This window comes from Salvia splendens, chromosome 12 (assembly GCF_004379255.2).
Source record: "Salvia splendens isolate huo1 chromosome 12, SspV2, whole genome shotgun sequence".
NCBI lineage: Eukaryota > Viridiplantae > Streptophyta > Magnoliopsida > Lamiales > Lamiaceae > Salvia > Salvia splendens.
In genome coordinates this window covers 10,377,637-10,449,725 of record NC_056043.1, presented here as the reverse complement: position 1 = coordinate 10,449,725, position 72,089 = coordinate 10,377,637, and the positions used below count along the sequence as shown (strand labels likewise).

The following is a 72,089-nucleotide window of genomic DNA, read 5'->3' as shown; positions in this document are numbered from 1 at the left end:
GAATGAGAGAGAATGAACCGACTGAAGATTGAAATGACCAAAATTTTCGGACCTACCAAATTCTGGCGGTTCATTTTTCCGCAGAAAGTCTATAATACCCTTATAATGCATAAAGACAAGCTTTATAATGCAACGCGGATACAAAACTGGTACCAACAATCTGGGCCGTAAATGCGTAAGATCTAACGATCCATGCAAAACTAGATTTAAATACAGAAACGCAGAACAATATCATACGTAGGGCACTTTTAGGTCATAGTTAGTTAATTTTTAGGTCATGCTAACAAAGCATGACCTAAAATGATCTTAGCATGACATTAAACCCAAATATTATAATATGACCTAAAATTGCTTAATTATGACCTTCCGTGTTTTCGGTTAATTATTGACCATTAGATCATTTAATCCTAGGGCCAAGATTTGGGCTGCATTTCTGGATTTAAATGCATTTTTATTTTGATCATCTCCATATATATATATATATATATATAGTATATACATAATATATATATATATATATATATATATATATATATATATATATGTTAGTGATCAAGATATAACTAATCTTAAGTGTATAACTAGAGAACAAATCTCAGTCACACATATTAATGGAACAAATATTATTTATTTTAATAATCTAAAATAGGCCAAAGGTATTTTTGGAAATTACATTATGAAATTTCACTATGTGTTGCCGTTTTTTTCACGTTCATCACTTATTTTCCTCTGTAATAGGAGAGTAATACTATTATCTGGTGACATAAATATAGCATAATTGATCACGCTGCCCCCCTCCTCATACCGTGATTCCGGCCATGGACGGCGACAGAGAGAAGCCTTGCTGGTTCTGTTGCTGAAAATTCTGCTAGTGATCTCTTCCGTTGCCAGATCTGGGAAGCAGGGTCGTGAAGGATTTCGGATAGCGGCGATCGGAACGGAAATTGCTGCTGCTGATTGGTGCTGTTCATGCCACCGGTAAAGCCACCTGGAAATCCAGAAGACATTCTTCTAGCCTTTAAATTGGTTGGATTCACGGTGGGCTCAAGCAGGGAGAGGGTTAAATGTTGGGTTTTTTTATTGTCGTTACAAAGACGGAGAGAGTTGTTGCAGAATTTGAGAGGAATGTGATTCTATGAATATGAATCATATTTTGTAGAAATTGAGCTTTATATCGCCAGATTATTCGCCGGAAAACGTGAGTGAGAGAGAGGATAGATGAGTGAAGAAGAGAGAGTGACAGAGGGAAAGACTGTAGGTTTTGGTCAGTGGAGACTTGAGATTCACTTAACATGTGATGCTTTCAATATATAAATAGCTAAAAACTAACAATCACTCTTATTCTGATTTTACTTCACTCTTGTTTACAAAACAAATCACTCTTATTCTGATTTTACTTCACTCGAGTTCACAAAACATATCACTCTTATTTTGATTTTACTTCACTCTTGTTTACAAAACACATCCCTCTTATTCTGATTTTACTTCACTCTTGTTTACAAAACACATCACTCTTATTCTGATTTTACTTCACTCTTGTTTACAAAACACATCACTCTTATTCTGATTTTACTTCACTCTTGTTTACAAAACACATCACTCTTATTCTGATTTTACTTCACTCTTGTTTACAAAACACATCACTCTTATTCTGATTTTACTTCACTCTTGTTTACAAAACACATCACTCTTATTCTGATTTTACTTCACTCTTGTTTACAACACACATCACTCTTATTGTGATTCTACTTCATTCTTGTTTACAAAACACATCACTCTTATTGTGATTTACTTCACTCTTAATTACAAAACACATCACTCTTATTGTGATTTTACTTCACTCTTGTTTACAAAACACATCACTCTTATTTTTGATTTTACTTCACTCTTGTTTACAAAACACATCACTCTTATTCTGATTTTACTTCACTCTTGTTTACAAAACACATTACTCTTATTCTTCCTTTCTTCCTAACTGCCGCTGATGATTGGATGAATCAATATAAATTATGTAGGTAGCGTCGGCAGCAACTAAAATTAAATTAGCTCATATGATTGGATGAATCAATATAAAAATCTTGTGGCTATAACCGCCAACTCACTCTATTTATATCTTTTCATCTTCTTCAATCATTTCCTCACCAAAACACACAACAAAATCTCACGTCGGAAACGAAGGGTTTAATACGCGGACTCGCTGATGCAGTTCTGAATCCTAATCACGGTCGTCGTGATGATGATGATGATGATAGTCGCGATGAACGATCCAGATCCACTTGGGCTGAGGTTTCTACTCATCTATCAATCTGTTGAGAAATTTTATTGATCTGATCCGGACTAAAATGCGCAGGTGGTTGGCGGGGAGCAGGAGGAAGAAGATCAGATTAATCGTAGACCTGCTTCGCACAACGCACTAGTAATTAATCTCCCATGTTTCCTTAAATTGTGTACGACTCAGATTGTTGTAAATGTAGTACTATGACTGTATACAGCGGAAGGAGATTCATGAGCAAAGGGAACAGCGGCAGTCAGGAAGAAAGGAGACGACTACGGCGACGTCGACGGCGGTGGCGATGGCTTGAATGCGGTTTAATCGGCGATGACGATGGCGGACAGAGAAGAGGAGAAAAGAGAAGAAGACGCGGTTTTCAAATGAATTCAATTTTTCGTACCTAACCTGATTTTGGAGTTAATTCAATTGGCTATGCAATGACCATAATACCCATGCATTGTTATTAAGGAGTAAATTTGTGATTGAGGGAACTAATATCTCATTAAATTCAAAAATTAATACTAGCCATTTATTTTTTTGATCTTGTGGCTATGATTTGTTCTCTAGTTATTTGGTTAAGGGGCATTTGCCCTAGATCACTACTATATATATATATATATATATATATCCAAATTAAATCTAAATATTTTATTTAGCCAACTGCATCAGCATATCTATATATATATATATATATAAATATATATATATATATATATATATAATATTTTTAACTGAGATCTAAACTACGTATATAAATTACTCAAAATTAATCCAAATACTATTTTCTAATCATTTAACATATTAAGTAAAATATGCAAAGTCTATTTTCGTCTTTTATTGCTTTATGTTTCTGCTTTTTGTTTGTTTTAATGTTCTGTGCCAGCATGCTTGCTCTGTACATATGTGTTGCTACTTTCCACACTTAGCCCAATTTTCTGGTCTAAGTGTGAGAAGGGGTTGAGTTGTTTTGCATGTTTGGTTTTGGTTGTTGTGCTTTCTCCCACTTAGCCCGGTGTACGGTCTAAGTGTGAGAAGTTTTTTGTTTTGGCACGTTGTTTGTTTGTTTGGTTTTCTGTTTTACATGTTTGTACTTTCCTATTTACCCCCCTGCACTAGGATGGCTTGGGGACAAGCTTGAGTGAAGTGGGAGGGGGAGGGAATAGGTGTAGTCTGTGACTGTAAGTCTTATAGTTTTTTTTAGGTCTTGTCTGTGTGTTACGTGTTGCATGAGCTAGTGGATACAATAAGGCAGAAATATTCCCTTAGTGAGAGCGATTGAGGATAGGATACACGTCAACTTTGATGCCCTCTTCCTTAATAAACTAAAAGCGGTTTGGATGAAGTGAGGACGATAGAGGATACCTTCGATAACCCAGCTGTGCAGCCTTACTATAAAGTGAGTTATAAGCCTAAACACTTTGAGCTAACTTGTAAAAAATGGGCAGCCACTTGATGCTTAGGGAGTAGAGTATAAAGGAGAAAAAATGGGTTATGAAGGAATAAGCTGGACAAAGTCCAGAGCTGGTGGTATAAGCTGGACGAAGTCCAGGAAAAGGAGGTATAAGCTGGACGAAGTCCAGGAAAAGGAGGTATAAGCTGGACGAAGTCTAGGAGAAAAAAAAAAGGGGGAGGTATAAGCTGGACGAAGTCCAGGGGGAAAATAAAAGAAGAGAAAAAGGAGCTTAATTATCTAAGGGCAGGAAGTAAAAATTACCTGACCTAGGAAATATTTGTCTTACCCAGAAAAGAGGGGAGATAATAAAAAGGGGAAACTCTCATAACCCAACGCATCAGTGGTGTAACTTTAACCTTGGAGCGTTTTTGGTCCTAACATCCCTGGTGAGGAATGAGTGATCGAGCGAACCTAACCGCTAGGAAATCTATAGGTTTCTTGACAAACTGACGAACCGTTTGGGTTGACGAAGGAAGAAGGAGGATTTGGAGACTATAGACGATCGGAGAAGACTTAAGCTTGTGGGGACAGTCGCCTAAAAGTTGAAGCTAGTGCATGATTATGTGTTGTGTTTTGTGTTCTTTGTGTGTTATTTTCTTTTCTGAGTCTGTTAGTTTTCTAGGTCTAGGTTTTTGTTTTTGTTAAATCTTGTTTGTAGGATCGTTCTTGGGAACCGTGCATTGAAATTCGCCTTATTTCATTTTCTTGTCTTTCATACTTGAGGACAAGCATGGTTTAAGTGTGAGCAGTTTGATAAGGCTAATTTCATGCATAGGTCTAGGGCTTTAATTCGTGAAATTTCTGGGTCTAACACGCGTTTTAAGCCAGGTGTGTGAAGATTTTCGCCAGGTCCAGCAAAGAAGGGTGACAGTTGCGTGGACCTAGGAAGAAGGCGAAAGAGTGGACATTATGCGGAAAATTGCTCGACGGAGGAAGCCTCAGAGTTGAAGGGTAGAATAGAGATTTCTACGAATACTCTAGAAGGTTATGTCCGCGTCTATAAAAGAGAGAAGCATGCACGCTGGAGGGATCTTCTCGGTTGGAGACCTCGCCAACAACTTGTAGCTTAGTTCACTTTTCTTCACACACTTGGGTTCTTTCGTGGGAAATTCAGGGCATACTTGGGGTTCACTTCTAGCTTACACACTTTTCGATCTGGTGGTAACATCGTCCTACTTGAGGGCGAAGAAACAATTTATTTTCTGTTTACGTTTCTGCTGAATTTGCCGAGCTTCATTGTACGAGGCTCGGACCTCTTTGTTTTCTGGATATTCTCTGTGTTTATGCAAGTTTCGTTTTAGTTTATGCCGACTGTGTTGATCTTTGTTTGTCGATTATGTTTACTTGAATTCTGAGTTGAATTATTGGAGTTGGTTGTTTTCTAGATTATCGCAGGTTTGTGGTTGGATCTGGGAGAATGGAGTTTGTTTGTGGATGAATCGGGTTCTTAACTTGTTGATGTCGTAGGGTTGTCTGTGATTGTTGGGATCTGGAGTTGATTTGAGTAGATCTGTGAGAATCGGAGCTATGGAGTTAATTGTGCTGGGTGTTGAGTTCGGATGTCTTGGATCCGGAGTGGATTAAGCATTCGACGTGAATCTGAGTCGTGTTGGTTTAATTTTATGCCTAGCTTGCGTGTTTTCGTTTCATTTCGTTCAGTTTATGTAGATCTGATGTACTTCCGATTCGTAGCGAGTTTCCGGCGTCCCGATTTCTATATTCTGTTCTAATCTAGGAGTATGCTCTGTTTTCTTCATTTACGTTTCTGAGTGGGATAGGAAATTGCATGAGTTTGTTAGTTGCAGCTTTTACCGTACTTACCTTATTTGAATGTCCTGGTCCCCACTTTTTAATTCTTCCTGCCTAGTCATATTTAGTTAATCATTTACACGGTCTAGCGAGCTATTGTTTCTTTCGGTGTTGATGTCTGATTTTACAAGTATTCTGTTTCTTAGGTCTAGCATTTAAATTCCGTGCCTAGGTCTAGTGGTAGTTGTTATAAACCTCAACCCTTTGCGTGGCAGCAGCCGCTTGTTTCCAGAGTCTCTAAACACTACTCACGAATCCATCTTCGTGGGATCGACCCCACTTCCCTATACTAATTTAATAGTAATTTGGGTTGAGGGATTAATTTTTGAAGGAGAGTCGAGCGTGTCCAACGACAACAACACTCTGTGTTCCTTGGGTTCCTGGACCTAGTGATCCAGTGGATTTAAGAAGCGCGGTGTCTTGACCGAGCACTTGTATTAGTGTTCCCTGTAAGCACACGAAACACACACGATCCGACTTAGCTCTTCCTCACTTCAAATGGATGGCGTGCTTAGTGTTAGTGTTCAGAGTCTGTGGTGTAAATAGTTTTGATTTGTTTTCTTTCTCTTTTGTTTGTAGTTTATGAGCAGAGGCTCAGGATCTACCTACTGGAGCAACTCGTCTGGGAGGAAGTACGGCCAGTTTACTCGGCAGGTTAAGGATACAGCCTCTACTGTGACCACCAGATCAGGGTTTACCATAGGAGATCCGTTCCCGAGTGAATTAACTAGTGACGAATCTTGGACGTCATCGGGACGCGAAGATCCAGAATCCCCACCCGAATCAGAAACGGAGTCAGAAACAGGGGAAGCAGAGGAAATAGTCATGGCGCAGGTAGTAGATCCAGATCCAGAGATCGGTTCTCTCACTGCCCATTTAGATGGAGAACCAGCTCAAGCTATAGTGATGAATCCACGCCAGAGGACTATTGAGATCAAGACAAACGTGCTCGGCATCTTGCCGACGTTCTCTGGGCGTAGAAATGAGTGTCCGTATGAGTTCTTAAATGAATTCAGCAAGTTGTGTGGTATTCAGAAGAGGCCGAATGATGCAACAGAGGAGGATTATCGCCTACGTGCGATTCCGTTTACCTTGAAAGGGGAAGCTAACACGTGGTTATTAAGGTTACCCCCGGATTCTATTCGCACATGGAGGGATTTCAAATTGGAATTCCTAGATTATTTCTTCCCATCCAACAAGACGAATGCACTGAAGAAAGAAATATTAGAGTGTAAGCAGGATTACGACGAATCCTTGAGTCAGTATTGGTCGAGATTTAAGGGGTTGTTGGATGCATGCCCAAACCACCGAATGATAGAGGCAGAGACCTACTCTCTGTTTTATGAAGGAGCGACTCCTGAGTCAAAGGATTTAATGAATTCCTCGAGGGGGGGAATTTCACAAGAAAGAGGGGAAGTGAAGCAAGGGAAATTCTGGGAAAATTGATCGACGCTAAGAAGGCGTACGATAACCCTAGGAATGCTGTGAGAAGAGGGTCGGTGCATGCCGTAAGAGAGCAAGAAGATGATAAAGTGGAGGCAAGGATTGATAGGCTCGAGAAGGCTCTTTTGAACGCGATTGAGAAAACGAATCCACTGACTTCGCAAGGGAAGGAGAAATCTCCGGGTCCAGGAGATAGTCAAATTCAGCAATATTACGGGACCCAGGAAGGAGATTATCAAGCCCAGGTCAATGCAATGGGTAGTTGGAATCCCGATGGGAGCTGGAATCCAGGAAGACAGAGAGATGCACCTTGGCGGAATCATACGAATTTCAGGTGGACTGACAATGAGCAGAATCAGCCAACACCACAACAAAGTCAGCAGTTTGCACCTCAGCCCGAAAGGCAAGGTAACTGGTCAGGAAGGAATCAAGAGGGGCAGGGCAGCTGGATCAATCGGAACCAAGGAACCACTCAAGTTGGGGGAACAGAAATCAGAATAATCAAGGGAACTCTTATGTGCTACCGCACCAAAGGAATTTTCAGAATAATTACCAGGGCCAAGGAAATCAATACAATAACTCTTCAGGCAGTCAAGGGAACGCTCGTCAGAATCAAGCGAGTGGACCGACGCTGAGTATAGGGCCAGGGCCCAGTCAACCACAAAAGTCACCAAAGAGTATCGATGATATGGTGCACGACCTCGTCAGTTCTCAGCAACATATGCAAAGCAACCTGCAATCGAACAATGACATAGTGCATAAGCTTCAAGATGCTCAACAGGAGCAAAAGGCAGTCATGGATATGCTGGCTAAACAATTGTCTCAGATAGCCACTGCTTTGAGTGATATGAGAGGAAACGAGGGAAAGATTCCTGCCTCAGTAAGGCCACCAGATAGGGCGAATATAAGTCAGGTTACCTTGAGATCCGGGAAGGCATATGATGGGCCAGTGGTGAGAATGAAGGAAGCGATAAGCCCCAAGGAAGGTAAGGAAGAAGATACTATTCCTAGGTCTGGGGACTTGGAAGGAGAAAGTTCTTTGGTCAAGGATGACCTTAAGATAGAAGATTTGGAGAAACCCTTGCCTAAGTCAACTGAGCCATTCTTCCTCGATCCAGAGCCAGTATTTGAGAACAAGGCAGAAAGGGAGGAGACTGGAGAATTCTCAGCTGACAGTTCTACAGGAGCAGGAAAATGATTGAAGCCTTTCTCGAGCCGGGGGGAAGCCAAGAAGAAGAAAGAAGAGCCGGTGGATTTCATGGACATTTTTGGGAAACTAGACATTAATCTACCATTCCTGCAGGCCTTGAAATTGCCGGTGTTTAGCAAGTTCATCAAGGAATTTATAGCTGGAAAGGCTAGACCCAGTGGGAAAATTTTGATAGGCGAGAATGTCTCGGCAGTGATTCAAAAGCGGAGGATGCCTTCAAAATGCAATGATCCAGGTATGTTTACCTTACCCATCTCTATTGGTGACGTGAAAATCGAGCATGCTATGTGTGATTTAGGTGCGTCGATAAATGTGTTACCGCTATCTGTATACAAGAGGTTAGTAGGGGTAGGCATGGTGGATACGAAAGTTGTGATCCAATTGGCAGACATGTCATGCATTTGTCCTGAAGGTGTGCTTGAGAATGTGATAGTAAAGGTACATGATTTCTTGTACCCAGCTGATTTCCATGTGATAAGGATGAGTGATAATGAGTCTGCAGAGTCTGGCAGAGTACTTCTAGGGAGACCTTTTCTACGGACTGCTAAAACTATCATTGATGTTTTTGACGGTACTATTTGCCTTGATTACAATGGGGAGAAATATACATTCAGCATAGATGAGGCAATGAAAAGACCTCTTGACGTTGAAAATTTGTATGCTATAGATGTTATTAACCCCTTGGTCCAGGAATATCTTGAGACAGAGTTAATGCAGGAACAGATCGAGAATTCTGAGATGGGTCATGCCATTGATAGAGAAGTAGCCAGTTGGTGTCAAACAATGAACACAAATGAGTTATCAGATGAGGAACTAGCGGAAGCAATTCTGGAATTCTGTACAAGTCCGGAGCTAGTTAGGTCAAGGAAGACACCTTATGTGGCGAGCATGAACAGTTCTGCTGAGTCTAAGAAAGGAATGACAACAGAAAAAAATCCCTTGCCCCAGGAACAAGATATCCCCAAGAAAGAATTGAAAACACTTCCACCGGGGCTCAAGTATGCTTATCTGGAGGAGAACGAAAACTTCCCGGTGATTATTAACAGCAGCTTGACCGAGGGACAAGAAGAGGAACTGCTGAATGTAATTAGGAGAAACAAGAAAGCCATTGGGTGGACGCTCTCTGACTTGGTTGGAAGATATGTGTATGCATCACATTCGTTTAGAAGAAGGAGCAAAGGCCTGTAAGGACCCGCAACGCAAGTTGAATCCGAACATGAGGGAAGAAGTGCTGAAGGAAGTATTGAAGCTGCTATCCCTAGGAATCATATATTCCATACCAGACAGTGAATGGGTTAGTCCCGTACATATGGTACCAAAGAAGTCAGGAATACAGGTAGTTTAGAACGATAAAAATGAGTTGGTCCCCACTCGACTTGTTACTGGGTGGAGGATGTGTATTGACTACCGGAAGCTGAACGAGGCTACTGAGAAGGATCACTTCCCGCTACCTTTCATTGATTAGATGTTGGAGAGGCTGGCAGGTAAGCAATATTTCTGTTTCCTGGACGGATATAGTGGATATTTTCAAATCTATGTGGATCCCGAGGATCAAGAGAAGACAACTTTCACGTGTCCCTTTGGAACGTACGCTTATAGGAGGATGCCGTTTGGTCTCTGCAATGCGCCAGGGACTTTCCAGCGGTGTATGATGAGCATTTTCTCGGATCTCCTAGAGGATTGCATCGAGATTTTTATGGACGACTTCACTGTGTACGGGAATTCATTTGACTCGTGTTTGGCGAGTTTGGATATAGTGCTGAGGAGGTGCCAGGAAAAGCATTTGGTTTTGAATTTCGAGAAATGCCACTTTATGGTCCCTGAAGGAATTGTCCTAGGGCATGTGGTATCAGAAAGAGGCATATAGGTAGATCAAGCAAAAATCGATGTCATCTCGAAACTGCCTTACCCGACGAATCAGAAAGAGGTAAGAGGATTCCTAGGGCATGCAGGATTTTATAGGAGGTTTATAAAGGATTTCGCAAAGATTGCTCAACCACTCACTCACTTATTGCATAACGATGTGGAGTTTGAGTTCGATGAGGAGTGCAAAAGGGCTTTTCAGTTGTTGAAAGATAGACTAGTATCTGCCCCCATTATTAGAGCGCCCAACTGGAATCTACCCTTTGAAATTATGTGTGACGCAAGCGACTATGTCGTGGGAGCAGTACTAGGTCAAAGAATTGATGGAAAAAGCTATGTGATCTTTTATGCATCCAAAACACTGAATCAAGCTCAGAAGAATTATGACACCACCGAAAAAGAAATGCTGGCGGTGGTATACTCATTTGAGAAGTTTCGCCCGTATTTGCTGGGGTCGAAGGTGATCGTTTTCACGGACCATGCAGCTATTGAGTACTTGCTGGCAAAAAAGGAGTCTAAACCAAGATTACTCCGTTGGGTATTACTTTTACAAGAATTCGATTGGGAAGTTAGAGATAAGAAAGGAACTGAGAACAAGGTGGCTGACCACCTAAGTCGTATCTTTCAAGGAGAGACCGAGGAAGCAATTCCATACGCATTCCCCGAGGAGCATTTGTATTATCCGGAAGAACTCCCTAGACCCATCAATTGGGAAAAGCTCATGGCATTAATAGGTCCAGGGGATGCCGAGAAAGGGAAATGTCAGACAAACTCTGAGCCATGGTTCGCTGACCTGGCAAATTACTTAGTCACTGGAGAGGTACCCAGTTCCCAAGAAATCTCCCGGGCCCAGAAGATGAAATTGAAGAGTGAGGCCAAGTACTATTTCTGGGATGACCCGTATTTGTGGTGAATGGGAGCCGACCAAGTTATCCGGAGGTGTATCCCAGAGTGGGAACAGAGGGATGTGCTGAACCATTGCCATGCCCTAGCGTGTGGAGGTCACTTTGGACCTAGGAAGACCGCAAGGAAGGTGTTGGACAGTGGGTTTTACTGGCCCACGTTGAATAAGGATGCTTTTGATTCTGTCAGAACTGTGTGAGGTGTCAACAGACCAGGGGAATCTCCAGGAGGGACGAAATGCCACAAGTTCCAATAATTATATGTGAGATCTTCGATGTCTGGGGGATGGACTTCATGGGTCCATTTCCGTCTTCATACGGAAACACCTACATACTTGTGGCAGTAGATTATGTTTCGAAGTGGATAGAGGCAAAAGCAACAGCATCGTGTGAAGCTAAAGAGGTAGCGAAGTTCCTTAGAGCTAACATTTTCAACAGGTACGGAGTACCCAGAGCTATAATATCTGACAATGGGACGCATTTCCGCAACCGGACTATTGAAGCTCTAATGAGAAAGTACGGAGTTCACCATCGCCTCTCCATACCATATCATCCTCAGTCCAACGGCCAAGCGGAAATATCAAATAGAGAAATCAAAGTGATCCTGGAAAAAATGGTGAATCCGTCGAGGAAAGACTGGAGCAAGAGAATTGATGATGCATTATGGGCATATAGAACAGCATATAAAACGCCCATTGGAATGTCTCCTTACAGGTTAGTATTTGGCAAGATGTGTCACCTACCGGTGGAAATTGAGCACAGGGCGTACTGGATGGTCAAGGAGATTAATATGAGTCCTCGAGCTTGTGAGGGAGAGAGGAAACTGCAACTCCAAGAGTTGGAAGAATTGCGACTTGAATCTTACGAGTCAGCAATGTGGTACAAGAAAAAGACCAAATTGTGGCATGATAAAAATCTCCGGACCAAGGAACTGCAAGTTGGGCAGAAGGTTCTCCTGTTCCAGTCCCGGCTCAAGTTAATGCCCGACAAGTTAAAGTCCAAATGGATTGGGCCATACACTGTTGTGAGTCTGCGTGCAAATGGAGCAGTAGAAATCCAGGGAAGTTCTTCAAACTCTACTCCTTTCCTTGTCAATGGTCATCGTCTGAAGGTGTTTAGGTATGCCTCGGAGATGTGTGTAGTGGACGAAGTGCCGCTACACGCGCTTCTTGATATCCGCAAACGGGTCTAGGATGGAAGTGTTCTTAAAGATTTCCTGGGTCGAGTCACTGAAAAGTTTTTATACCCTGACCCGGGGAATCTTGAGAACAGTCGTAAGAAATTTTATAAATATTTAATCGCTTTTCGTAAATCTAGAAAAACCCAAACAAAACAAAAAAAAATAATCTTCCAAAAATATTTTCGATATACCTGACTCTTTGGGAATGTTTTTGATACTGTCATACCCTAAAACCGAGGAGTCTGGCGTTTCAAGTTTTTGTTTAATTTTTTTTTTCTAAGTACGGTTTTACAGAAGGAATTTGCTAGGGCGAGGAGTTGAGAAGTAAAGTTTTGGAGGGAGTTGGCACCGGTTCGAATTTCAAAGGACACCTTTATGGGAAGGCGTGCAGTCGCTAGCGTCATGCATGCAACCGCCTGCAAACCGTCCTCTCCCGTACCTATCGGTTAATAACCGTGTTCTCTTTTCATTTTCCCTTATTCACTCTCTCTATGTCCAGAATTCCCCAAACTTCTCTCTAGGGTTTCTTTCTCTAACCCTAATCAAAGAAATTTCTATCCTATTTTTGTCAAGATTTTCTACAGAATTCTTCATGGATAACAAGCCGAGTACCGGAAACACTTCAGGATCCGCCGATTCAAGTGCGGCAGCGTTTATGGCGGATATACTACAAAAATTTGGGGGACCAGAAAAGGCGATGGAGGCATTTGCCATGTTCGCGGCGGTAATGGGAAAATCTGCACCAGCCGTTTCTACATCTGCCGTATCACAACCAAACCGGTGGCTGCCGCAGAACCCACCACCGCTGTACCAGAAGAAGCCGTTACTGTTCAAGAACCAACCACCGCAGAATCTCGCGAAGAAGAAGCAGATCTGACCGCGGGGTTGGAGTTGTTGGTCGTAAGTGAGCCTAGGTTAGGTTCTGTCACTGAGGAGGGGGAAACCCTTGTTGTGAAGGAATTTACAGAGAGGGAAACCCCTGTTTTGGAGGAGTTGGTCGAGGGGGAAACCCCTGTTGTTGGTTGCGATGTTGAAACAGGCGGCGAAGCCCTAACTTCTGAAAGACAATCGGCGGGGGAAACCCCAGAAGTGGTTGAGGGCACCGAAGCCCAATTTGTTACGGGAAGTCCGGGTGGGGTAGAGACCCCTGTTTACATCAAGGGGGCAACCCCATTGATTGGGAAGGAAGACGACCTCGCGTCTGGCGAGGCACAGGAACCCGTCGACGACGGGATGACTCTAATGGTGGATCTGACTGATGTCCCTGATGGGACCGATTCACCGGTAAACGCAAGGGAAGCAAGGAGGCAGGCTCGTCGGAGTCTGCTTGATGAGATAGACGAAACCGTCCAGCAAACGGAGGAGGACATGCTAGGTCGAGGGGCCGCAGCACCTGAGCAGGCAGATTCTCCCAGACCTGACGATAGGGAGAACGATGAGGAGGAGCGCAGACCCACGGTCGAGAGGAAGAGGAAGGGGAAGTAGATCGCTCCTTCCTCGACCAAGAAAGCAAGAGGGAAGTCCGCCGACCATTCTTCCTCTCCACCTGCTAAAATATCGTCCGATGCCGAGTCGGAAAGCCCTAATGAGTCCAGTGACTCCGAGGAAGATCAAGGAGTGGAGCTCAATTTTGATCCGAAAGAAATCTGGATAACTAAGGAACTGCTGAATGCGATGGGGAAGTTTGATGACCCAAAACGTACAGCGATATATGCAGAGAAGAGTACCGTGGGGAAACATGCCAAATCGGGAAAGAAGTACGATTCAGCAGAGCTTAAAGGGATCTCAAGCAATGACGAGTTTCGGGGGTATATAGAGGCAATCGGCTTTGACTGGTTGCTAAAGCATAGCACCCTTGAGGTTCCGATAGACGTGGCACGAGAATTTTTCTCGACTTTCCGGTTTAAATCCACCACCGACTTGGATGCTGATTCCATTAACTTCCGGCTCTTCAATGAAGAGCATGTGATGAGCATCAGGGAGTGGACTCTACGGATGGGTCTGCTAATGCGTACGGAAGATGACGAAGGTTTATGGAATGAGACAATGGTTGGTCCACCAAAACTCACGCCAGGTTTCAAAGCGCAAAGCGCATGGGAGTTCTTGACTCATCCGAGGGTGGGTCAATTTAAAACTAGTTGTTCGAAGGCTCACCACATCGAAGACAGGGTTCTGAGGTTCGCCCAAACCTTCATTAGCTACAACCTGATGGGCACAGCCAACACCGCCTTGACAACCGCCGACTTATACTTTACCTGGTGCATGGCCACGGGTGTACGTGTTCATTTGGGCTACTGGTTAGCTCAAGCCTGCCACCAAGTAACTGCCAATCCCTCCCGGCATCTATACACATGCCACCTTCTGGGAGCTTATCTGCAGCGCAATGTGATTATGAAGATCCACAAGGCTTGCCGGGAGGTGAAGATGTGTCTACCCCCCGAGGTTTTCAATATGGAGTACTTCTTCAACAAGGGGCTGCTAATCATGCACAAGAGGGATGTCTATTTTTACGAAGTTGGTAAATCGGAGGCCCAGATCAAACAGGAACAAGAGGTGGCGGGTGTGAAGGACGTTGCTGATGCAGGTGAAGCCAGGAAGCCAGTTGTGGAGGTGGATGCAATGAGAAAGGAAGTCAGTTGGATGAGATCCGAGATTCAAAAAGTGATGGAAGGGATTGTGGCCCTGCGGAGTAAAGGAAAAGACAGTGGTGAAGCTGAGAGAGTAAGGAAGGAAGTTGCCGGAGTACGAACGGGAATGGTAGAAATGAGATCGGAGGTTCAGACGGTTAGGGAGGAAATGGTGGCCCTCAAGGGGTGCGTTTCTGATCTGGTGGCAATGTCGTCCCGATGCACTGAGAAGATGACGGAGGGTGTCACGTTAATGATGGCAATGATGAAGTGGTTGCGCGAGAAATTCCCGGACGCACCAACATTACTTCCTGGACCTAGTGGCGGACCCAGGGCGCCAAGTCCAGGAGATCTATCTATCCGGAAGCAGCCACAAGTCACCAAGCCTCTAATCACTTCGTCCTCTACTAGACCCATGACCTTGAAGAAGACTGTACCCGGACAGACTGACGAGAGGGAAGAGAAGCTGGAATCACCGGCAAGAAAGAAAGCTAAAGTGACCCAACAGGCTGTGCCGCCCAAGTCTGGCTCCCGAGGGGGCCAGACCCCGAATTAATTTCCCCTAACCCAAGTAACTTTTACTTTTCGTCTTTTATTGCTTTATGTTTCTGCTTTTTGTTTGTTTTATTGTTCTGTGCCAGCATGCTTGCTCTGTACATGTGTTGCTACTTTCCACACTTAGCCCAATTTCTGGTCTAACTGTGAGAAGGGGTTGAGCTGTTTTGCATGTTTGGTTTTGGTTGTTGTGCTTTCTCCCACTTAGCCCGGTGTACGGTCTAAGTGTGAGAAGTTTGTTTGTTTTGGCACGTTGTTTGTTTGTTTGGTTTTCTGTTTTACATGTTTGTACTTCCCTATTTACCCCCCTTCACTAGGATGGCTTGGGGACAAGCTTGAGTGAAGTGGGAGGGGGGGAATAGGTGCAGTCTGTGACTGTAAGTCTTATAGTTTTTTTTAGGTCTTGTCTGTGTGTTACATGTTGCATGAGCTAGTGGATACAATAAGGCAGAAATATTCCCTTAGTGAGCGATTGAAGATAGGATACACGTCAACTTTGATGCCCTCTTCCATAATAAACTAAAAGCGGTTTGGATGAAGTGAGGACGATAGAGGATACCTTAGATAACCTAGTTGTGCAGCCTTACTATAAAGTGAGTTATAAGCCTAAACACTTTGAGCTAACTTGTAAAAAATGGGCAGTCACTTGATACTTAGGGAGTAGAGTATAAAGGAGAAAAAATGGGTTATGAAGGAATAAGCTGGACAAAGTCCAGAGCTGGTGGTATAAGCTGGACGAAGTCCAGGAAAAGGAGGTATAAGTTGGACGAAGTCCAGGAGAAAAAAAAAAGGGGGAGGTATAAGCTAGACGAAGTCCAGGGGGAAAATAAAAGAAGAGAAAAAGGAGCTTAATTATCTAAGGGCAGGAAGTAAAAATTACCTGACCTAGGAAATATTTGCCTTACCCAGAAAAGAGGGGAGATAATAAAAAGGGGAAACTCTCATAACCCAACGCATCAGTGGTGTAACTTTAACCTTGGAGCGTTTTTGGTCCTAACATCCCTGGTGAGGAATGAGTGATCGAGCGAACCTAACCGCTAGGAAATCCATAGGTTTCTTGACAAACTGACGAACCGTTTGGGTTGACGAAGGAAGAAGGAGGATTTGGAGACTGTAGATGATCGGAGAAGACTTAAGCTTGTGGGGACAGTCGCCTAAAAGTTGAAGCTAGTGCATGATTATGTGTTGTGTTTTGTGTTCTTTGTGTGTTATTTTCTTTTCTGAGTCTGTTAGTTTTCTAGGTCTAGGTTTTTGTTTTTGTTAAATCTTGTTTGTAGGATCGGTCTTGGGAACCGTGCATTGAAATTCGCCTTATTTCATTTTCTTGTCTTTCATACTTGAGGACAAGCATGGTTTAAGTGTGAGCAGTTTGATAAGGCTAATTTCATGCATAGGTCTAGGGCTTTAATTCGTGAAATTTCTGGGTCTAACACGCGTTTTAAGCCAGGTGTGTGAAGATTTTCGCCAGGTCCAGCAAAGAAGGGAGACAGTTGCGTGGACCTAGGAAGAAGGCGAAAGAGTGGACATTATGCGGAAAATTGCTCGACGGAGGAAGCCTCAGAGTTGAAGGGTAGAATAGAGATTTCTACGAAGACTCTAGAAGGTTATGTCCGCGTCTATAAAAGAGAGAAGCATGCACGCTGGAGGGATCTTCTCGGTTGGAGACCTCGCCAACAGCTTGTAGCTTAGTTCACTTTTCTTCACACACTTGGGTTCTTTCGTGGGAAATTCAGGGCATACTTGGGGTTCACTTCTAGCTTACACACTTTTCGATCTGGTGGTAACACCGTCCTACTTGAGGGCGAAGAAACAATTTATTTTCAGTTTACGTTTCTGCTGAATTCTCCGAGCTTCGATGTACGAGGCTCGGACCTCTTTGTTTTCTGGATATTCTCTGTGTTTATGCAAGTTTCGTTTTAGTTTATGCCGACTGTGTTGATCTTTGTTTGTCGATTATGTTTACTTGAATTCTGAGTTGGATTGTTGGAGTTGGTTGTTTTCTAGATTATCGCAGGTTTGTGGTTGGATCTGGGAGAATGGAGTTTGTTTGTGGATGAATCAGGTTCTTAACTTGTTGATGTCGTAGGGTTGTCTGTGATTGTTGGGATCTGGAGTTGATTTGAGTAGATCTGTGAGAATCGGAGCTATGGAGTTGATTGTGCTGGGTGTTGAGTTCGGATGTCTTGGATCCGGAGTGGATTAAGCATTCGACGTGAATCTGAGTCGTGTTGGTTTAATTTTATGCCTAGCTTGCGTGTTTTCGTTTCATTTCGTTCAGTTTATGTAGATCTGATGTACTTCCGATTCGTAACGAGTTTCCGGCGTCCCGATTTCTATATTCTGTTCTAATCTAGGAGTATGCTCTGTTTTCTTCATTTACGTTTCTGAGTGGGATAGGAAATTGCATGAGTTTGTTAGTTGCAGCTTTTACCGTACTTACCTTATTTGAATGTCCTGGTCCCCACTTTTTAATTCTTCCGGCCTAGTCATATTTAGTTAAACATTTACACGGTCTAGCGAGCTATTGTTTCTTTCGGTGTTGATGTCTGATTTTACAAGTATTCTGTTTCTTAGGTCTAGCATTTAAATTCCGTGCCTAGGTCTAGTGGTAGTTGTTATAAACCTCAACCCTTTGCGTGGCAGCAGCCGCTTGTTTCCAGAGTCTCTAAACACTACTCACGAATCCATCTTCGTGGGATCGACCCCACTTCCCTATACTAATTTAATAGTAATTTGGGTTGAGGGATTAATTTTTGAAGGAGAGTCGAGCGTGTCCAACGACAACAACACTCTGTTTTCCTTGGGTTCCTGGACCTAGTGATCCAGTGGATTTAAGAAGCGCGGTGTCTTGACCGAGCACTTGTATTAGTGTTCCCTGTAAGCACACGAAACACACACGATCCGACTTAGCTCTTCCTCACTTCAGAATGGTAAAGCGTCGACCATCAACTTCACCGCTAACAACCGCCAGTATAAAATGGGGTACTATCTTGCCGACGACATCTATCCGAAGTGATCAACCTTCGTGAAGACGTTCAATGGGTCGATAAATGAAAAACAGGCTCTTTTTGCACAGAAGCAAAAGGCTGCTTGCAAGGATGTGGAGAGAGCGTTCGGGGTTCTACAAGCTCGATTCCACATTATCAAATCCCCGGCTCGTACGTTGTTTTTAGGAGAATATGGTCGACATCATGTATACGTGGATAATCTTGCACAATATGATTGTCGTCGACGAATGACCTAATGCGGAAAATTGGTTCGACCCTGAAACCCCGGGAGGCTCTACCGCAAGTAGTCCGCCTCGCAGTGGAGTGCATCCTTCTTTGCAAGAGAGAATGTGTGTTCGGGCAAGGACACGTGATTCTATCGCCCACGCCCAACTCCAGGAGGATCTAATGGAGCACATTTGGGAAAAATTTGGCAAACGTTACGATCACCGCATCACTTTCCATGATTATGAGGATTTCAATAAATTGTAATATTAGGATTTCAATTATGTATTTTTCATATTTTCGGATGTTGTAATTTAATTTGTTGGAAATAAAAATAAAAATGAAATTGAATGAATAGTTAAGGGATGAGATGGTTAAGAGATTAAGGGTTGCAGATAGGCATGCACACGGTTTAGGAACCGCCGGTTCCGGTTCATGAACCGGCAGTTCACGGTTCATGATTCCCATGAACCGGAACCGGCCCGCCAAGGGTTCCGGTTCCGGTTCAAAAAACCACCGGTTTACGGGGCGGTTCAAAACCGCCGGTTCCGGGCCGGTTCGGCGGTTTGTCTAAATTTTTTTTTCATTTTTTTATTTGTTTATGTATGAAATGTGCGTAAATAAAATTCAAAAAAACACGATGAAAGTTGCAATTTTATTGAGATTACACGTTACAACAATTACAAATAACAAAAACCTTGAGGTCTTGAAGACTTAAACAAAATTTTAAATACAATGAGACTACTAGTCAACAACGAAGCTAATTACAAATTAAAAAAAGACTTAGAAGTTCTTATAAAAAAAACTTATAAGTATATATACTCTTAGTCGGCGAAGGAGATCTTTCTACATAACTAAATTGAGGCCACCTTTAGCAATTCAACTTTAAATGTTGAGTTTAGTCTAACAATCAACAATTATAGTAGAATTGTCAAAAGTTTCCCGGATTTAGCCTTATAGAGAAATCTACTTCATCGACTAGAGTATATACAAATATAATTATTTAATTGTATTTGCATATTTTAAAAGTAGGAACAAATGGAAAAAAAAATAAAGGAAAAAGGACTTCAGCTCAACTTAAATTTAAAATTTAAGTTGAGGTGCCTACGTATCCCCCAATGTTTATTTGCATTAGGGAATCAAAGCCCACGTAGTTCTCTTACCTTACTTACCTATTTGGCTTGGCCGGCGGCGGTTGATGGTTGGCCTACGATTCATCCCCGGTGAATTCATCTTGTGATCCCTCCTGACGATCATCCCAATCATTTTCTTGTTCTCTGACGTCAGCTTTGGCCCAATCATCAAGTAACATCACAGCTTCCATATTTTTCACGGAGAGCTTACCTCTTGATTCATCCAACACAAGCGAGTCAACACTAAAAGCGGGCTCGACGGTGACAGTGGAAGCCGGAACAGAAAAAATCTCCTTGGCCATTGACGCAAGTATGGGAAAATCTTTCTCGTGGGTTTCCCACCAATCGAGGACGTCGATTTGGGCGGGAGGAGTAGGACCTTCATCACCAAAAGAAAAGAGTGAATCGAAATATAAATCTAATTCACTTACCATGCCTGAGGACCTTCTGTCGGTGCTGTAGCTGTATAGGTTGGCTAATTGGGATTGCGCGTCGGGGTCATCATAATCAGCTTGAAATGCGAAGCCATAGTTATGTTGTGGAGGAGGGGGGTCTTCTGACTTGGTGAGTACTGTTATACTAGGTTTCATATTCGATGTAGAGAGCACGCAAGTTAAACTCGAAGGTTTGTTAGATAATTGACCAGTCGGGGAGGGTTATTTGAAATGTTTCTGAGAGGTCTACTCCAAATTCGTCACTGGTATCCGATTGCACCGCTTGAAGTGGACCAAGATCAATAGAACTCAAATTGTTATAATAAAAATCAAAATTCCTGGTGGTACCGGCTAATTTACATTTTGGATCCAAGACCTTTGCAATCAAAAACACCGTTGGAATCTCACTGAAATACTTAAGCCATTTTTCAATCATATAATATAAAACACACATCAATTCAGGTGAAGAGGAAGCATTTTTCATTGCAGTTTTAAAACCAAGTGATATATACATGCAATGCTCTAAAACACGAACAGCAGTGCAATAATAAATACCCGATAATTCAACAGTAGTATTTTTGAAATATTTGAACAATTTAAATAAAGCCACGCTATGTTCCCAACAACTATGCGAAAGATATAAATCATGAACGGGATAGGTTCTAAAAAAATCACATAAAGAATCTTTATGCGTCAAATTGAATTCAGACAATCATATGTCGAATTCCATGTATGAGACACATCCATAGTAAAATTCGTATATCTTACATTCTTTTGAAGGTAATATTTCTTCCAAGCTTTGCTAATAGCTGGCTTTTGATGGATTAATCTAACTGCAGTTCTAATAGGACTAACATGTTTTTGCCATAATTCAAGCGCATCTTGTACACATAAATTTAAAATATGACATATGCATCTTTGATGAAAATACTTACCTCCAATTACCGGAGCACAAGCCGCAATCAAATCACTAATAGTTGCGGTGTTAGCAGTTGCATTATCAAAACCAATAGAAAATATCTTATTGCATAATTGAAACTCATTCAAAACTTGAATAATTAAAGAAGCAATTTTGGGTGCAGTGTGTGGTGTCTCAAATTCTCTAAAACCAATTAAACACTTGTTCAAAGTCCAACTATTGTCCACAAAGTGAACCGTAATGCCCATATATGAATGCCGGTTAAAATAATCAGTCCATACATCTGAGCAAATGTTCACTTTGTGGCCCAAGTTAACTAAATAACGTGATAATTCAACCTTTTTCTCTAAACATTGTCTAACGGTAGATCGTTGAACGGTCATTCGACCTATTCTTTTGATAGCTATGTTTAAACCACTTTGCATAGTAACCTCAAATTTTTTGTTATCATAAACATTAAAAGGAAAATGCTTCATTGCAGCCCATCTAGTCATAACGTCAGGAAAAAAAATTTTATCATATTTAAAAAGAGGCGTACCTGACGAACCTGAGCCACCGGGTTGGAAGTTTAGTTGGGCTTGGGTAGAGGTAGTGCCACATTCTACCGGATGCTTTGTCACCAAATGACGACGGAGGGTGCCATATCACCCACCACTCGCAAATTTGTAGACTTTATCACAATAGTTACAATATGCATGAAACGCCGATGTCGCTTCTTGAAAGTGCGGATCATGAGGACTTGGAATCACCACCGGGACCTTCTTGTAGTGTTTAACAAAAATATCAGACTTCAAAGCTTATGTAGTGTTAGTGGGTGGAAGGGGAGGAGGCATCTCCTCATTTCCGCCGGTGCTAGACGGAATACGAGAATGAGATCTATCATCATTGTTGTCCGAGTCCGACAATATAGACACGTCGTACTCGTCATTTTGTTGGGAACCACCGCCCCCGCCCCCACCTTGATGCATTTCAGCGAGTAGCATATTCATCCTATGATCTTCTTCTATCTATAAATATAATATAAGTTGAAGTTTAATTAGGAACACAAAAAAAATTAAAAAACTCAATCTTATGAAATTATGAATTGCAAAAATAATTTTATTTTTTAGAACTTACTTGCAGGCGTTCAGCCGCCACTCGGGAAACCTCTTCCATAACTTCTCGACGACTAGGTCGCCTTGATTTTGAGGGACGACTACTTTGATCTTGGGCAATTCCTTTGCCCCGATCACCACGTCCCGGTCCACCACGAGAAGAAGACATAGTAATAAATGAAAGTAGCATGGATGAATATGGAGTATGAAATAAATGGTAAATTACGAACACAACAACAAATATAGTAGTAACTAGTAAACAATTTGAGCAATTAGAGAGAATGATGAGAGAATAGAGAAAGGGAGATTGAGAATGAAATCCTTGTTAACACAAGAATGAGGTGAGTAAAAACGAGGGGGGAAGTGGGGTATTTATAGGAGTAAAATTGGAAGAAATAAAAAAAAATCAAATTTCAAATTCGGACGGTTTACCGCCTGAACCGGCGGTTCAGTCCACGATTTCTGACTGAAACCGCTGGTTTCTGGCCAAAAACCGGCGGTTTCTGACCGGTTTTCAGGCCTATACATTGCACCCTACGCTCTGCCACCTGAAAAAGCATCGGAACCGTCAGAAACCGCCGGTTTTTCTGCAACCCTCGCCTGCAACCCTACGCCCCTAGCCGGAATCTGCCCGTTGGGACCGTTGAACCGCTGGTTCACGGTTCATGATTTTCTCGAACCTGAACCGGCCCGCTTGAACCGCGAAACCGCCTGCCCATTCAAACCGCCGGTGCCGGTTCTGGTTCCAGTTCTGGTTCATGAACTGGCGGTTCGGAACCACCGGTTAACCGCCGGGCCGGTTCGATTTATGCATGCTTAGTTGCAGGTGCTGTCTCTTAGTTAAGAGATAGGATAAAAAGTACAGTGGGACCCATGAATAGTTAATGGATGAGACGGTATTGAGACATGGATGTGGATAACCTTATCCTATGGTTTTTGATATATATGTTAGATAAGAATATGTTCGATATGTGATTACTTTAATTTTTGTCATATTTATTTATCATGAATGGATACGTCAGAGGGGTTGCGGTGTGAGAGTTATACTCCATCTGTTCGCGAATAGGAATCTTTATTCTTTCTAGTACGGATTTTAAGAAATGTTAAGAAAAGTGAGTAGAAAAAAGTTAGTTGTATATAAGTTTCACTTGTATATACTACTCCCTCCATTCCATAGTAGTGGGGGCATTTCTTTTCGGCACGGAGATTAAGAAAGTAGAGAGATGAAGAGAGAATAAAGTAAGAGAGAGTAAAGTAAGTGAGAAGAAATGTGTTAACTTTTACTAAAAAGGGAAATGACTCCACTACTATGGAATGTACCAAAATGGCAAAATGACTCCACTACTACGGAACGGAGGGAGTATTAGTTTTAAATAAACATAAGTGGAATGAATTAGGGGAATGTGGGTATTACTAGTATTTTTTAGTAATAAAAATGAACCGGGACTCCTATTCGTGGACAGACGAATATGAAAAAATAGGATTCCTATTCGCGGACATAGGGACTAGTAATTATAACAGAAAAAATAGTTATATTTTTCTTTTTTTATTGTCCATTAAAATTATTTTTTACTTACTTATAGTAAGTGTATCTTCTAATGTTTTTTTCTTTCATATTTCCAATATGGTGGATTCCATTTTCTACTAATAATATTTTAATATATTTTTTCACAATCTTTCTCACACTTATTTTGAATTAAAAGGTATATACTATCATTCTCATACTTAATTTAGAATTAAAAAGTATTTACTATCAAGACTATTTTTTTATAGATAGTGATAGTAATTCGATATTTTACGTAATTCAAATTGTTTGAATACTATTTTTTACAGATAGAGATAGTAATTCGATATTTTACGTAATTCAAACTGTTTGAATATTCGTTTTTTGAATTGAGAGAAATATTCAAAATTTAATACTATCAAATTAGAAGCTAGCAAATCAAACCTTATAATTTGATTGGGTTCAATTATTTGATAATTTGGTGACCTCTACTGAAAGGAAGTAGATCTTTCGGAGGAAGTAAGAAAGTTTAATGTATTTATTGGGTTGTATTTATTTATAGATATCATTGAAGGAGTAAAAAGACATTCATGATATGCAGAGTCATATCTTTTCTTTCACCAGACTACAACTCCATCAGCGGAATGCCATCACCTCACATCTCTCATACTCCCTTCATCACATTTTAAGTGATCGTGTTTGAAGAAAATGATACTAATAAATAGTTAAAATGAAAAGAAATTAAAGTAAATAAGAGAATAATATAGATATGACTTTCTTGTATATTATTCTCTCTCTTATTTTACTTTCTCTCTACTTTAACTATTTATTATCATCTTCGCAAAATAACGGCAAAAAAGAAATCAATCACTCGAGTTGGGATGGAGGGAGTATTAATTAATTAAAAACAAGAAGAAATTCAAAAATTTGAGAAAAATAAAAAAATATAAATCCTAAAAGTATAAAAATTAAGTCCTAAAAACATCTGGAACTTGTAGTTGTTGTCAATAAAGAAACGTCGATATAGACATTCACCAAAGCCAACGACTCCTCGGGGATATACTTCCTCGGTCTGGCTTCTTGCCCTTGCCCCTTTCCCGGTTTCTAGTCATCTCCATATCACTGATTTCTTAGTCATTAGTGTTCAACCCCTCTACATTAGAATTCACAACACTATTCAGTCAAAATGATGAATTTCTTTATAGAAAAAATTTATTTTAAATTTTGTGCGAATATAATTTCGGATAAGAACATCAAAATCTAAACCTTTCTTCACTTTCCAAAAAGATGGAGTATGCCAGTATGGCATTAATAATTGGAAATCCAGATAATGGATTGATTTCCACCTTACAACCAAACCAAGATAAGAAAATATAATAGAAAAATACTTCTCCAAATTGTGGTAGTAACTTAGCTGGTGATAATGGCGGATGCTGTGATTTCTGTTGTTGTGGAGAGAGTTGCAGCTATTATCGAAGATAACATTCGGTATGAAGTCACTTTGGTGAGAGGCGTTGAGAAGGAGCTTCTACATCTTTCAGACAAGTTAAGGACTATCAGAAATGTGTTGGATGATGCAGAAAAGAGAACGAAGGATCAAAGCGTCAAAAGTTGGTTGAAGAAGATCGAAAACACAGCTTATGAGATGGACGACATTTTGGATGAATGGGACTACTATCTATTCAAACATAAGATGAAAGCTTCCGTTGAGCAAAAGGTATGCTGCTCCTTCATCCCATCTTCATCTTTATATTTCAAGAAAGTTTATGTTCGTCGTGACACTGGGGAAAATTCGAAGAAAGGACGCCATGCAAAAATGTATCCGCCATTTGGACCATGAAAAACAAAGTTTCCAGACATGGTATAGACGCGAGAAGCTCTCGCGTGTTTTAAAGTGAAACACGCATGAAGCTCTTGCGTGTTTTAACTAAACACGCGAGACGCTCTCGCGTGTTTGGGTTGACACGCGACACGCTCTCGCGTGTTTCAGCTAGACACAAATTCTGGTCCAGACGGCAGAGACCTCACTTTCCACTCGCGAATTCACTTCCAGCTCGCTCAATCTCTCACTCTCAGCGACGGCCAACGTTTCTAGCCGGCGAAAATCGAAGTGAATCCGTGATTTTGTTGCTCTAATTCCTATTTTAAGTGGTGTTAGGTAATTATTGACTATTAATTTCAATTATCATTGCTATATGTTAGTTAGGTATAGATTTAGGGTTTATGGCATTGAACTTGGTATTGAATTTTCGATTTTAATGTTGTTCAATATTTATCTAAGTATGTTGAATTTGTAGTATATGATGTTATGTCGCACTTATTTTGCAGGTTTAATGGTGTTTGTGAGTTTATATTGGGATGGGAAAATTATTCAGCTCCCAGGTTTGGGTGTTGCTTATGATCCCCCTCGTGCAAATTCATTTATTATATTGAATGAAAAGATATCATATTATCAGCTTGTATCAATGATATGTGAAAAAATTGGAATTGAGTTGGATGCACATACGATTGATTTAACATGGAGGCATCCTGTGGTTTTTATTGGGGTGGTGAATTATATAGCTACACCAGTGGATGCTAATTTGTTGGAGTATATGTTTGGTGAAAATCCACGTCAAATTGAACTTTTTATTGAATATACTCCTGTTACCACTGCGTTGCAATTTGAACCACCTATCACTCATCATGATGTTGGAACGTCTAGGAATGTTGGAACGTCTACGAGAGATGGTTATCCTAGTTTTGATGTCGGGACATCTAGGAGGGATGATGAATATCATAGCTTTGAATTCAACACATCTGGGAGAGAGGTTGATGAACCACTAGATGTACCAAATTTGACATGTGATGGTTATGATGGTTCTGATAATGGTGATGGTGCAGATGGTTCTGATAATTGTGATGGTGCAGATAATGTTGGTGGTGCAGATGACTCTGATTGTGATGGTTCCGATGGTTCTCAACCAAGTGATTTTGATTATAGTGCAGAATCGTGTGAAGATTCTACAGACGATGAGGCACTTGATATGATGGTTGAGAAGTATGATGTACAACCATCTGTTCGTGGGGAGCAATCTGTTCCCAACTATGTGCCTGAAGGGTTACCATTTTTCCGATCATTGCCATGCGAAGGCAGCCGAGGTTACTTTTCAGAAGACCATGGATTGGCTGATGAAAATATGTGGTATTGGGATGATGATAATCCGAGACATATAGATGTTGGAACAAAATTTGATAGCAAATTGCAATTGAAAACTGCTATCACATTATGGCATGTGGGAACAGGTCGGATGTATGAGGTTATGGATAGTCATTCAAGAAGATGGCATGCAGTTTGTAGGGACCCCTTTGGTCCGAAAAGAAGAGGCAGGGACCTTGGGCAACGCTACCCATGTAATTGGGAGGTTAAAGCAACGTTTAAGAAACGTGATGGTAGCTGGTCTATCAACTCATGGGTTGATCGTCATTGCTGTATGGGAGATCACGATCCAAGTGAACATGTTAATCTTACATCATCCATGATTGCTCTCTGCATTCGAAGTCAAATTGAAAACGATGCAGCATTCAAGCCTTCTGCAGTACGTACATATATCAAAGATAAATTTCACGTGAAAATCAGCTACAAGAAAGCATGGTACTCTCGCAGAAAAGCTATTGAGCTTGTATATGGTGGGTGGGAGGGGTCCTTCAGACAACTCCTCAGCTACCTGACAACTGTTCACGATAATGTCGAACCGAATGTTTGGGGGCTCTGTTTATCATATAGGAGCCAGTCCACCTACAATAACAAAAGTTGTCAATTAAATATGTTGTCATTAAATACACAAATGAGAGGAAACAACAAACTTACATTAAGGCACATGGAGTGTTGTTTGTATGTATACGTGCCGCTACAAAATCCGGTCTCAAAGTGGGCATTCTCTCCCACACCCAAAGCTGTAGGAGCACCGTCGGACCTCCAATGTCTGACCTTTTGCCCATAGACGCCTCACACAGATTATGGTATAATGTAGCAAGTGCAGCACTCGCCCAACTAATCATAGAGGCAGCCTCTACATCTCGAAGTTGGGTCAACCACATGAGAGGTATCTTACACCCTGAGCCGTCGGGTAAGATCAACCCTCCCAATAGCACAAGCACAATCATACGTGCCCGTTGAATGTAGGCTTCGTCTTTGAGACCATCTCCTAACGGTTCAATCGCCATCCTATGTATTAGCGCGGATGCCAAGATACCGTTTTCCTTCATCTCGCTTTGAAGGGGATAGAAGCCCAAGAGCTCTTCACATAAACCCCTCCACCCAGATTCACAAAACCCATTTCCGGTGAAGGGTACTCCATCAACACGTAATGCCCATAATACTTGTACGTCTTGTAATGTAATGGTAGTTTCCCCTACGGGAAGATGGAATGTATGTGTCTCTGGCCTCCAGCGCTCAACCAAAGCTGTGATCAACGCATGATCTACATCCAGAGCCTTACCACAGAAAAGTACTCCACCTAAACCAAATCTACAGACATAATCAATCACGCGTCTGTGATGATTATCGATTTCCCAGAAATGTCCTTCAAAGCGCCGAATATTGAAAGAGGTTGTTTCCTGGCCTGCCCACGCCTTGCGCGATATATGACTGTGCTGATAATGCAAAACAGAAGGATCTTCTGGTCCATATCGGGACATCCTAATATAATCAAAATTTAACCATGTTCAATAATTCAAAACCAAATTCAATAATTCAAAACCTAAATATCAACCACATTCAACAAATCAACACCAAATTCAACAAATTAACACCATATTCAACCATATTCAATATTTCAACAATAATTCAACCAAATTCAATAATTCATAACCAAATCAATAATTCAAAACCAAAGTCAATAATTCAACAAAATATCAATCACATTCACCAAATTAAGATCAAATGCAACAAAATAACACCAAATTCAACATAAAATAAACATATTGAATAATTCAACACCAAATTCAACTAAATTGAACCAAAATACTTTCTAACCCATAAACCCTAACTATTATACCCACCTAAAAAATACCAATAAAATTCGAAAATAAGGGTTCAAACTTACCTAACAACACTTCAAATTGGAATGGGAGAGCTAAATATGGGATTAGCCCGCTGCTTTCACCGATTTTCGCTGGTTTCGCCACTGCTCTTCGCGTGTTTGGGGTCTGTTCTGCCTTCTGGACGTATTTTGAAGCAAGGGAGACACGCGAGAGCGTGTCGCGTGTTTGCTTTAAACACGCGAGAGCGTGTCGCGTGTTTTCTTTAAACACGCGAGAAGAAGACGCGTTTTTCCTTTAATTCACGCGAGAGGAATATGCGTGTTTCACTTTAAAACACGCGAGAGCTTATCGCGTCTATACCCGATAGAAGGAAAATAGAAAATGTGAAAGTCAGACTGGATCAGATTTTAAAGGAGAAGGATGATTTTGAACTTGTCATCTCTCTGCCTGCAACTGATCATCCCGTGCCCAATTCTTGTCGAGTTCAATCCACATCTATTATTGAATTTGAGAAAGTTCGTGGGTTAGACATAGAGAGGAATAAGGATGATATAGTGGAAAAAATACTTAGTGCTGATACCCAAATTCTTTCTATAGTTGGGACAGGGGGAATTTGAAAAACAACTCTCGCTCAACTTGTTTACAATGATGCTCAAGTGACAAGTTGTTTTGAATTAAGAATATGGATTGGTGTTTGTGATCCATTTGATTTGGCTGCAATTGCTAAAGGAATTATAGGGAGTGTGCCAGAAGGGATTATTCCTTTAGGCATTAACCAATTGGAATTGGTACTATAAAAACTCGGAGATTGTATTTCAGGAAAGAAGTTTCTTCTTGTTCTTGATGACGTTTGGACAGAGAAATACGATGAGTGGGAACCCCTGAAAATCAATCTTAGAAAAGGTGCAGTGGTAGTAAAATTCTAGTGACAACAAGAAAAGAGACTGCGGCTAAGATGATGGGTACCTTAGATAATGATATTTATCGCCCAAAACAGCTTAGTGATGAAGAATGTTGGTCATTACTGCGTCGGATATCCCTCTCAGGAAGGGATGGGGAGGAATTGGAAGAATTTGAGAGTGTTGGCAAGAAAATAGCTACTAAGTGTAGTGGCTTGCCTCTTGCTGCAAATGTTTTGGGAAGACTTTTGCAATTCAAATATAATTTGCAAGAGTGGGAAGATGTAGAGAAGAGTGAAATATGGCAATTGGAAAATGCGGACGTAGATCTTTTTCCTCATTTAGTTCTAAGCTACAATGATTTGTCCCCACCTCTTAAGCGTTGCTTTTCATATTGTGCCATCTATCCTAAAGATCACAAAATTCAAGCGGATAGACTAATAGAAGAGTGGATGGCTTTAGGTTATTTGGGATCTGTTAGTGGAAATGGTGAAGTGGAACACAAAGGGCGATGGTACTTGAGCAATTTAGCAATGCGTTCATTGTTTCAAGACATTGAGAAAAGTGAGTCGGGGGAGCAGATAGAATGGTGTAAAATGCATGATTTTGATGCATTTCTTAGGAAGAATGATAACAAAGATGATGCTGCTAAAATGAGAAAGGAAAGTTGTCAAGTTTGTGATCCTCTTTTAGTTTCTCAAGCTAAAGAGTACCGTAGCTTATTTTTGGACAACAGAAGACATGTTGGTCTTTGTGATTGCATATCAAGTGTTAGGGTGTTCAGACTGGAAACGAGACAAGGAATGGAAAAGTTGATTCACGTCAGACGGTTGGAATTGAGTGGTAATAAGTTGAAGGATGAAGACCTCAAAATTATATGCAGGCTTTATTTCTTACAAACTCTATTGTTATCAAGATGCTCCTTAAGAAATATTCCTGGAGATTTGGTACGCTTGAGAAACCTTGACTTAAGTTCGAATGGATTCATTGATTTGTCAGAGAGTATTTGTAGACTAGTTGAATTGCAAACCTTGTATATCATATCCTGCGACAAGCTCTACAAATTGCCAGAAGGGATCCATATGCTTGAGAACCTCCAACACATTTTTATTGATCGTGATCGTGATCGTGCAAGTCAAGGTCGGTTGGTTCAAGGAGTAGCTCAGTTAAGTGGTCTCCGCACTTTTGGTTATCTAAGTTCTTTCGGGATTGAGAACTTGTTCAGATTAGCAAGGGATGCTAACAAGTTTGAACTGTTGAAAAACTTAAACCTTCTTACTGCAACTCTAGGATTGGAAATTTTCTGCGACACCATACCCGATGTGGAAGAGTTGGCTAGGACCGCAGGAGAAGCAGAACTAAGGAAGAAGATACACGTTCACTCACTGCGTATAATATTTCTCTCTGAGCGTCAATGGGGATATCATTCTGGCCAGGAGGAGAATTCCAGGCTCTCGCTGGAGTTGATAGAAGCTTTGCAGCCCCATCAGATGTAGGAAAACACATGTGGTAATTTCAAAAGGCTAGGCCGTTGGCTTTTCATATGGTGTAACTTTTATGAGGTGCCCTAATTACAAGACCTTTCACTTGTGTTTCCTAGCCTATAAATAGGCTTGTTTTGAGGAGAAAAAGACACAATAAAAACAAATCTTCTCTCTACATCACTTAAGCATTCTAGTGGGCATTCTAGTGGGCATCACTTAAGGACGTTATTTTCTTTGGTACAGACTTATATAAGTGTTTAACTAACAAATATTGAAAATATTTAATTTTGTTTGAGAAAATCCAATAATGCAACAGGAGAGAAAGAAGTTGTGAATAAGAAGATAGCAAAAAAATGTATTTATGTGTTGTGTATATTTTTTAATTTTATAATCTTATGTGATAATGTTGTTTCTATTTTTATTTAGTTTATTAGTATATTCACAATGCCAAATTAATAGAATGAAAATATTTTAAGTCGCATATAGCGCGGGGTTAACACTAATAAAATATATAAAATTTGAATTTTGGTAATCTTTATTACAAATATATGCACATTTATCAATACTCTCATTATATAATAAAATTATTCTTCTCAATTTTTTACACAAATTATACTAAGTTCATAATTTTGTACTCCAAATTATTCTTAATTTTTGTACACAAATTACACAGTGGGAGTATATCACAACCTTATTTAATAAATGAATTATATTTATCAAATGTAGTAGGAGTAATATTGTAGTATATCTTTATTAGTATTAAATATCATTGAAATTATTTTAAAAGCCTATTATATGTATGAGGTTATTTGTTGTAGTATATCTTATCATTATTACTATATTTACAATTTTAGATCTATATAGTAATATTATTACTTAATTCAAAAAAATATATCATAATTTTGAAGAAAATAAAATAAGCCGTTCATAACCGTGGTATGATACTAGTTATTATAAAATTAAACTTTCGGTATCACATGAAACAAAAACTAATGGTAACACAAATAAGAAAGTGCAATATAAAAGTGTCTTAAACGTCGAGACATTAATGTAAAATTATTAATCACTATGTCCTACTAATATATTCAAGACGTTATGTCAAAATTATAAATTTATTACTCTACTTTTCTAGGACGTCTTTTATAAGAAATCGTACTTAATTTCATAAAATAAGAGAAAAAAAAATCAATGACTCATCGTTTCGCGACCTCTTGGTGATTGTACTCCATCGAGATCGCGAACGCATACTTCATAGTATAATATTCTTTTGTTAATTAAAATAGTTTTGATATTTTTATTACAATTTATAGTTACGTTATAAATATATTATTATAATATTTATTAAGACAAAAATATGAATAAGTAAAAGCTATTAGATATGGATCACTTACTCCTTAAAAGGCCTCCCTCATAAGGGGGAGGTTATCCAATTTTATATAGATGAGATATGATCATTACTAAGTCGATGTTGGACAAGATTTATAGTTTTAACACGTCCACGCACGTGTGGGCAGGAATGACACATCTGACTTCCAACACTTGGGTAGGCAAGACAAGAGAACCATCATTTATGTAGGCCGGAATGAACATCGGTCTTTCACTTGTGAGACAGATAAAGGATAAAGAGAAAACCATCATCGACTTGCGTCCACTCTGATACCATATTAGACATGGGTCATTCAACCCCTTAAAATGTCTTATAAAGAGGGACAATTATCCACTTTTACATAGAAGAGATAAGATTATCATCAAGTCGATATATGACAAGATTTATAGTTTTAACAGAAACATTGATATAAAATACTTCCTTCGTTCCATAAAAGATGTCTCATTTTCCTTTTTAGTTTGTTCCACTAAAGATGTTACATTTTTATTTATGACAACAGTTTTCTCTAACATTAATATAAATATTATATTTATATTAATATACAATAAAACTGTCTAAAATCATGTATCATCTAATAAGTGTGATATCTTTCGTGGGATGAATGGAATGGGATGAACGGAGTAAGTATTAATTTGTATAGAGGAAACTTGATTCTGAATCATGGAACTTTTAAGTTTTTAGCTCGTAGTCATCTTGTTTTATTAAACTAGAAAATGACTAATTAAAAACTATATTTTGACTTAGGAAATACTAAATCTTTACCATATCAATTGAAATACCCCACTCTCAGTCCCACATCAGCAATTCCCACCACTAGTTTTTCTTTTTTTGTCCTTTTATGTACGACTTTTGATTATGATACTATAACAATAGTAGTACTCCCTCCGTTTCACCATAATTGAGGTGAAACTTTTCGACACGGAGTTTAAGAAATGAATGTTGAGTGTGTTGAATAAATAGATAAAATAAGTACGAGAGAGAAAAAGGTGGAGAGAATAAAGTAGAAAGTGCATAAAGTAGAGAGAAAAAAGTAAGAGAGAGTAAAGTAAGAAAGAGAAAATAATTACTATATATGGAAATGACTCAACTATGAAGAAACTTTCCGAAATGGAAAAATGACTCAACTATGAATAAACGGAGGGAGTATTGTTTTTTTATGGTCTCCGTGCGATTTATAATTATGATATAAAGATCTTATTTTAAATTTTAACAGTATGATAAAAATATGATTATGTAAAAGAAACATTTATATAAAGTATTGTATAGTGGAAAACATTGATATAAAGTATACTACTATTATTTTAAACATTGATTTTAAATTTACACATTTACAAAATACTTCCTCCGTCCCTAAAGAATATATACTTTGGGGCACGAGTTTTAATGTAAAATTGGTTAATTAGTAAAGAGATAGAAATAAAAAGGAACTAAAGTACTTTTAATGGAGAATGAGCTTATTAGAGAGAAAAATACTTTTTAAAATTAGAAAATACATATTCTTGTGGGACGAACTAAAAATGAAAGAACGCATATTTTTGTGAGATGATAGAGCATAAGAGTAAATTTTTGAACGAGAAGCATAGCAAGTTTACGCTGCACTGAAATTAATCCAAGTTCAAATAATAAAAGAATTTCGATTAAAACACTCAATCTCGAATTTGATGGAACTTTTAATATTTTAGCTCTAAGTCGTCTTAATATCGTTCAACTAGAAAATGACTAATATCTTTAAAAAATCACTTAAAAAAATTGAAATGAAATCTTTACCATAGTCAATAGAAATACTCCACACTCAACCCCAAATCAGCAATTCCCACCACTAGTTTTTTGGTCTTGTCAGTTTTTTTAAAAATAAAAATACCTAATAATAATAATTATTATATAAAGGAGGACATCAAGTTGTGGATGAAAACATAATGAAAATGACGGAAGACAATCCAATGTGTGCACCTTATAAAAATATGCAAGTGAATCGATGAAGCTATTGGTTTATAGTTCAACTGATCGAACTGATCTTACCCCTTGTCCAGTAGGAATATAGTAGGACACACTACAAAAAACTTACTTAGGGACATAAAAATTGAGACACAATAACTTGCGTTGGAAAGTTAAAAAATAATAATAATTTAGGACGCAAAAGAACACGTCCCTAAATTAAGGACAAATTAACTTAATCTTTTGTTTTTTAGGACGCTTTCGTTTGCGTCATATAATTTTAATTGGGACACCAACAATAAGGGCACTTTTTGAAGAGTTGGTGGTATATTTAGAAATACAAATTAGCGTCCTTATTTGTATTAAAAAAATATCCTTAACGGTTTTTTAGTGACATGTATATATAATTAATATATTAAAATTTTATTTAAAAAATTAGTGCATACACTAAAAAATGATATCAACATAAGTTTTGAGCCTTAATAACATTAAACATCAACAAATCTATAAGATTACCAATAAGTTCATAGAGTAAAAGGAATCAGTTTAAAATTTTAAATTACAACATCCCTAATCTTTCAAGACATGAAACAGCATTTTCTTATCCTTTTTAAAAGTGTATATAAAATAAATTACGTTGAAAAACAAGAATATAACTTTTCCTTAAAAAAGGTACTACTTCCTCCATTTCTTCATAGTTGAGTCATTTTTCCATTTCAGGAAGTTTCTTCATAGTTGAGTCATTTCCATATATAGTAATTATTTTCTCTTTCTTACTTTACTCTCTCTTACTTTTTTCTCTCTACTTTATTCTCTCCACCTTTTTCTCTCTCTTACTTATTTTATCTATTTATTCAACACACTCAACATCCCTTTCTTAAACTCCGTGCCGCGCCTCAACTATGGTGAAACGAAACGGAGGGAGTACTATAATACTCCATCCGTTCAAGAAATATAGACCACATTCTGAATGACAGAGGTTTTAATGTGGAATTGGTAAAGTAAGAGAAAAGAGAAAAAAGTAAAAGAGAAGTAGTATTTGTGGAATGTGAGATCCATATTATTAGTAGTGTTTAATTGTGTTAGGTAGCAATGTGGGATTCTTTTTCAAACTTGGTCTATTTTTTATAGACAACCAAAGATTGCAAATGTAGTCTATTTTTCATGGACGGAGGGAGTATTAATTTATACGAATGAATTAATTTGGACTCTATTGAATTGGTCCTTACAAAAATTACATTATACACTATCTTTTCAACTGTTCAAACACAAAGCATACAATAACTTACATAACATGTGAGAGAAAAAATAATTAAACGCAAAACACATGCACAAATAATCTTCCCAATAGAAGTGAATGCATGGAAAAATCTGATATTCAAAATGTCTATATAAAGACTTGAATATAGTATATTTTAACAATGAAATCTCAAATTTTCATCAGCATACCTATAGATCTTCACTTCACCACTTGTTGAAAAAATGCCTCAAAATATGAACCTCATCAAAACCATACTCAACCAAATATTTCTCATCATTTCCAGCCTGAAATGGGCTTTGGATTTTCTCATTTTTCACTCATTCTTCCAGTCTTCCGCGCTAGGGGACGTTGAGTTGTACCATACGAACCACGACATAGTTGGCGAATGTGCCGTCTGTTTGAGTGAAATCGAGGAGGCCGAAGAGGTTAGGGAGCTCAAATGCAGCCATATCTTCCACATGGCTTGTTTTGAGAGATGGGCTGCCTATGGCCGTCGAACGTGTCCACTTTGCAGAAACCCGCAACTCGACAACGACGAAAGAATGATTTATCAACAAGTTTTGGTGTTCAACTTCTGTGAAATCAGGGCTGGAAATAATGAAACATGGTGGCTACGTTGATTTATCAACAAGTTATTGTATTGTTGCAATGAAGAATAAATTTGTGGGTTTGTTATGTGTATAGCATGTACAAGTCAAACACAGCCCATTTTAGTAAGTTGTTCTAATGATTGTAGTCGAGTGACACTAGTTTGGTTTGAGCATTGTAAAAATATCTTTATCATCGTATGTAATATATTTGCAATATTTATTAGGTTATAAGGCAATACAAAACTACCCTCCTCTCAAAAAAATTATACTACTAGCGGGTTCATGAGATTAAATTTGTAGTGTGTTTGGTTTATGGGATTCAACCCCACAACTCAATCCTAGATGGATAATCATGAGATAATTAGTCATAGCTAACCCCCCTATGACTAAAATAATTTCACAACTCAATCCTAGATTGTATCTTGGTATTATTTTATCTTGAAAACCTAACACCACTTTACTGGACTAATCATCAATATGAAATGGACCATTACTACATTTTCATATATAATTATGCTATGTTAAACACTATACTATGCATAGGATCAAAGTTTTTACAGTTAAAAGTTAAACTGCGTGAATTTTAATGCTCTAGTAATGTTTTATGCAGCATATTGCAACCCCTTTTGAAAAGTTCAGAAAATTAACAGTGTCAACAGCTTAGTTTATCTCAATATTTGTATGGACACATATCATCCATGAGTTCATTAATCACACCATACCACAGATAATAGTCATATCGCAATCACAATGTAATACATTTTGGACCGACTTAGAAAAGCAATTCGAGATGCATAAGGTAATATGTGCATATTCAAGGTACACATACAAACTAGCTAATTAATGAAGTATAGCTCATAAATTTATAAATCAATTTGAAATATAATTATATCTATGCAAAATTTTTGAGATATTTGAGAATTGTAAACTATAATTGAAGCTGATGCACTACAAAAAAAGTACTGTACACATTTTTTTTGGGGTAAATGAACATAAAAATAAATTGTAGTACAACATTATAACATTATATAACTACCAAAAAATTGATTCCCTAATTTATCTTTGCTTAAAATAAATCTTAAAGATCTGGCATGTAACATAATCTAGGAGATATGCCGTGATATTTTAAGAACTAGTAATTTGTTAGTAGTATTATTTTTGATACATGACATACTATATAATACTACATCTATCTTTTAAAAATAAAAACTTTTGAAATATAACAAGTTTTAATGCAAAATTGAATAAGAGAGAGATGGAAAGACTAAGTGACCTTAGTATTATTAATGAAGTACAGGTCTAGGGAGAAAATAATTTCGTAAAATAAATTTATTTTAATTTTAAGGAACAAACAAAAATAAAAATAGTTGTTATTTAAAAGATGCTAAGTAATTCCCTTGTCTTTAGTATTTGTCTTCAAATAATTGTGTCTAGTAGGATTTACACGTCTAAACTCCAGTCAAATAAAAAATTTCAGAAATAAAAAATAAAAAATACAAATCTCTTAAATAAAGATTCAACCAAATTAAAAATAAAGAATATAAACCCCATAAATGAAACAAAAAAATGTAAAAAAATCTAAAGAAACAAAATACATTGGTACAAGAATCTAGTGAAACAAAAATTTGTAGAATGGCATAATGAAATAAAATGTAGAGTACAGAAACCTATAAATAATTGTGTTTTGCCTATGTTTTGTTACTAGTTAATAGAATAGAAACATGAGCATCATAAGTAAAACTCAATCTGTAAAACTACAAATTCATAGCTATAGATTTTTGGTCAATTTCACATTTTACCAGTAGAATTTAGAAGAAAATGCAGGAGACCACCAAATATCCCATACAACTACAAAATTTGCTATTCCACACCCTTCAGTCACATCACTCAATTTCTAGACCCCGGAGGCGAGATGCGCCTCCAAACGAGCCAAAAGCACCGATATCTATAATCCCGAGAAGAAGGGTGGGCATGTGCAGATAAATCAGAGTGGGAAATCAATAAAGATCACTTTTATCGAGTGACATGAACGACGAACTAAAATGTGCATGTCAAATTCAAATTAGTTCGGACAGTTTATACTCAATTCCGGGACGAAAGGCCCTTGAACAAACATATTCCCAGACCACAAACTGCCACTGAAGCCAAAATCGTGAATACTTTACTTGAACTATTACCTGTAATATCACCTCTGCTGCGCCTTCTGTCACGACCCGGCCTCTCTCCCAGACTTTCACGCAGAAGACTGCTGAGGCTCTCTAACTGAAGGATTACTTGGCGTTGCCCTCGAGCTATACTTGTAATCTGTGGAGAAATTGGAATGAAATGTAGATTAGTATTGATAGCCGATATCAGTTGGATTTCAAAGTGAGAAACTCAGACGGTACCTCATCAAGAAAAGACGTGTCTTTTGCTAACTGAGACGAAGACAGAGAATTAGGCATCATGGATCCAGTTAGCGATCCATTCTCTAACCCAGAAATGAAGTAAGAAGTCGGAGCTGAGCCATTAAGGACTTCGGCTTGTGCTAAGTTTTGCGAACTATATGAAGGTTTCTTGTTAATCAACTTGGAATTTAGCTCTTCAACACGAGATGTGAAATCATCCATCCGGTCGTTCAGGGTAGAAATCTGTTCTGAAAGCTGTGCCGCTGCTCCCTGAAATGTGTCAACAAAAAATGAAATCAATAATACAATCTACGCAAAGTTATTGCGGATGATTACTGACAAGTATCAAACAGTACCTGATTGGTTAGGGTCGTTTGTGGGTCTGCTGTCCTATCCTCAAATCTTCTGTTAATTTTGGACAAGTTTCTGTCCCCGTTTGATGTATATGAATGCGACAAGCCACTGCCAAAAGAAATCATCACCAGTTTGATGATTTAAAAACCGGCAACGAATTAATCGAGACAAATAACCTTAATTTAACTGCATCAGCATCATACAGAATGCCAAATGTGTTGTTCATATAGCTAAAATGCTAAATCATCCTTCAGCTGTAAAGATCAAGGCATGTGTAATGCAGGCCAATGCCTAGAATGGGAAATGTACCTCCTAAGATGTTTCGTTCTTGCTGCTGCCCTTTCTGCTGAGGCACGAGAAAGTGCTTCTTTTGGGCTCGAGGCACAGTCCTCATCTAAGCTCAGTTTGGTCTTCAAATCATCTGGCAACGCCTGCCGAGATTTTTCAATTAGGACTACCACACTAACGATTACGTTAATGAAGACTAGACCATACATACCATAACCTCGTTAACAAGTTTCTCCAGCTGTATTTGTTCAATATATGTTCTTGGAACGTATGAACCATTCAACCCTAGTTGATCTGCCACACTTTTTACAACAAGGCGGTCTCTACCTTGTACCTGTTCCAAAGATAAAAATATCTTTATTTAACTACGTGGGAAGAAACACGCCAGCAAATCTTCGAACAGAGACAAATGGCCAAGGTTGACAATACAAACATATACTCCCTCCGTCCCCCATTAATTGTCCACTTTCACTTTTACAATAAATGGTAAGTAGGCTCTATATTCCACTAACTTATTCCACCCACATTTTATTATAAAACCAATAAATAAAAGTGGGCCCCATGTTCCACTAACTTTTTTAACCCACTTTCCTTTATATTTCTTAAAACCCGTGCCAGAACCAAAGTGGACAATTTATGGGGGGTGGAGGGAGTAGCACATTCTGTACTTTAGTTTGGCACGTACTCCAAAGAAGTCTTTAATACCAAAAATAAAGGATATGGAACGAGATTCGACTAGAGAGGTACGTAATTGGTAATACAGAAGAAAGGAAGGGTATTTCATACAAAGACAAGTGCACCACCTGAAGATAATGACGATTTAACTGCTCCAGCCAATCGATCTTTACACAGACCCTTTCATCGCAAAAGACATGGCTACTACGTTTGAGAATGGATGCGATTGTGTATCCCAAAGCCATTAATCCACCGAGGAGCCGTACACTAACTTCAAATGTTATTCTTGGCGATATGACGAATGGAGAGTCAGTGACCCATTCCTGAAATGAAAATTATATTCATGTTTTAGACAATCTTTAAAAATTTGTTCCTGTTGTTATGATAATTTATGAACTCTCATCATCCAATTGTTGATGAAAACAAAATAAACATATATATCCATTAGCTGATACATTTCCTAGCAACTATTCGACGACCATGAGATCAGAGAGCAGGGCATAAACCTCTACTATATTAGTTTACGCATCTGAATCCCTGAAGGATTTTCTGGAGTTGGGGAATTAAATAATTCATCCAAAGAAGAAGCGGATGATTCAGAGAGATCAGAAACTGAAGGTTCACAATTTAAAATGTACGACAATTTATATGGCTAAAGGAGTAGGCAAGTAAGCCTAAACCGTGGTTAGATAAAAAAAACTAACTTTAAAAGCCAAACAACAAATTACCAAAACTGATTCATAGCACAAGAAAATAAACCAAATTCATCTTGTTTGAATTCTGTTCTTCATGTTCTTTTAACATCCCTTTTCAGCCAGTGTAGTGCTTGCGTGCAATATCGTAGCAGTTAATACATTTTACTGAGCATAGTCGATATAAATGTGTGTGTGTTGTAAGAGAGAAAAAATAGCAAAAATGAAATGGAAACATAACAAGGAATACTATATGAAATTCCAATGCAATGGCCATTGAACAGACCTCAAACATGAGATTATACTGTCCATCTTTATTGCGCATCCTCAGGTAAGATTGGCAGGTCTCTGGATCTTCACCAGGAGGTAGAAGATATATGTCGTAAGTCTGTTCGGTGATTTCTGTATGATCTTTGGACATAATGGCTTTGATTTCCTCCTCAGTCACATTTTTCCTAGACTAAACAAGCATGAACCAAAAATTATCTATGGTAACCAAAGAAAAAAACTATTATAATAAATTCCTCTTCTACAAAAGCATCAACTAGAGTAAATGATACAGGGTGAGATTATAGGTTCTATAAAAGAATTATGCAAAGTTTATAGAGTTAGAATCTTTCAGACAGAGTTAATGGAACACACTCTAAGCTCGAAACTCATAGAATCGAAGGTTACCTTAAGTATATAAGTGGGGCACTGGAATCCAGTAAATGGGTTAAATTTGTTGATAATTTTTATATGTGCAGTGCGGAGGTCAGGCTCAATAAAAGCCTTATACATTGGATACACCTGCAGAGAAGTGTAACTGAGAACTTCCAGAAAATATATAAGATACTTAACGACACATCTAGCTTAAGGATCAGCAATACGCACTGTTTCAGATATTTGGTGTATTATTTCTTCTGGTTCCTGTCCAGCACGTTGAATGTCTCGTAAAACTCTTTTAACAAGATCAAAGTGAACGCCACCGGTCACAGACACCCGGAGATCCAAAAAAGGGCGAAGTTTTTCACTTAAAGCATAGATGCCCTCTATAATCACAATGCGAGAGCTTGGAACTTCAACAGTCCTGTCATCAGTGTCATTTCATGAAATCAAAAGGCAATACATAGTATCATGCAATTATATAGACCCTGTTATAGATTTCCTTGTTTTGACGAAGTGATATTTCAATATTCACCCATTTTAAAAGGCAATGCCGAGCACCAAGAAAAGAGACTAAAACTAGGAATCAGAGGTAAAAAGGAGTAATCACGACGGATGAGAAATAGATGCCAGTGACAAACAACAACATACTGTCCCAAGTTACTTGAGTCATTTCTCTTTTTGGCTAAAAATAAAACATCTAATCACACCTACTTTATTCATTCTTTTACTTTACTCTCTCTTCTCTCTCTTACTTTATTCTCTCATCTACTTTATTTAACTCACTAAGCACAACTTTCTTAAATCCCATGCCGAAAATAAACGCCTCAAGTAACGTGGGACGGAGGGAGTAGTAGTTTAAGCTAGTCAAAGATTCCAAGATTTACTAACCTAATTGGAGTATCCTGACAACACTTAAGGATACCAACAATTTTATTACCAGAATATTTGAATTTTGTAAAGGTCAAAAGACAATCAAGCTCGTGAATTACCAGATAAGAGAAAACATAACAAAAGAAGGCTCTTAAACAATCATAACCACGTCAAAAATGTCGCAGATCAGCAATAAGGGCGCCTTAACTAATTAGGATCAACCAAAATATGCAAGACAGTTCTAGGGGATTAAAGACCTGTATCCCGTGCGAGAGTTGGACTTGAAATCATATATTGGGACATCAACTGGCTTCCCGTCCTTGAGATCGCGAATGTTTGTCAACAAAGTGTCGTAGTCTGTCAAGCGTGGATCTGTTTGTTTGATACAACAAAGGCCATCATTTCACATGTAGAGAATCAGCACAGATAGCTAGCTCAAGTTTAAAGGTCAGATATCAGCACTCATACAACAGTTCTATGATGTCCAGTAGAAAACTCGACATATAACAAGAATCCCAACCAAATAGCAGTGACTAGTGAGCAGAGAGTAAAATTAAACGAAAGCACTATACCATCAAAGTTTCCATCTATAATTCGACTTGCATCATTGTAGTTGTCCATTGAAATGATAGCAATGCTTGGCATAAAGTTAAGTATCTTCTCAGTAAAAACAGTCTTGCCAGCTCCAGAAGGACCTGCTACTCCTATTAATATGATTCCTTCATTTTTTTGTGCCAACAACTGGCAAGCGCGAACAACGGCGAAAAAACCTTTCTCAAAAGACAAATTATCAGGAATTGGGGAGAGCTCATAGCGGTCCGAGTCCTTCCTCTTTACTAACCGAACTTGATCTTTCAAGAGCCCATGCTTACTATGAGATAATTCATCACTATAGGCATCTTTAACCATTGATATTATACTTCTTCTGAAGAGAAAAGGAAGAACATTATACTGGTCAGGAAACACCGAATGAAAGTACAGAATCAAACATTGGAGTATAAGTTAGTTCAAATGTAGGTAATTTATGGATAGAAACATATCAATATTAACTTATTGCATCAGTTCTGCAAAATCTCCCACAAAAAAAATGATCAGTTACATCTTTGATGAGTTGCGATTCCTTACAATATGTAACAAAGAAATTTTCTTCATTACGTTGGGTTGGTGGTAGGCACTACTCACTTGAAAACAAGCTTCTCGTGACTTTAACTTATCTCAATATACCTCATAATACTACATAACTAATAGCTTACACAAACACATAACCAGAAGCAGAAACAACTAGGAAGTTAATAATTTAAAGAGAAAAAACAACAGAATAAAACTCATATAGATAATATCCTAAGTAGCTTAATGTCATACTACTACTTAAAGTCATCAGGTGAAATTCATGTCGATTCAGCTAAACTATCAAACTATGTAGCAACCCTAAACATATGAGATAAACAATGGCAGGCAATGCACCGGAATAAACATCGAATTCGATGCAAATCTCCCTAGTTCACATTACCAACTAAATCATAGCAGCATATACACACATCTTTTTAAAAATCCCTTGCTCTTGAACTATACCAAAATTCAATTAAACAACTTCAAAATAAGATCAGCATTACAAGATTCAAACGAGTTACCAAATAAACAACTCAAAGAGGATAAAAGCTTCCAAGTTGCGGGAAATGAACAACTTCTTGATATTAGCTTGGATCTGTCCAATAAAGTTACCTTCCTGCATCAAAAATGCTCCCAGTTTTCTTAAACACGTAGAAAAGTAAACGGAGTAGATATAAATATGTATATAAAGAGAAACATAAATCAAGAAAATTAAAAAAAACATTCAAACAACACTGACCTTGTTCTGATTCTGTGTTTCCAGTTACAAGTGGGGTTCGGCCAAAAATAGAAACAGAATAGAAAAGGGCACACACTGATTAATCAAAAGGTGGAATATTGAGTATGTGTGCATTTTCTTCAAGTTCCGGTTACGTATATGTTCAAATCTTTCTTGAATTCGTTCGGTGAGATTTTTTTGAAGTTAATTTTTAAAAGAAATTCTAGTGATGCTTGGAGAATTCAAAAATCTTGGAAAACGCCACCACTGAGATTGAATTTGAAGCGCTCGATTATTTTGATATTTATACTTTATTGAAAATGGTAATTTCTGTTTTTTACTTATTCAACTTGACGTTAATTATGCGATCTCGTTACACATTTATTGCTTTATTTGCGCATTAAATTCGTAGGATTTGACACCCAAATCAATGATACTTAACAACATTTGTACTGTATCTTTTATTCCACAAGAAAAATAGATATTTTTACAAGGATTACAATGGTAGGTTTTTTAATTGTGGGAGGGGAGTCTGGATTTTAAAAATCTTATTCAAATAATACAGTGCATAATCTAAGAGAAATAAATTTTTAAATTGTAATTTCACTTGGAGAACGCCTTATACTGGGAGTTATGAAATTCAAATTAATTAGTACTTGGTAAACTCAATCAAGTATTATTGAAGGAATTTATTATAGGCTTTAAATTCAATCTCAACGTGCAATCTTAATTTTAGATATGTCATATTTCTTCCGTCCATTAAAAATAGGCTTATTTCGCTCATAGATATGGTAAAGCAAAAGAAAATGTGAAAAGATGGGTAAAATATGCGATATAAATTTATATTTTAAAATTAAATTATTTTTTATAAATATTCAAAAATAGAAAATGTGACTTTTTTTAAATGTAATGATGAACAATGGGAATAAAAACAAAAATTAGATAGAGTAATTGGGAGAAATTATATGGCGTTTGATTGTGTTTCTTAAAATAGTCTGTACTCCTATGTTGTTTACGACTTTAAGAGTTAGATTAAACTTAAAATTTTGAAATTACATTATAGTGTCCAGTGGTGGACATCAGCCACAGAATAGCCATGCCACACCCACAAAAACACTTTCACAGCCACAAAAACACTTCCAGCCCAATAGACAGCCACACCACAACTACAAATCACATTATTTAACAATTGTTGGTATATTTTAATTTGACCAGAATAAAAATTATTGGACGAATTAAAAAAAATCATTAAATTTTAAGAAAAACAAAAAAAACTAAATAATCGTTGTGGGGAGTGATCAATTGCTAACTAAAACTAATTTAAGACCATATGATTTTAGAAATCTTGTGGTCTACAATTTGTCATGTGTAATTTCATTTTTCATTTATTAATATTAAAAATATAATATCAACTATCAAATTTAGGGTTTAGAAACACAATGTCAATACAGTATATGAAATACATCATCACAAAGACATGACAATGTCAATAAAATTTCATATTGACATTGTACAAGCATTCTATTGACATATTATGTGTCGTGTATTAATATAAAACTGTCAACGAAATTTATGAATATTTACAAAAATTTTATCAAATTTTGACATCGAAACATATGCATGTTGGATCTCGTTAGAATCCATAGAAAATTATCTTTAATTTGATATATGCTATGCGGAAAAATAATTTAAATCGAGATAGTTATATGCATTTAAAATTTAAAGTTTTGGGATATTTATCAAAAGTTAGTTACAACTAATTTGTTGTAAATTGACCTTAATGTCCTTATTGACGTTTTTTGTTGATCGTATTGACATTCTGAGGCTGATGATCTAGGCCTTTGATTTGAATATCTAATGGCTATTATTTAATTGTAGTTAGTAATTAAGTATTGAGTTAGCAATATAACACTCCCCTAATCGTTGTATTACAGATAGGGGAAAATTATACTACGACAATTAAATAAAAACACTTAAACATACACCGCCGCCGCCGCTCACTTGGTGGAATCATCGGAATCCCCATCTCCATCTCCGTCCCCCGTCGCCGCCGCGGGGGCCGCGTCCCCCGTCAACCCAGCTCACTCCTTAGCCTATGCATGATGTCCCAGTGCACTTCCTTGGTGACCGGGTAGGTCGCCGCAGCGTAGGCGTTAGCGACATCACCTAGATGCTTCAACATTTGGAAGTTCAAGTTCTTATCCAACACCGTCGCCCTAGATGACAATCCCAGACGGGATGCAGACGCGGCCGCACCGGATCCAGATGCTCAAGCATCTCGGATAGTGGATTTCTGGCCTTGGGGACGTCGGCGGCGGGTGAATGTGGCGAGGGGCTCCTCTTGGAGCCCTTGACTGAGGTCAACGGAATGTGAGTCGCCGCTGCTGCTGTAGTTCCTGGCTAGGCCGAGTCTCGTCCGCTTCGGTCCAGACCCCACTTCCTCGTAGAGGGCCTTGAATTTAAGAGAATCCTGGAAAATGACATATTTGTCCCAGCAGGTGAATTTGGGGTGCCCACCGACTCGATGCAGCTCTAGCGACAAAGTCTTTATGTCGGCTTTGTTGCTGCCGCTCTCAGCTGTGCGGAGGTTGTTCTCGTAGATACCCGAGAACCTCTTGACGGCGGCAACAATCCTCTCCCATTTTTTGCGGATCTGGTCCTCATTCTGCTCTGGGGTGTCATCCGGCTTGAATTCGTTGTATGGCTCGAGGACACGTCCCCAAAATCCATACTCCGTCTGATCAGTCCCAACTCATGCATCCGACGTGATGGCCTCCCAGGCCTTAGCCACAGCAATGGACTCCTCTCGCAAGTAGTACGTCGCCCCCCACTGCCGGACATCCCGCCACAGCCTCGCCCACTTCCGCGACTGCGGCCCTGACCCCTCTGGCCCCTAATCGTGCTCTCGACGCGTTCTTGTACCGGCGTCGATGACTGGGGCGGTACAGTGGGCTCCCACTGCGCAGGACTTAAAAGCCTAGATGCTCGAGTGTGAAGTATCAAAATCCCCCAGAGATTGGGTGGGTTGGACGTAGGAATGAGTAGAATCCGGCCGCGGATTGTTGACCGCTTCAATGTTAGGTTGGTAATCCCCAAACGGCGAACCCGGACTTCTCGCAAGCCTCTGATACGAGGACTGACCCCGAAAACGGGGTGTCTTCTGCCATGTCTAGGTAGGCGCCTGGTGATGTGAATCAAATTATAGTCCTTTATTGCATTATCTTAACATACTTTTAAGGTGAAAAATGGACTCATTTTGATATATTGTAGGACAAAAGACTAAGCTCTAAGAGAGAGAGGAGAAAAGAAAAAGGTCTGAATCTGATCAGTAATCAGCCCTTCAAGATTATTTAAAATGCTTCTAAAAGTCCACCATTGCATTCACTTTCGAAAGAGCTTCGCGTGGATACCTCGAACGCCTCAATCGGAGCCCGGTAGAAGAAGATACGACTATTTTACGAATACTGCGCAAATGCGGTGCAAAACGCGCTATCGGGCATTCAAAACACCCGACCTAAGAGTCAGACAAAATGCCCGACTGGGCAAATGGTACTGGGCCTGTTTTTTAAGCCCTAGCTATTTACATGAATTCCAAGAGATCTTTTGGCGGCTGGAGGCAATTTTTAGAGAGAGAATGAGGCTTGGAGTCCATTTTTGGGAGGAAGAAGAAGAAGCTTGAGGCTAATTCTTCCCTAATCTTGCCCATATGGTAGCATTTACTTGTTTTCTTGTATTGTTGCCCACTATGAGTGGGTAGATTTTAGGGATTACTCCTACTTAGTTAAGGAAGCTTGTAATTATGAATCCATGATTGTGTTTTGATTGATTTCCATATTTCGGTTCTTGTCTATGTGTTTACTTCAATTCGTGTTGGGTTTGCTAGCAAACTTAATCCGGTAAAGGCATTAACTTCAATGTCTCTTTAACTTGGAGTATGGAGCTGTAACGCCCGTACTTTTTATGGAAGATGACGCGCGTAAATCGAGGAACGATCGAAGAAATTATATATGGAACAACACCAAATATAAGTCGTGACGTTAAGCGTTCTTTAATTTTGTGAAGAACAAGATAACGAAATTTATTAAAGCTCCGTGAATTTTAATTATCGAAAGAAATGCGAGAAAATAAAGTATGTGTATAGTTTGGTCTCTCAAATTAAATTAGAGCCCAATAAGTATATAAAAAGTGGCTTGGGCCGACCCAAATAAATTCAAATCAAGTCCAAATGTCCTTAACAATTTTAAAAGAGTGTTGGGCCATCAAATTCCCTTATATATATATATATTTTTTTAGCCCAACTCCACAAATAATTGTTGAGCCAATTCATTCATTTTGCAAGCCCAAATTTTTCCTCTCTCTTTCTCCTGCGCCAACTTCTCCATCCATGGGGACTCTCCAGCTGCAAGTAACCTTCCACCCTCCATCTTCCACAATTCAATTCTGCAAAATCAAAGGTCACACAAATTTAATTCTAGGATTCATTTATCTCCTCTCCTACCGTTTCACTTCAACATTCTTTTGTTCAACAAATACAGAGAGAGCCGAGAGAGATACAGTGGAAGGAACTGCTGCCATTTTGTTTTCCCATACGTTTCACAGTCAAATTCATAGCAACGAAGGTATAAATCCATTTCCTTTTATCGATGTTATTCATATCATGTTCATCATACATCACTCTCACTCATAATTTCCTTCAACAATCAAACTCCAACAAGCGAATGCCCATCACTGTGTAATCGAAGCTAAAAACGAAAAGAAACATATTTGAATGAGAACTTATCTTTCGGGGTTGTGCGGGGCTGTTCGGGTTGGGTTCGGGACGTTTCGGGACTGCGCAGTGGCTGTTCGGAGTTGCTCGGGGCGGCGCGGTGTCGTTTCGGAGGCTGCCGAGCAGTGAGTGGAGGAGCAACAATGGTGAGGCGCCTGCCCGGCGTTGCTGTTCGGCTGATCGGTACAGCAGCAGCTCTTCCGGCGACGATGGCAGCAGCCTGACTCCACAGTGGCGGCGAATCGCTGCAGAAGACTGACCCGGTGACGGCTGGGAGACAGCAGCGGCATCGCGTCTTCTTGGCGAGACAGCAGCGGCATCGTGACGTCGACGGTGGAACGACGACAGGGCAGTCGGCGACGCAGAGGAATCGTCAATTTTTCGCCGAGGAAGGGGGGAGAAGAAGCTGCTATACAGTTTTCTAATTTGGGGATCCATTATGAATTAGGGATTTGAAATGGGATTGGGTTGTGTTTTGAGAAGAAGAAATGAATTGGGGGAAAGGAATTGACCGATGGAAGTGGAGGAGATGTTTTGGGTTTTTTTTTTCTTTTTCTTTAAATTGGGCCTTGTTGATTGATTAAGGAGAAATAAGGTTTGGGATTTATTTTAATGTGGGCTATTTCTTTTGGTCCCACTAATAATTTAAATGGGAGATATAAGGTGGGGAAATAATTAAGGCTTGGTCCTTCTAATTAAATCTTTGGGCCGATAATTTAATCGTGAATAAGGATTTAATTAAATCCCGGAATAATTTGAAGCACGAATAATACTACCCAAGTGCGAAGTAAAAGTATTTACGAAGAGAAATAATTGCGATAAATTAAGTATGCGTTTAAATAATTTTAGGAAATTTATTTCCGACGTCATGAAAAATACGAGGAGCCAACGGAGGAAAGAACGAGCGTAAGCGGCCGACCGGCGTCGCACGCGACGCTTTGGGCGGCCGCCGAATAATCGAAAATGCACGAAACCGAAAAAACGAATTAAAAGATTTTAATTGGAGTGCATGCATTCTAAATGTCTTCGTTACCAAGATTGATGTGAACTTTATGTATTTACTGAAAAGATGGTTCGCACGCACGCTAAAGTCGGAACGAGGAATTTTACGGAAATCCTTAGCTTTTGAGGTGGACTTTATTACTTAAACTCTTTTATTTGAAATGATATGTTATGGTGAAATAAGGGTGGTTTAAAATAGTATGCCATGCCGTATTTTATGTTTTGAATTGTCTATCTGACTGTCTACTGGGATAATATCCTACTAGACTTTTATAGTTAACGAATTCGGGTCTGACTAGGGAGTGAGTCCCTACTCGGACTAGTGCACTGATAGGGATCGTGAGCCGTCCCCTAGGTCGGCCGGTCCAGTGATCGAGATTGGGGCCACATTCTCGTTTCACATGATAGCTCAGATATGGTACATGATGGGGGATGATGATTGCCTGCAGGCACTATTTTTATTAAAGGAATGATTTAGTGTTTTTCGCCCTTTTTAAAGTAAAACCCGAGATTCACTCGATGATGGCTTGACATGTCTTAAATGATAAATGTATTTCGGGCATGAGTTCACTGAGTGCATCAAGTACTCAGCCCCTGCATATGTTTTCCCTATGTGCAGGTTGAGCGTTGACGAGGACGGAGGATGTTGAGCATTTGGACAAAGACAGTATTCAATAAATGTTCCGGTTGCTATTGTGTCTTCATACATAGTAGTAGCCAACTCTCAAATGCTTCCGCTATGCCAAGTTTTAAAATTCTGATGTTTTCTGTATTCTGTTGAACTATGTCATTCACACTATGTTACTTCGTGATTTGAAACTTTGATTTGATAATGGAATTTCGTCTTTTGATCGATATGTCGTACTCCTTTTGATTGTTCCCCCTTCTTCCCCGCTTCTCAAATCCCCCATTAGTCACGATTCCCCGCGCTTCCTATCCTTAGAAAGTGCGGTCGTGACAGAATGGTATCAGAGCAATTTTTCTTTCCGCTCTGGACCGAGAGTCCTTTATTTAATCTAGTCTAGACTCGTTTCGCTAGACTAAAAGAGTATTCATTGAAGGCTCAACATTCCGTCTCGCCGCGCTCAACAAAAGAAAAGGTAAAATGTTTTGAAATGAGAAAGTTTTCGAGAAAGCAAGGTGATAAAGTTTCTGAGAAAGAAGGATAGAAGTGTTTTTGAGAAAGAAAGATGAGAATAGTTTGAGAAAGAAAGATGATAAAGTTTGAAGAGAAACGATGGATTGTTGTTCTACATGAAAGATGAAAGTTGATGTTAAAGTAAGTTTTGAGTTTTAAAGTTGAAAGTGAGATGTAGAAATTTTGTGGAAAGTGCGAGAGTTTAAAGAAAATTTTTATTTCAAAAGTTTTGAATGTTAATGAAGTTCGAAAGTGTTTGCTTTGGAAAGTTAGAATGTAGTGTGTTATATTTGGTTATCCTGAAGTATGAATGGTTTGATGTTGGATGTGATGATGATGAGGAAATGTTTTTGAATCCCGACTTGGTGATGAGGAGACTACATGGGAACTCGAGGATAAAATGAAAGAGAAGTACTCGGAGTTGTTCGTTAGAGATGAGCAAATTTCGGGACGAAATTTCTATTAAGGTGGGTAGAATATAACGCCCGTACTTTTTATGGAAGATGACGCGCGTAAATCGAGGAACGATCGAAGAAATTATATTTGGAACAACACCAAATATAAGTCGTGACGTTAAGCGTTCTTTAATTTTGTGAAGAACAAGATAACGAAATTTATTAAAGCTCCGTGAATTTTAATTATCGAAAGAAATGCGAGAAAATAAAGTAGGTGTATAGTTGGTTCTCTCAAATTAAATTAGAGCCCAATAAGTATATAAAAAGTGGCTTGGGCCGACCCAAATAAATTCAAATCAAGTCCAAATGTCCTTAACAATTTTAAAAGAGTGTTGGGCCATCAAATTCCCTTATATATATATATATATATATATATATATATATTTTAGCCCAACTCCACAAATAATTGTTGAGCCAATTCATTCATTTTGCAAGCCCAAATTTTTCCTCTCTCTTTCTCCTGCGCCAACTTCTCCATCCATGGGGACTCTCCAGCTGCAAGTAACCTTCCACCCTCCATCTTCCACAATTCAATTCTGCAAAATCAAATGTCACACAAATTTAATTCTAGGATTCATTTATCTCCTCTCCTACCGTTTCACTTCAACATTCTTTTGTTCAACAAATACAGAGAGAGCCGAGAGAGATACAGTGGAAGGAACTGCTGCCATTTTGTTTTCCCATACGTTTCACAGTCAAATTCATAGCAACGAAGGTATAAATCCATTTCCTTTTATCGATGTTATTCATATCATGTTCATCATACATCACTCTCACTCATAATTTCCTTCAACAATCAAACTCCAACAAGCGAATGCCCATCACTGTGTAATCGAAGCTAAAAACGAAAAGAAACATATTTGAATGAGAACTTATCTTTCGGGGTTGTGCGGGGCTGTTCGGGTTGGGTTCGGGACGTTTCGGGACTGCGCAGTGGCTGTTCGGAGTTGCTCGGGGCGGCGCGGTGTCGTTTCGGAGGCTGCCGAGCAGTGAGTGGAGGAGCAACAATGGTGAGCGCCTGCCCGGCGTTGCTGTTCGGCTGATCGGTACAGCAGCAGCTCTTCCGGCGAAGATGGCAGCAGCCTGACTCCACAGTGGCGGCGAATCGCTGCAGAAGACTGACCCGGTGACGGCTGGGAGACAGCAGCGGCATCGCGTCTTCTTGGCGAGACAGCAGCGGCATCGTGACGTCGACGGTGGAACGACGACGGGGCAGCCGGCGACGCAGAGGAATCGTCAATTTTTTGCCGAGGAAGGGAGGGAGAAGAAGCTGCTATACAGTTTTCTAATTTGGGGATCCATTATGAATTAGGGATTTGAAATGGGATTGGGTTGTGTTTTGAGAAGAAGAAATGAATTGGGGGAAAGGAATTGACCGATGGAAGTGGAGGAGATGTTTTGGGTTTTTTTTTCTTTTTCTTTAAATTGGGCCTTGTTGATTGATTAAGGAGAAATAAGGTTTGGGATTTATTTTAATGTGGGCTATTTCTTTTGGGCCCACTAATAATTTAAATGGGAGATATAAGGTGGGGAAATAATTAAGGCTTGGTCCTTCTAATTAAATCTTTGGGCCGATAATTTAATCGTGAATAAGGATTTAATTAAATCCCGGAATAATTTGAAGCACGAATAATACTACCCAAGTGCGAAGTAAAAGTATTTACGAAGAGAAATAATTGCGATAAATTAAGTATACTTTTAAATAATTTTAGGAAATTTATTTCCGACGTCATGGAAAATACGAGGAGCCAACGGAGGAAAGAACGAGCGTAAGCGGCCGACCGGCGTCGCACGCAACGCCTTGGGCGGCCGCCGAATAATCGAAAATGCACGAAAACCGAAAAAACGAATTAAAAGATTTTAATTGGAGTGCATGCATTGTAAATGTCTTCGTTACCAAGATTGATGTGAACTTTATGTATTTACTGAAAAGGTGGTTCGCACGCACGCTAAAGTCGGAACGAGGAATTTTACGGAAATCCTAAGCTTTTGAGGTGGGCTTTATTACTTAAACTCTTTTATTTGAAATGATATGTTATGGTGAAATAAGGGTGGTTTAAAATAGTATGTCATGCCGTATTTTATGTTTTGAATTGCCTATCTGATTGTCTACTGGGATAATATCCTACTAGACTTTTATAGTTAACGAATTCGGGTCTGACTAGGGAGTGAGTCCCTACTCGAACTAGTGCACTGATAGGGATCGTGAGCCGTCCCCTAGGTCGGCCGGTCCAGTGATCGAGATTGTGGCCACATTCTCGTTTCACATGATAGCTCAGATATGGTAAATGATGGGGGATGATGATTGCCTGCAGGCACTATTTTTATTAAAGGAATGATTTAGTGTTTCTCGTCCTTTTTAAAGTAAAACCCGAGATTCACTCGATGATGGCTTGACATGTTTTAAATGATAAATTTATTTCGGGCATGAGTTCATTGAGTGCATCAAGTACTCTGCCCCTGCATATGTTTTCCCTATGTGCAGGTTGAGCGTTGACGAGGACGGAGGATGTTGAGCATTTGGACAAAGACAGTATTCAATAAATGTTCCGGTTGCTATTGTGTCTTCATACATAGTAGTAGCCAACTCTCAAATGCTTCCGCTATGCCAAGTTTTAAAATTCTGATGTTTTCTGTATTCTATTGAACTATGTCATTCACACTATGTTACTTCGTGATTTGAAACTTTGATTTGATAATGGAATTTCATCTTTTGATCGATATGTCGTACTCCTATTGATTGTTCCCCCTTCTTCCCCGCTTCTCAAATCCCCCATTAGTCACGATTCCCTGCGCTTCCTATCCTTAGAAAGTGCGGTCGTGACAGGAGCTAACATAGATAAGGAACCCTAGGCTAAAACTGATCAGGGGTAGCCCGGGGTAGATGTTGTGTGTTGAATGTTTTTAGAAGCCAAACCCGAGCTTACTATGCGACTGTAGGAGTGAGGGGTTGGTGAGTAGAGCCTAGGAGACATGATCAGCTTATCCTAGGTGTAAAATTCAACTATCAGTGATCAGCTGCGTGAGAGCGTAAAATCAACACGATCCCGATAAATAATGGAAAGTAATTAGACTTTAGGATTCATGTGAACAAGTAACCCAAACAAGCTAGGAGTAGTCTTTCCTCTCTATTGTGTTTCTCTTGCATTTTTTGCCTTCTCGTTTAGTACTTCACTCGCCCTTTTGATCAAAAACCCAAAATTAAACTATTTTACAGCTTTTTAGTTAGGTTTACTAGTTTTAGCAATTAATCTCCTCCATGTGGGTTCGACACCTTTTATACTGCATTGCATGTCTGTATACTTGCAGAAGTAGTATTTTTAGGGATTTATTACTTGTTTTGTGTACTTAAATTGCACCCTAAAAATCACAACAAGTTTTTCGCGCCGTTGCCAAGGAGGCGTTAGTTGATTTTTGTTTAAAGTCGCTGCAGCCCGCACAATGGTTCCTCCAGCCCAACCTAGGCCCGCCCTAGGGCCCGGCTTGTTCCTACACAGTGAACAACCGGTAGCGACCCCCGTGGATTGTGCGGCGGTCGCCACTCGTTAATTTTTTATGTGCACAGAAAATGTACGAAAATTAAAAGAAAAACGGAAAAACAAAACCGAAGGAAATTAAAGTAAAAACAAATAGGGTTTCCTCCCAACAAGATCATTTGTTTTAAAGTCGTTGGCTCGACTTGAAGTGGCCCATCTAGGTGGGCGGATCAACGACTCTAGTGCTGAAAACTACGAACGGGACCATTTTGTTGCAGATCTTTTTCCACCATTTGTACTTTCCATTTGAGTTCTTGATCACATAAACTTCGGGATCGGCTTGAGTTTGAGGCTTCTTCTTGCCATTCTTCTTCCGCTTAGGTTTCTCCTACAAGGGAGGTTTAGCATGCTTAGGTATGTTATTTTTAGGAACTTGAGGAAGAGTATGGATAACAAAGATAGGAGGGTTAGAAAAATCCTCCCCTTCTAATGGCCTATAAGGCTTAGACGTGTCGGTGATCATGACTGTCCTGCATTCTCGCTCCATCTTGGCTTGTTGCGCGTCTTCATACTTGCATTTCACTCTCTATCTTGTAGGTGGAGCGGCTCTAATTATCTCTAATCGTGATCTCACCTCTACCTACATCAATAAGAGCTTTGCATGTGGCTAGAAAATCTCTGCCTAAGATTAGAGGTACATTTTTGTCTACTTTCATGTCAAGAATAATGAAATCGACAGGGAAGATAAAATTGTTTACCTTTACCAAGACATCCTCAATCATGTCCACTGTTTTGATTGCCATGTTATCGGCCAAACTTATGCTTACATCTAACGTCTTGAGAGGCCCGATGTTGAGCTTTTCTTAGTATTTCAGCGGCATGAGATTAATGCTAGCCCCTAGATCACAAATGGCCTTTTCCACTTCCCCTTCTCCAATCGAACACCTAATTATGAACTGACCGGGATCCCTTTGCTTTACTACCCTTTCCCTTTGGATGATCTCTCTGCAATGGTGAGGCAACTTAAGGTCAGATTTTGTAGGCTTTTTCTTTCTCATCACGACCTCCCTTAGTAGCTTCGCGTACCTAGGTATTTCCTGCAACGATTCAACGAGAGGGATATTAGTATGGACCTTGCAAAACATATTAAGAAAATGCTTGAATTGCTCTTCAAGCTTGAACTTCTTCTTCGGCTGGAAGGGGAGTACAATCCCGTTGTGCCGCACGAGTTCATTGCTGGCGGGTGCCTCTGCCTCTTCAGTGGCGGGCCGCTGCGGAGTGTACGACGGTCCGCCAGGCGTTGGGCACACTCCATTCTGTGGTCCAGCGGCGGGCCGCTGAGGGGTGTGCGGCGGTCTGCCGGCTGTCGGGCAGTCCCCATATTTCACTCCGGAGGAGCTGTGTTCGTCCTTCTTTTATTTGGCGACCCACTTCTTATTTATGTCTGTCACTCGTGCTGCTGTCTTTGCCTTGTCTTCTTCAATTTTCTTGTGGAGTTGGTCCATTTGAGTCTGAATGTTCGAGATGACAGTGGCAATTGTGGTTATTCCGACCTTGAGGTTGTTCAACCTTGCTTCAACGACCCCAATTTTGGTATCGTTGCCTTTCCTATCTTGTACTAGCACCTCCAAAATCTTCATGATGCCTTGGTCATACTTCTCCTCTTTCTTGATAGGCTCAACTACTCCACCTTTGGTCACATTAAATCTTGCGGGGGGTTGCAAGAAATTATTATTAGAGTATGAGAGGTTGGGATGAGGACGGTTCCCATTATAATTATTGATATTACCGCCCCCTGGTTAGGGCGATAATTGTTGTTATAGGGTCTGTTGGGACCGTCTCTTTGTTGCACGTAGTTGACATCTTGCATAGAAGGGTTAGGAGAATCGGGCTTGGCGACCTTTAAGCTCGGCCAATTCTTTTGCAAAGGAGCTCTCCTCGGCCTCCTCTATGGCTGCTACTCTCCTCGAGTTGTGCCTCTCTTTCGACCACCCCATACTGTTGGTGGCGAATTCTTCAATGACCGCCATGGCATCCGATCCGGTCTTCCGTAAGAATCCTCCATTCTCCCCTGAATCCAACATAGCACAAATGTTTTCATTAAATCCATTGTAAAGGATTCCTACCTGATGGTCCATGGTGAAATCGTGGTTGGGGCACTTGTGGAGGAGGGCTTTGAAACGAGCAAACGCCTCATAGAGGGGCTCGTCATGGCCTTGCATGAACTGGAAGATCTCACTTTTGAGCTTTAAGATAGTACTTGTCGAGGAAGGCAACAACTATATCCTTCCATGTGGAGACTCGTTCTCTGGGCATACACTCAAACCACTCTTTAGCATAATCAATCAAAGAAAAGGGAAAGAGTCTTACCCTTATGGCGTTGTTGTTGATACCATTTAATTTCAGAGTGTTGGCGATTTCTACGAACTTCGAGAGGTGGCGGTTGGCGTCTTCTGTGGCCCTACCCGCAAAAGGAGACTGCTCATCCCTTTGTATAAGGGTCATTCGCAGCTCAAAATTGTTAGCATCAATGCGAGGGCCCTCAGGAAAGTAATCATATTCCCGTGATTGAACATGTGCATCACGGGTACTATCTCCTTATCCTTCTTTTCCTGCGCCTCGCGGGCTGCCTTTTCCGCTTCTCTCTCATCCATAAACATCTTGACCATGGCTTGAAGCCTCTCGAGCTCTGTTCTGTCTGTCATTGATCCTTGCTCACTTCTTATTCTCCTTCGGGTCCTTTCAAGTTCGAGATCGAGCGGTTCTAAGCTGTCCTTCCCAGAACGCGTTCGCATACACAACTTGAAAGAAACAAAAATAAAAACAAAAACAAATTAAACTAAAATTAAAACAGAAAGTAATTAAAATCCAAAGTAGTAAAATTGTCTGTTTGAATATATCAATCACAAAGTGAGTGTAATCCCCGACAACGGCGCCAAAAACTTGATGCACTTTTTATTGGCACTATAAATACCTGCAAGTATACAGAGTAGCTAAAGGTTAGTACTGGATATCGATCACGGGGAAAACAATCACAAACTAGCTACCCTCTACTAAAACTCAATTACTATTTGGAAAACCGAAAGATTTTTGAATTTTTGAAAACAAAGAGCGATTTGAAACCAATAAACAACTAATTGCAAATAAATCACAGAGATAAAAAGTATAGAGATAAGGGAATTCCAGGGATGTTCGTTCACAGTTATGGTTATACAAATTCCAACTACAATATCCTAGAACAGTTCTTACTTTGATAGAACGAGTCACCTAGTTTATGCTCATGCGATGCAAACGTTGGTTACAAACATTAGGGTTGTCAATCCTAAATACGTAATTCCTAAAAACTCCTAAGACCCTTGAAAAGTCTTCACTCTCAATTAACAGTGCCGTTTTAAAGGAAGCTAATTGTAGTGTCTATTATGTGGATCTAACTCGCCAACCTCCTCTCACGATTATGTAGCGAGTTATATTAATTCATCACAGAATGTGTCACTCAAACGTGAAGCATTATCCAACAACTTAAGGGAGAAACAAAGTAAGAACAAACATATATTAAATAGAAAATGAATTGTATAACCAAAGTTGTTACTAACACATCCCTAGAATCCTATGAATTTAGTTACACATAATAAAATAATCTAAAAACATAGATTGAAGGGAAAACAATTGGAACATAAAACTAAAGCAAATAAAATCCAAAGGTTGAATCCTTGTATCTTTGATGCTCTTGAATCCTTCTTCAACTCCTTGCACAATGAAGTACTCTAACTTTTAATCTCTAGAAAATATGTTGCAAAAAGAGGATCATAATGATGAAGCCTGAGGGGCTATTTATAGGGGAAAATCGTCCCTTCTCAAATAAGGAAAATGGTTGCAAAATATGGTAAATCTTGGAGAGGAAGTAGGGCAAATTCTGCTCGCCGCATTTTTGTAGCGGACCGCTGCACCTTGGCCAGCGGTCGCCGGCAATGCTGCAGCGGTCGCTGAACGCTCCCAGAAACTCCAGATTTCCTACTTCGCGTTTTGACTCCCTTTTTAAGCTCAAATATGCATAATTCTCACAAAACATGTCAAAATACCAAAATTCTCACAAAACATGTCAAAATACCAAAATATATAAAATATGCAAATAATGGACGTGTAATGCAACTTTGACATTCAAAACGGACCAAATAATGGCCTTAAAATCGTGCAAAATCCGAGCGTAGCAAACATCCATTTTTCAATCAAGTGAATGTAGTGTCCTTAGGAGTTCGATTTCTTGAGCTAAGGAGAGAGGACAATTCCGGTTTTGAAAATTTGATGAAAAAATGCCTTAAGGTTGATCTTCTAGACTTAAGCTTGATGAATTGTGAACTTGTTATTGTTGATGCACGAAAATGATTAGGCGATAGGATGTTAAGCCCCACATCCATATTATCACATGCCTTACCCTTCATAAACCCCTAGTGAGCCAATTTTGAGCTTTGAAGTCTTATTCTTTGTTGAAAATTTGAAGTCACTAAATGAGCCTATATTATTTATCCTTATTTAGCCCTTAATTCTCGGTCCCGATCACCAAGGTTAGAGTGCTAGGACATTCGCGGTAGGGTTCATTGTGTGATAAGAGAAAACGTGTGTTTGAGCCATTATGTGGTGAATATAAAAAAATAGTGAATAGAATAAAAGGCAGCCTTTTATGTTTGAAAAAAAGCCAAGGCTAAAAAAAGGAAAAGAAAAGTGAAGTAAAAATAAAAATAGAATAAAAGTGTTGGTTTGTTACTTTTGAGATAATGAAAAATCTCAAGTTTGGGGGTGTGTATTTTATTGTATTTGAGATGTGAGATGTGAGATGTGTAATGGATGTGCTAGTGCTATAAAATTAGTGGTGAGTCACTTAGCCAAATATGATCCCACCTTGACCAAAAGCCCCATTACAACCAAATGATCAAAGTCCTTTGATTTGTGCATCACAATGACTTGTTAGTGGTAAGTTTTGTTTAAGTTTGGGGGAAACACCTTAAGTACCTTAAAAAAATAGAATAGCCGGAAGAACTCCTTTTGATGATCTAGTTATGACGGTTTGAGACTCTCTAGGCACTACCCGAGCAAACATTGGTGTAGTGGAGTGACAAGCTCTTAGGTGGTTGGTCGGTTGATTGGTACACATTGCATGTTCTAAAGTCCTACTTGCGACTGAATGCGGGGTCAATCCAATAAGTTTTGAGGACTTGTGTGGGTTGGTGTGATGTGAGAAGAAAAATTATCTAGGTCTACAAAGTGCTAAATTGTTTAATTTAAGGTGAATCAAATTTTAGTCCTTTATTGCATTATCTTAACATACTTTTTAAGGTGAAAAATGAACTCATTTTGATATATTGTAGGACAAAAGACTAAGCTCTAAGAGAGAGAGGAGAAAGGAAAAAGGTCTGAATCTGATCAGTAATCATCCCTTCAAGATTAATTTAAAATACTTCTACAAGTCCACCATTTCATTCACCTTCGAAAGAGCTTCGCGTGGATATCTTGCACGCCTCATTCGGAGCCCGGTGGAAGAAGATACGGCTGTTTTACGAAGAATGCGCAAATGCGGTGTAAAACGCGCGATCAGGCAGTCAAAACGCTCGACCTGTTCGAGAGTCAGACAAAATGCCCGACCGGGCAAATGGTACTGGGCCTATTTTTTAAGCCTTAACTATTTAAATAGCTAGGGCACGAATTCCAAGAGATCTTTTGGCAGCTTGAGGCAATTTTTAGAGAGAGAAAGAGGCTTGAAGTCCATTTTTGGGAGGAAGAAGACGAAGAAGCTTGAGGCTAATTCTTCCCTAATCTTGCCCATATGGTAGTATTTACTTGTTTTCTTGTATTGTTGCCCACTATGAGTGGCTAGATTTTAGGGATGACTCCTACTTAGTTAGGGAAGCTTGTAAATATGAATCCATGATTGTGTTTTGATTGATTTCTATATTTTTGTTCTTGTCTATGTGCTTACTTCAATCCGTGTTGGGTTTTGCTAGCAAACTTAATCCGGTAAAGGTCTTAACTTCAATGTCTCTTTAACTTGGAGTAGGGAGCTAACATAGATAAGGAACCCTAAGCTAAAACTAATCAGGTGATAGCCCAAGGTGGATCTTGTGTGTTGAATGTTTTTAGAAGCTAAACCCGAGCTTACTATGCGACTGTAGGAATGAGAGGTTGGTGAGTAGAGCCTTGGAGACGTGATCAACTTATCCTAGGTGTAAAATTCCACGATCAGTGATCAGCCGCGTAAGAGCGTAAAATCAACATGATCCCGATAAATAATGGAAATTAATTAGACTTTAGGATTCATGTGAACAAGTGACCCAAACAAGCTAGGAGTAGTCTTTCCTCTCTATTGTGTTTTTCTTGCATTTTTGGCCTTCTCGTTTAGTACTTCACTCGCCCTCTTGATCAAAAACCTAAAATTAAACTATTTTACTACTTTTTAGTTAGGTTTACTAATTTTAGCAATTAATCTCCTCCATGTGGGTTCGACACCTTTTATACTGCATTGCACGTCTATATACTTGCAGAAGTAGTATTTTAAGGGATTTATTAATTATTTTGTGTACTTAAATTGCACCCTAAAAATCACAACACCTTGCCCCCGGCTGGTATGGAGGCTGCGTATGGCCACCCCACCCTTGAGATGGATGGGGAGGGGGGCTGGATCTCCACGTTTGGGGTGGAGGTTGATGATAATAGTTGCCGAACCCGACGTCGATGAGGGGGGATGGGTGCTAGTGTCGGTACTCACTCCTACAGAACCGCCGCTATGGTACCAGCTGCTCGAGTATCCGGATTCTCCAGTGCCGGGGGAATCACTATCTCCATCATACATATTGCCTACAAATAAAAATCTAGAGAGATGAAAATACAGATGTGGAAGTGTAGTGTGGATGTGGAGAGAATGAAAAAAAATGAAAAAATTAAGTGTATATATAGAAAAATTCAGAAAATAAAAAATAAATAAATTTCTGGCGCCCGGCGCTGCCGTGGCGGTCGCCGCTTCCACCCCGCAAACGCGGCGACGCCACCATCCGCCAACCCTGCCGCTTCCCCGCCGCGGCTGCACGCTTCCAGTAGTGGTGAAGAGACTCTTAAAAATGTCTCCACGTTCCTAAACTTTAATATAATAATGTTGAAGAGACTTAATGCACTTTTGAACTTTTTTTGTCTAAATTACATTTCAGACCTTAAAAAGGTATTTTTCGTCCCATAAAAATAAGGACATTTTCCATTTTGAGATGTCCCATAAAAATATCCCCTTCTATTTTTGTTAACTTCCTTTTATCTAATAAGGTGATCCACATTTTCCACTAAAAATAATATAATTACCTTTTTCTTTTTATTTCGCTTTAATTTCGGTGTCACCCTAAATATTTATATTTTTATAGGACGGAGGAAGTATTTGTTTATTTGCAATGTTACAAAATGCCACCACTTTCATTTCTGATTTGCAGAGATATCACTCTTATCCACTAAGTAACATAGTGTACGATAAATGTATGGAGAATGGAATAGAAAGTCTTGCATAAAAAGTTGAGTGTGTTAAAAAATTCCTCGTTTCCCTTTCATCACAACTAGTCCACAGAGCTAAAAGGTATTTCAGATATGAAAATCCAAAAAATGCAAAAGTACATCCAATAATATTACATCAAAGATTAGGGACGTGTGTGAATATTTTAAAGTTTGAGGATCGCGTTGACACTTGCTACAAAGTTTAAATACCAAAACGTAGTCCACTCTAAGGACTCATTTGGTTTTATAGATAATACCATTACTATATAACAAGATAGATAATTAAAGATAGTGCTTGCAGGCTAAATTATACTCTCCGTCCGTCATTAGGAATCTCGTTGATTTTTCTGCCCTTTTTATAAAAATGATATTAATAAATAGTTAAAGTGGAGAAATGGTAGTATAGAAAAGTCAACGAGACTCCTAATGGCGGACAAAGGGAGTAATAGTATGTGGTTAAGAAGATAGTTTCGTACGATTATTTTAAGATCATATTTGGTTGTTAGGATTATGTATAGAGAAGTAATCTGATTCTTTAAATTTTAAATTCATGTGTTTTTTTTTTTAATCTAACTGGAAAATAATGAAAATAGAAGTATAACTTTCTAAGGTTTTCTAAGGTTCTGACTCCTAACTTTTCTTTGGTATTCTTTTTCTCAGTTTTAAAATTTTAATATATTTAAGTATTTAATAAAGTGAAATATGGTTTTATTATTAGTAGTATTTTATTGATTAATTATTTATTTAAATTGTCTTTAAAATATTTAAAATTATACTCCATCTGTCCCAACATAAGCGAGTCACATTCATTTGTGATGTCCCACCATAAGTGAGTCATTTTCATTTTAAGCGAAAAAAACTTCTCTCTTACTTTATTTTCCACCAATTTTATTTTTTCACTCCTCTACTTTTTCCTCTCTTATGAAGTAGTACTTTATTTTCTCCACTTTAACCTTTTAAATATCAATTTCTTAAATCTTGTGCCAAAAGAAGTGGCTTGCTTATGGGGGCGGAGGGAGTAAGTTATACTGTATTTAATTTCAACATAATAAATGACTATGATTACAATTTTAATTGTAGTATATTATTATTATTATATTATTTATAATTGTTATTATCATAATAATTATTAATTTTATAAATAATTATAATATAACTAATTAAATATGAACATATATAGTTGTGATCAATGTCGAACCAATCTTAAAGAGCGAAGTAGAGACCAAATATTGTCCATCCATTTTCTTAATCTTGTGGTTAGGATTAATTTACCATAATTTCAATATTTTATTCCAAAAAAAATTGCTAAAGGGTATTTTGGGAAGTCAGTTTATTGATAATCATAAAATACGTGATTCTTTCTTTCAATTCGTCGATCGCGGATCTCACACAATCACAATCTCCTTCAATCTTCATCGATCTTCTTCCTGTAATCTCCTTCAATCTTCATTGATCTCCATCGCCGGACAATTGTGTTGCCTCAATTCACGATCGTTTTGCAATTGCGTCAGTTCACGATCTGCATCGCTGGACATCGTGATCTGCATCAAATCCGCGATCTGCCTCAATTTCGTATCTTCTGAATCTCATCCATGGAGAATTCCACACGTGAAAATCATCAACATCTCGATGGATTAGGAACGACACCGACAAATTCTACGGTTGAAGATGGATCTACATTGACCAATGATGAAGAAGGTAGTATTGGATCAATTATGGATGATCTACAAAATCAAGGGGGCACTCTTTTTTATACAGATTCAAATTCAAATTCAAAGCTAGAAGGAGAAAATAACGTAGTTGAAGGAAAAACAAGTGATGAGGCTGGTTGTTCTGTTCCAGTAGTTCCGTTCTAACATTTATTACTTCATTTGAATATGTTCTGTTCTTCATTCTTTTAGTTCTGTACTTTAGTCTTTTAGTTTATTACTTCATTTACACTTTGAATTTGAATTTGTTTAAACTTTTTGCAAGCTTAAAGAGAATAGACTGTGTGAAGTGTTTTAACAATGATATATTTGTTCTTTATTATGAAGTTTTTCTTATGTCGAGGCTGAAATATTTTAGAGTTCTGTAGTTTAGTTTATTAATTGACATAAACTAAAATCGCTTTTTTTCCATTTGTTTCATTAAGTGTTAACCTTTCAATCTCTAACCAGAAAAAGTATATAGTAGATTATTAATCTTACTTTGATATATTTTCCATTTGTCAATCATCTAGCAATAGTCAATAGATTTGCGAAATGAACTAAATCTGTTACCCAATGAAGTATTTCAGACTAATAATGAACAATATTAAAAGCCGTAGAACTTTATTCTCAATTGCTCAAAACAGATGTATGTCTATTCCAAAACTTGATCTCCTAAAATTATTATTTCTTCTTTAAATACTCTGCTATCATTTTCTCAATATCGATTACACTATGTTTGCTTTCCTCCTCGTAGTATGCTGCTATAACGATTTTGTTGTTGAAGCTTTCATGGCTGATTTTTGCTAACATCAACGCAATACAATACTTGGCTTTCAAGCTTTGAAGTACACCCAAATTGACTTTTTTAGGCCACAATTCCAATAACCTTCGTGCTCACCCTTGTATGTTTTCATGTGGCGCATTAGAAATACTCCACAATCATAAACATTATCAGATGTCCTCCGTGGCATTTTCAACCTTTGTATTTTGGCATTGGACACTGTCTTGAACTGTTAATTTTATGAAGTTAATTAGATGAAGAATTATAATTGTAATGAACTAAATAATGCACTTGATGAAGTTATAACCTTAAGTAATGAAGTAATATGAACTGAACTGTGTTGTATGCATAGTTTGCGAAGAATTATAATTGTAATAAACTAAATAACATACTCGATAAAGTTAAAATCACATGTAATGTAGTAATAAGAACTAAATTGTGTTTATGTATAAGTGTGCAGTTGGAGTTGTACCTGTATTGACTAAATAACCTAATTCATGAAGTTATAATCTCATTTAATAAGGTAGTGAACTGAAGTAATAACCCACTTGAAGTTTGATGAAGTAAAAAGCTATTGTGATGAAGTGATATACTTGTTGAATGAAGTAAATGCACATACGAATGAAGTAGTGATCACTCTTCCTCATCTGCTCTTGAATCCTTTATGGCATTGGTTTATAAACTTCATCTCGTAAATGATTTAGTTTATTTCGTCCATTCATTACTTTGAGTCAACATAAAAGACAAGTATTATTGATAAATGATTGTCCAACAGAACATTTATCACGATAATCTTAATCATATGCTATATATTTTGTTTGGTAAGAGATTGAAAGGTTAACAAATAATAAAATAAAATGCAAAAAAGTACTTCATTAGTAGAGTTATTATGTGCTTTTGAAATGAGATTTTATTTTACCTCAAAAAATTTAAACGACAACAAACTATACGAATACATCATAATAAATACCGAGGATGTAGAAATACCTAAATAATGCAGGCACATATAGTTATATTTAAATGAATAGGTTCAGCATTAACTTATGAATATATCATAATAAAGATGAAGTACTTCATTGTTAAAACAATTCATACAGTCTATTTACTTTAAAGTTTGCAAAAAGTTTAAACAGATTCAAATTTAAAGTAGAATGAAGTAATAAAGTACCGAAATGAAGTAGTTAACTACTGGAATGAAGTATCAAACCTATTGGAATGAAGTAATAAATTACAAACAAATAAACGTATCACAATATTTTCAGAAAATCAAAATGCTAACAAAAGAATATCAATAAAACATCTCTTCACTTATATTTGCTTCTTCTTCTCATCTGTTTTGTCGCAATTCCTTGAATCATTCCGACCAACCACGTGGCATTTGGCACATCTACGATCAAGCTTGGACAAATCCTTTATTTCTTCATTTAGCGTATCTACGACCATGCTTGGACATATACTTTATTTGTCAAATAAAACAAGACACCAGTATAAAACATAAAAACTAATTGTTGTTAGTAAAAAATCATAACTAACACAAATCATTCCAGTATGTAATCAATTGAAAATGAATAGATATTTACTTCATTCCAGTAGGATTTTACTTCATTAAAAAACATTATTACTTCATTGGATTACAGTTTTACTTCATTCCAGTATTTAATCAACACAAATGGCATATACATTCGAAAAACCAAGTTTCCCTGCGTTTTCACTGTCTATGAATTAATTAATAATGATCAGTTTAAAATTAGACTATTTGCTATAGTTTTGGTTGAGCAAGCATATTCAAATCCCCTAGTCGAGTCGACATGATCATCAAGCATAATAGATTCATCTTTACAAGAGCAAGCTTCCCAAAACAGTAGTCACGTCAGAAACCAAAAGCAAAGCTCACAAAGTGATGAAGCAAGAAACATGATTGATAGGCCATATCATTATCTTCACTCTCTGTGTCCACTTCATCTTCACTTAAATCATAAACCTTAGGCTTAATATTCAGCCATTTTTTCATTATACTAAGGGCCAGAACGACTGACATAAACAACAAAAACACACACAACTTAATCATCAAACCTCTACATTCTTTGAAACATTTCTACAAACACATCAAAGGCACAACTCCAAGCAACCATCTCTTACCTCATACTGCTTTCCTCTTCTATTATGTCTCTTCATGCTCGAATCACAATTGAAACCCCACAGATACTGCAACGAATTTAATCACAATCGAGTCATTTTTGAATCGTCATTGGATTTGAACTCGTCGACTATAGATATCGAACTCAGCGGTGGTAGATGTTGAACTCGGCGACTCGAGATGCTGAATCGTTGGTGAAATTGATTTCAACTGATGAACTCGATTGGAGTGAGATGAATCGGCTGGAGATTTGGAGATTACTAAGATGAAGATGTTGAATCGATTTCAACTGTCATGAAGATGTTGAATCAATTACTGAGATGAAGATGCTGAATCGATTTCAGTTGATGATGAATCGATTGGAGTGAGATGAATCGGCTGGAGTGAGATGAATCGATTTGGAGATCTGGAGAAGAAGAAGTAGCGCAGGAGCAGAGGCGGGAATGTGAAATGAGTAAAATTTTAGGATGGGTTTAACCCTAAAATTTTTACCTCCAATGCAAAATGATATAAATACCCCCGCGTTGAAATAAATTATGTATGTAATGAACTACGAAAAATAACCCTTAATTATCTAATCTAATCCATCAAATTTAAGATCTAAGGGCCCAAATTTGGTCTCTAGTTCGGTGTTTAAGAGTGGATTTGTGAATAATGGGACTCTGAACATATAATAATAAATATTTAATAATTACTATTCCCTCCGTTTTCTAAAAATAAAAATTCTTTTCTTTTTAGCCAGTTTCCTAAAAATAGAAACTCTCTATTTTAGGAAATGGATTCCACAATCCACAAACACTAATTTCACTATTTATTATCATCCTTTCTCCTACATTACTCATTTTTTTACCTCTTCTTTCAAATTTTATCAATTTTGCATTAAAACTCGTATCATTTCAAAGTTTTTATTTTTAGGAAACGGATGGAGTTTTATTTTATAAATTAATAATTATTCAACAAAGTCCTAGTAAAATTTTAAATTATGTAAATTTGATTTAATTATAATATTACTAATAACTACAATTATAAATTAGTACTCCATTTGGAAAGTTAATGTACAGTACTACGTAATTTATGGGTAGTAATAGTATGGTGAAAAAAAATCTTAATAATTATACTACTACTATTATATTTGTGGATTCGAATAATCCAATGTATATCGGAGTACCAAGATTAGGGTATGAAGGGATCACATGGCGAGCAATTATTGAATTTTGTAGTAGTAAAAAACAATAACTTCATGCTTTATGAATTTGATGCTGCACTTACTATTTACATTATTCAATTACCATCACTACGTGATTAGGAAACTAAAATTCACAAATTGATTTCAGAGATTAATGGTGTTTCCACAAGAAGATGTTGATTAAATAAGACGCAAATGGACATATCAGCAGCACCACCAAACAAGCTTAATTATGCAACAACTACGCACAAATTCATGCCAACAAGGTGTTCGTTACAAGTCTTCAGTTAATTGGGTCAGATTAAATTTTCCAATACGCAGCAGATGTTCGATGAAACTCCCAACTGAAGACTTTATCGTAATTTTGGGGGAAATGTTGTTTTGCAAGAGGCCAAGAATGATCCGGATATGGAGCCCAGAAAAGCCAAGTTGTAGAAAGCCGAATCGAGGCAGACCTATTCAACAGGCAAGAGGACTGCAAAGGGGCCGCAGTTGTCTGAAATCCAAACAGAGAACAAGCCAAAGGCAAGAATCAATTTGGTAGGGAATGGAACCATGGCTGAATAGCAACAACACAATATCCCTATTGAGGTAACCTAAAAATCAAGATTACTTTTTGTAATATTGATCAGTATTTGTTTGTTCATAAGTATGTGTAAATCTTGAATCTTGCATGTGAAAATTGGAGCAAACTCAATGGAAAAACAAAATAAAAATTGAACCTTTTGGTGTTTTTGGAGGACAGCGACAGCAGCAACATAAGGGGTTGTTTGTGATAAGAAAATGACTGTTTGTACGATTCACATATCCAATTTAACCATGTACAAGAAGCCAAAAACACAGTTGGATTGACTGTGTAATTCACATGAAAAGCTGCTCTTAGTTAATGGCAAGACAGAAATTTAAAGTCCTCTTGATAAATAAGAATAGTTTTAAAAGAGGGCTTCATTTAGCTATATGATATCATTGGGTTTATACATTCTCTGCCATTTGCGTGAGTGGGCCTTATCTATATCCTCATTTCAAAAGCAGCTTTATATTTATGAAGCAGACAGGGGAGTAAGTAAAGAATAGGGGGATTTCCGGGTATGAGGTGTCATGAGTGTGCAAACAAAGTATCTTCCAATTTAAAAGAGGTCTAAACCTCTGTCCCTGTTTGTGTGTGTGTGTTTTGAGAGAGAGGGAGAGAGAGAGAGGGGAGACCTATGTTTTTATAAGTGAGGTTAGGTCACCTGTAAAGTTGCTCCTGGTAATAAAAGCCAGAGAATTTATTGTGCAGAGACAGCTAAGCAGTACCTTTCCCCTCCCCAATGATGAAGGTGGTTTTGTTGCATGTAAGAGTCAACAGATAAAGGAGGGCATAACATAACCATTTACCTCCCAGTCAAGAAGATTGTGGATTGCCCAATAGCATCACTCACCACTCTAATTCAAGAATTTGCTGCCTGCTTTTTTCAGTTTCTCAACCCTCTCCATAAATATATTTGCCTTGTTCTTGGACCTATTGAAATGGATCCTTCTAAAATAGGCACTGAGGAATGCAGCAGCAGTGAATCCGGGTGGACGACGTACATAGCCTCCCCGAACCCAGAGGACGAATATGCCGATCAGAACGAAGAAGATGACGACGATGATGATGATGATGATGATGGAAGCGTAGCCCAAAAAGGGTTCAAAAAGGTTGCGCGAGAAGAGGCAGCAGCTGATAGTGATGATTCGATGGCCTCGGATGCATCCTCTGGTCCAACTGATCAATATTATTATCTCGGAAGAAGCCATGGAGGTTTCATCCATGCAGGGAGAAACAATCAGAGAAAATGGACTGCAAAGAAACAGGAAGAGAAGAAGAAACAGATAAAAGGAGAAAAGGACAAATCAGGCAACAGTGCAAGAAGATTGAAGAAATTTTAACCATAGTTTTTTTCAACAGCCACACTTGTGTGAAGGTATGCACAAAGTTTTGTAGCTCTTAATTTATGTTTATAGCAATATCATGGAGTATAAAGAAATGGGTTAGTAGAACATGTTTTTACTGGGTTTTTTTTGTGGTTTATGATATGGTCTCACTTGTAAAGTTACTAAGAATGCATAGACTGTCGTGATTTTGAGGCTTTACTGCTAAACCTATTTTTTCTCCTTCATTGCATAAACCTTTATTTTCTTGTCAGACATAAGAATTATTTGTTGTTAGGTCTTTTTGTCAATCATGGCGTTGCCAGATTTTAAAATGGTGTAAAAATGAAATAATGATTTACATGCTCATGGGAATGTGTCACGACCGCACTTCCTAAGGATAGGAAGCACGGGGAGTCGCGACTAATGGGGGAATTAAGAAGCGGGGAAGAAGGGGGAAAACAATCAAGACAATGCAACTTAACGATCAAAAGAGGAAATTTCATTATCAAATCAAAGTTTCAAATCCCGAAGGTACATAACGTGAATGACATGGTTTGACAATTCCAAGGAAATAGAAGAAATTCTTAAAACGTAGAGTAGCGGAAGCAATTGAGAGTTAGCTACTACTATGTATGAAGACACAATAGTAACCAGAACGTTATTGATTACAATTCTTGGCTCATTGCTCAACATCCTCCGCCTCCCGACCTCGCTCAACCTGCACATAGGGAAAACATATGCAGGGGCTGAGTACTTGATGCACCCAGTGAACTCATGCCCGAAATACATTTATCATTTAAGTTATGTCAAGCCATCATAGAGTGAAACTCGGATTTTACTTTAAAAAGACCGAGAGACACCAAAATCATTCCTTTAAAAGTGTCAGCGCTGACAATCATCATCCCCCATCATTTACCATATCTGAGCTATCATGTGAAACGAGAATGTGGCCACAAACTCGATCACTGGACCGGCCGACCTAGGGGACGGCTCACGATCCCTATCAGTGCACTAGTCCGAGTAGGGACTCACTCCCTAGTCAGACCCGAATTCGTTAACTATAAAAGTCTAGTAGGATATTATCCCAGTAGACAATCAGATAGGCAATTCAAAACATAAAATACGGCATGACATACTATTTTAAACCACCCTTATTTCACCATAAACCTATCATTTCAAAATAAAAGAATTTAAGTAATAAAGCCCACCTCAAAAGCTTAAAATTTTCCTTAAGCAGCTTCTCGTTCCGACTTTAGCGGCCGTGCGAACCACCTTTTCGAAAAATACATAAAGTTCACATCAATCTCGGTAACGAAGACATTTTAGAATGCATGCACTCCAATTAAGATCTTTTAATTCATTTTCTCGGTTTTCGTGCATTTTCAATTATTCGGCGGCAGCCCAAGGCATCGCGTGCGACGCCGGTCGGCCGCTTACGCTCGTTCTTTCCTTCGTTGGTTCCTCGTATTTTCCATGTCGTCGAAAAAAATTCCCAAAAATTATTTAAGCGTATAATTAAATTATCGCAATTATTTATCGTTGAAAGTATATTATTCCGGACTTGGTGTAAGATTTATTCGTCCTTCAAAAAATATTCCGGGAATCATTTAAAAGCCAAGACTTAATTATTCCCCACCTCATTTTTCCAAATTAATTGGTGAGGCCCAATTACTAATTATATACCCACCTTATATCTCCAAAACAAAACAAATGAGCCCAACTTATCAAAAACAAACAAAAGAGGCCCAATCCTCATTCTCTCTCTCATTCTTTTCCTCCTTCACTTCCTCTCTCTTCGACATCTCCCTCCCTCCTTCTTCTTCTTTTTTTTTTTTTTAAACGCCGCCGGAAATTGATTCCCCTGCCACCGCCGATCGTTGCCGGGAGGTGCTGCTGCCCGTCGGAAGATGCTGCCGCCCGTCAGGAGCTGCTGCCGTCCGCCGCTTGCTGGAGTCGCCGGCCACCGCTGCTGCCCGCCGCGTCTGACCGCCCGCCGTCGCAGGGAGGTCCAGCCGCCGGGAAGAGCTGCTGCCGGAGTCGCCGGACAGCGCAGCTGTTGTCGCCGGACAGCACAGCTGCTGTCGCGCCGTCGTCCCTCCCCGTCG

At 38.7% G+C, this 72,089-nt stretch overlaps 4 protein-coding genes and 1 long non-coding RNA gene across 5 annotated transcripts in view; 3 read left to right on the top strand and 2 right to left on the bottom strand.

The window, feature by feature from the left end:
- Positions 1–27,309: 27,309 nt before the first annotated feature.
- Positions 27,310–28,795, bottom strand: LOC121757519 (serine/threonine-protein phosphatase 7 long form homolog). Its single transcript, XM_042153048.1, has 3 exons — positions 28,698–28,795; positions 27,461–28,291; positions 27,310–27,388 (listed from the first exon to the last, which is right to left on the bottom strand). The coding sequence occupies exons 2-3, from the start codon at positions 28,288–28,290 to the stop codon at positions 27,310–27,312; spliced, it is 909 nt and encodes a 302-aa protein (XP_042008982.1). The 5' UTR covers position 28,291; positions 28,698–28,795.
- Positions 28,796–29,593: 798 nt separating this feature from the next.
- LOC121757518 (putative disease resistance protein RGA4) lies at positions 29,594–31,030 on the top strand. The gene has a single exon (XM_042153047.1). It carries the CDS (start codon positions 29,594–29,596, stop codon positions 31,028–31,030), a length of 1,437 nt encoding a protein of 478 aa, XP_042008981.1.
- A 6,908-nt stretch (positions 31,031–37,938) lies between these two features.
- LOC121759550 (inorganic pyrophosphatase TTM2-like) lies at positions 37,939–44,189 on the bottom strand. The gene is made up of 13 exons (XM_042155181.1): positions 43,955–44,189; positions 43,737–43,831; positions 42,678–43,030; positions 42,363–42,477; positions 41,461–41,656; positions 41,263–41,376; positions 40,874–41,047; positions 40,024–40,218; positions 39,432–39,554; positions 39,242–39,363; positions 38,935–39,040; positions 38,579–38,848; positions 37,939–38,495 (listed from the first exon to the last, which is right to left on the bottom strand). Exons 3-13 carry the CDS (start codon positions 43,012–43,014, stop codon positions 38,274–38,276), a joined length of 1,974 nt encoding a protein of 657 aa, XP_042011115.1. The 5' UTR covers positions 43,015–43,030; positions 43,737–43,831; positions 43,955–44,189; the 3' UTR covers positions 37,939–38,273.
- Positions 44,190–69,597: 25,408 nt separating this feature from the next.
- LOC121757517 (protein SOB FIVE-LIKE 3-like) lies at positions 69,598–69,999 on the top strand. The gene has a single exon (XM_042153046.1). The coding sequence runs from the start codon at positions 69,598–69,600 to the stop codon at positions 69,997–69,999; it is 402 nt and encodes a 133-aa protein (XP_042008980.1).
- A 1,777-nt stretch (positions 70,000–71,776) lies between these two features.
- Positions 71,777–72,089, top strand: part of LOC121758345 — a 1,146-nt gene continuing 833 nt past the window's right edge. Inside the window, exon 1 of the long non-coding RNA XR_006041423.1 lies at positions 71,777–72,089. This exon is cut by the window's right edge and continues 286 nt beyond it. This is a non-coding gene — a long non-coding RNA (uncharacterized LOC121758345).

What these genes read in the sequence shown, in the direction of transcription:
- LOC121757519 (XM_042153048.1), bottom strand. Translation starts at nt 28,290, where the DNA reads ATGTCCCGATATGGACCAGAAGATCCTTCTGTTTTGCATTATCAGCAC. An exon ending in AACACTCCATGTGCCTTAAT is followed by an intron (nt 27,389 to 27,460) that starts GTAAGTTTGTTG and finishes TTGTTATTGTAG; the next exon opens with GTGGACTGGCTCCTATATGA.
- LOC121757518 (XM_042153047.1), top strand. Translation starts at nt 29,594, where the DNA reads ATGGGTACCTTAGATAATGATATTTATCGCCCAAAACAGCTTAGTGAT.
- LOC121759550 (XM_042155181.1), bottom strand. Translation starts at nt 43,014, where the DNA reads ATGGTTAAAGATGCCTATAGTGATGAATTATCTCATAGTAAGCATGGG. An exon ending in GCCCCACTTATATACTTAAG is followed by an intron (nt 41,048 to 41,262) that starts GTAACCTTCGAT and finishes ATGCTTGTTTAG; the next exon opens with TCTAGGAAAAATGTGACTGA. An exon ending in TAAATCGTCATTATCTTCAG is followed by an intron (nt 39,555 to 40,023) that starts GTGGTGCACTTG and finishes TCTTTGGAACAG; the next exon opens with GTACAAGGTAGAGACCGCCT.
- LOC121757517 (XM_042153046.1), top strand. Translation starts at nt 69,598, where the DNA reads ATGGATCCTTCTAAAATAGGCACTGAGGAATGCAGCAGCAGTGAATCC.